We start from the raw sequence: 72,089 nt of genomic DNA, 5'->3' as shown, positions 1-72,089 counted from the left end.
TAGAAATGGGGACAATATTTCAATTACTTAAATTATCCATTATTTTCGGTTTTCGTTCTCGATTTGCTTTAAACAATGTTTTCTTCGTTGAGATTAATACAATGAAAGGTCAGCCATCGATCATCATGAACGTTACTTATAATGACTATATAATTTTTATTTCAACATGTATCCACAGTAAACGTCTCATCACCTAAATCACTTAGGTGAAAAACTAATATAATTTAATGATTTACTAAGGCTCCAGCCTGTAAATGGAAGTGAACGTCCTTTTCTAATTGTCCCAGTACGACTGAAATATAGCATACTCATTTGTGATTCAGAGAATCCTTATATCGCATCCTTTTTTGCTCATAGACATTTCATATTCTGCATTGTTATCACTTCCTTACTGGGTGAAGATTTCATAAATTACACCAGAAATAAGCTTTTCCAGATGATTTTATTTGTTACTATCAATAGTGGAAAATACCTAATTGTTTGAAATTTACTTTTGCACCATTGAACAAAGTCTATTTCAATACAAAGGGAAATGCAATCATTTAAAATATAAAAAAAGATTTGTGTAACCGATTTGTGCGATCTCATAGATTTACTCACACAACAAGTGGGTATGGTTGGAAGTATTTTTGAACTTCGTTTTGTTTTATTTTACTTTTACTTCGGTATCTTTGATATTTTTTATTCAGTAGTAAAAAAAAAAAATTCTCAAACAAATCCAATGCATAATTGGAATACCGTTTTAAAAATACTATACGATTTGTAATAATCCGGTACACATTTGGTATTGTGACCGGGAACCAGCCTACTGACAACATATGCTAGTGGGACGGGGAACCATCCTACTGACATGTGGTAATGGTACGGGGAACTGTGTGTGTGTGTGTGTGTGTGATTAGGATTTTCGTAGCTTTAACAATTTTGCACTCATATCGCTACGATGCCTGCAGTGTGGCACTTTATAGTGATGTCCAGCACTGGAGCCTACTGACAACATATGCTAGTGGGACGGGGAACCATCCTACTGACATGTGGTGATGCTACGGGGAACTCTGTGTGTGTGTGTGTAATTAGGATTTTCGTAGCTTTAACAATTTTTCACTCATATCGCTACGATGCCTGCAGTGTGGCACTTTATAGTGATGTCCAGCACTGGAGCATCATGCGGAGACATTTAGCATGATGTCCCACTCAGTCACATTATCCTGACACCAGGCAGACTAGTCCTAACACTAACCTCATAATGCTGAGCGTCTAGCGAGGCAGCTGTTAGTATCATTTTTGTACGTCTTTGGTTTAACGCGGCCGAGGTTTTAACCCACGACCTCCCGCTTCCGAGGCGGATGGGTACGGGGAACTATCCTACTGACAACTTCATTATTAAGAATAAGAGCATAAAATAATGTCTGACAGGAATGCCAAGTATACTGTCATGTAAGTATAAAATGCAAAAGTAATATTGCCAAAGAGAGACGACTGTAAACTATCAAGTTTTAAACAGTGCCTTAAGTCAATTAAGTTGTGTGTCTGTGTGATTTAGATTTTTAACGTAGCTTTAACAATTATTCAGTAATATCGCTACGATGTCTGCAGTGTGACAGTTTATAGTGATGTCTAGCACTGGGGCATCATGCCGCAGACATGTAGAATGATGTCCCACCCAGTCACATTATCCTGACACCAGGCCGACCAGTTGTAACACTAACCTCTTAATGCTGAGCGCCAAGTGAGGCACCTGTTAGTACCATTTTTGTAAGTCTTTGGTATGATTCGGCCTGGGTTCGAATCCGCGACCTCCAGCATTTGAGGCAGACGCTCAAACCACTAGGCCACCGGAGCGATCCCAAAAAATTAAGTTGAGATAGTGGCAGAGTAGGGGAAGAAAATATATGAATGTAACAACTGTATATATCTTAACTCATATATACATATATATACTCATGTACATAGTCGCTTGCTATTACAAACTTGTTATATAATCAATATTTATTCACACATTTGATAATTTATAATTTAAAAGGATAATTGTCTACTACAAATCTCCTTAAGAAACAAAAGTGCGTACATTATTAAACAAACATTACTTTCTCAATTTAGAGTGTTGATATATCGAGGCACAAAAGCCGCAGTTTTGGAAAAGTTCCCTAACAAGATGAGATAAAGTCCCTAAGAAGCCGTTGCATAACGAGCCTGAAAGGACATTTTACAACTTGGTTGCAACAATTTATTCGTTGGTGCTGTTATCTGCATTATTTTGACCCTATAACAGGCTATGACATTTGATTTGAAAAAACAAGAAAAAGTACTATTTCAATCACTTCTTATATTCTTTAATCTATTTGAATAATGATGTTGGCCTGCATCAGCCTGCTCTGTACCCTAAACTGGCTATCCATTCGATCCAGAATCAAACACAAAATTTGTTCTCTGTGCTACGTTTCACTATTGGACTCTAGTCCAACAAACCTATCCGACCTCACTCATATGTACACACCAGCAATATACTTAAGCTCTTCTTCTGACAATCATATACATGTACTCATTACTCCCACTATGAAAACAAAGTCATATGGACAGCGTTCTTTTGCATACCAGGGCCCAGCAATGTGGAATGAATTGCCCACTGAACTTAGACACAAAGACACAGTGATTACATTCAAGTGGGCTCTCAAAACTCACTTATTTTGACTGCAAGAACAAACTTAAAGACCTAATAATGTTTCCTACCTAAAATATTCTCAGCATGTTTTTAATGTTTTTTTCATTTCATGGTGTTTGTTTTTGTAATCATATAATTATATGTTTTTTATCTTATAGGCGTTGTCTAATGTTGTAAAGCGCTTAGAGCTTCTAAAGATTATGCGCTGTATTTGGCATTCATGATACAGCCTTACTGTGGTTAAAGTCCTACCTGGTCAACAGGACACGAATTGTATCTGCAAATGGAATACACCCCAGCCCAGTTGATCTATGTTGTTGTGTTCCACAGGGGTCTGTTCTTGGACCAGTTCTCTTCATTCTGTACACGCAGTCGCTCTCAAGTGTCATAGATCATCATCCAGTGTCTCACCATTTGTACGTTGATGACACCCAAATATACAATTCTAGCCACCCAACTGAAGTTGATGCTACCATCCAAGGTGTAGAGAGGTGCATTTCTGATGTGAAATCATGGATGACATGTAACAAGCTGCAGGTGAATGATGATAAAAGTGAGGCCATTCTGATCATAACACGAAGACTTTCTCATTCACATCCTTTACCTCAAACAATAAATATCAGCAACACCAACATTAAATTCACACAATTAGTACGAAACCTAGGTGTTACTCTGGACAGTACTATCCCATTGCACCAGCAGGTCATGAACATATGCAAGGCTGCATATCTTGAGCCGAGATGCATCAGCTCAATTCGCAAATATCTTTCAGTTGATGCCACTAAAACACTTGTGTGTTCATTAGTACTTTCAAGACTGGACAAAGAAGGGGCCCCGAGTGGCCGAGTGGTCTAAAGCGCTCTCCGTTACGGATCACTGCCATCTCACCTCTGTCTGCGTGGGTTCGAGTCTCGGATTCGGCTAATGTGGGTATGTGAGAAAGCCTGCCAGTAGCTTCTCGTGGGTCGGTGGTTCTTTCCGGGGTTTTCCCGGGTTCTTCCTCCACCATTAATACTGGCCGCCATGTATAGCCAATCGCGTGCTGAAAAATGGCGTTAAGCCCTACAACAGCTACAACAACAACAACTCGATTCTGTCTGGTTCATCTCAGTATCTGCTCCAGAAACTTCAAAAAGTACAAAACACAGCTGCTCGGATCATACTTAGAGTAACACGATCAGAGCACACCTCCCTGCTGCTCTGTACCCTACACTGGCTATTCATTCAATAAAGAATCAAATACATTGTTCTCTGTGCTACATTTAACTGTCTGACTCTAGTCCAACATACCTATTCGACCTCACCCATGTGTACACACCTGCAAGATACTTACGCTCCTCTTCTGATAATCGTATACTCATTATTCCCACTATGAAAACAAAGTCATATGGACAGCGTTCTTTTGCATACCAGGGCCCAGCAACGTGGAATGAATTGCCCACTGAACTTAGACACAAAGACACAGTGATCACATTCAAGAGTGCTCTCACAAATCACTTATTTCGACTGCAAGAACAAACTTAAAGACCTAATAATGTGTCCTACCTTAAATATTCTCAGCATGTTTTTTAATGTTTTCTTATTTCATGGTGTTTGTTTTTGTAACCATATCATTATGTTTTTACCTTACAGGTATTGTCTAATTTTGTAAAGTGCTTAGAGCTTCTAAAGATTAGGCACTATAAAAAGTCCTCATTATTATTATTATTATTATACAAAGTCCTCATTATTATTATTATTATTATTATATATTCTTTTCAATTAATGTTTATGTTTGGGTTCATATTGGAACCAGCATGCCATATATATATATATTCTTTTCAATTGATGTTTATGATTGGGTTGTTCTAATTGGAACCAGCATGCCAGACAAAAATTGTCTATATTTCAATGATTAAGTCGTTTACATACAAAACATACACTGTCACATGGCGCATTTACATATCCATGATTTTTATTGAACACGAAGTCAGCAGCAGTACCATGTCAAATGATACTTTTTTGAACCCTGACCCATATAGTGCATTATATATTGTCCTGGCTTTTCTGCTCTGATACAATAAGTTATATTAGTTTCTATGGTGCCATTAGTACTCTTTAATGCCATTAGTACACCTATATGGCCATTATTATCCTTAAATTCCATTAGCATAGTCATTAGCATTGTTGGTTGTCATTATTACATACCCATTAGTACTCTTGATTGCCATTCGTATTCTTGACTGCCATTGGCATTTTGATTGTCATTAGTATATAGTCATTTGCAATCTTGATTGTCATTATTATATAGTCAAATAGCATTGTTGATTGTCATTAATACCTACCCATTAGTATTCTTGACTGCCATTAGTATTCTTGATTGCCATTAGCATTGTTGATTGGTCATTTGTATATAGTCATTCACATTGTTTATTTTCATTAATACATATCCATTAATACTCTTGATTGCCATTAGTATTTTGATTGTCATTTGTATATAGTCATTAGTATTCTTGATTGCCATTATTATATAGTCATTAGCATTGCTGATTGTCATTAATACATACCCATTAGTACTCTTGATTTGCCATTAGTATTTTGATTGCCATTAGTTTTCTTGTCATTAGTATATAGTGATTAGCATTGTTGATTGTCATTAATACATACCCATTAGTACTCTTGATTGCCATTAGTATTTTGATTGCCATTAGTTTTCTTGTCATTAGTATATAGTGATTAGCATTGTTGATTGTCATTAATACATACCCATTAGTACTCTTGATTGCCATTCGTATTCTTGATTGTCATTATAAATTTATATAAATTTCATAAAGTATAAATTTGTAGTATATTGTCATTATTATTCTTGATTATCATTGCAATCTTCATTGTCATTAGTATATAGTCATTCGCATTGTTGATTTTCATTAATACATACCCATTAGTACTCTTGATTGCCATTAGTATTTTGATTGTCATTTGTATATAGTCATTAGTATTCTTGATTGTCATTATTATATAGTCATTAGCATTGTTGATTGTCATTAATACATAGTCATTAGTACTCTTGATTGCCATTAGTATTCTGATTGTCATTAGTATAAATTTCATTAGTATTCTTGATTGTCATTAGTACATAGTCATTAGGATTGTTGACTGTCATTAGTATATAGTCATTAGCATTGTTGATTGTCACTAATACATACCCCTTAGTATTCTTGATTGCCATTAGTATTCTTGATTGTCATTCGCATTGTTGAGTCATTAATATAGTCATTAGCATTATTTATTGTCATTAGCATGTAGTCATTAGCATTGCTGATTGTCATTAATATAGTCATAAGCATTGTTGATTGTCATTAATATAGTCATAAGCAGTGTTGTCATTAATATAGTCATTAGCATTGTTGATTATCATTAGTACCTATCCATTAGTATTCTTGATTGCCATTAATATTCTTGATTGCCATTAGCACTGTTGATTGGTAATTAGTATATAGTCATTCGCATTGTTGATTTTCATTAATACATACCCATTAGTACTCTTGATTGCCATTAGTATTTTGATTGTCATTTGTATATAGTCATTAGTATTCTTGATTGTCATTAGTATATAGTCATTAGCATTGTTGATTGTCATTAATACATACCCATTAGTACTCTTGATTGCCATTAGTATTCTGATTGTCATTAGTATAAATTTCATTAGTATTCTTGATTGTCATTAGTACATAGTCATTAGGATTGTTGATTGTCATTAGTATATAGTCATTAGCATTGTTGATTGTCACTAATACATACCCCTTAGTATTCTTGATTGCCATTAGTATTCTTGATTGTCATTCGCATTGTTGAGCCATTAATATAGTCATTAGCATTATTTATTGTCATGAGCATGTAGTCATTAGCATTGCTGATTGTCATTAATATAGTCATAAGCATTGTTGATTGTCATTAATATAGTCATTAGCATTATTTATTTTCATTAGCATGTCGTCATTAGCATTGTTGATTGTCATTAATATAGTCATTAGCATTGTTGCTTGTCATTAGCATTGTTGATTGTCATTAGCATATAGTCATTAGCATTGTTGATTGTCATTAATATAGTCATTAGCATTGTTGCTTGTCATTAGTATATAGTCATTTGCAATCTTGATTGTCATTAATACATACCCATTAGTACTGTTGATTGCCATTAGTATTTTGATTGCCATTAGTTTTCTTGTCATTAGTATATAGTCATTAGCATTGTTGATTGTCATTAACACATACCCATTAGTACTCTTGATTGCCATTCATATTCTTGATTGCCATTAGTATAAATTTGTAGTATATTGTCATTATTGTTCTTGATTATCATTGGCATATAGTCATTAGTATTCATGGTTGTCATTAGTATATAGTCATTAGCATTGTTGATTGTCATGAATACATACCCATTAGTATTCTTGATTGCCATTAGCATTGTTGATTGTCATGAATACATACCCATTAGTATTTTGATTGCCATTAGTATTCTTGATTGTCATTAGTATAAAGTCATTAGTACTCTTGATTGCCATTAGTATTCTTGATTGCCATTAGCATTGTTGATTGTCATTAGTATATAGTCATTAGCATTGTTGACTGTCATTAATACATACCCATTAGTAATCTTGATTGCCATTCATATTCTTGATTGTCATTAGTATAAATTTGTAGTATATTGTCATTATTATTCTTGATTATCATTGGTATATAGACATTAGTATTCATGGTTGTCATTAGTATATAGTCATTAGCATTGTTGATTGTCATTAATACATACCCATTAGTACTCTTGATTGCCATTAGTATTCTTTATTGTCATTAGTATATGGTCATTAGTAGTCTTTGATAAAATATATCTTTAAGCCTTAGGATGTAATATTTGAACATGAGAAGCTTTGGCCGAGTTTCTGTATCCTCAATTCTAAACCCTTGAGTCATTTAGGAAAAAGCAGCATATATCCTGCTTATGCCTTCATTGTATAAATATAGCATGGATGGTGTACCTGTGGTACATCTAGTATATTTCTAAATCCTGGAGTCTTTGTTAAAGGTCATTAAATTCTTAAGCCAATGTGCATGTTAATTTTTTTTCTCCAGCCAATTTGATGTCTCACCATAGTAAACGTATAGAATGTTACACTTGTCCATCAGTCAAAGCATTAGTAAAATAACAGAAAAAGCACAAAGAAATAAAGACCTTTCCAAAGTCTACACATGCTTAGATCTGCAAGGTTCTTCTTGTCCTATGACCTGTAATCGTCACAAAACAGAGAAAGATCAAATAGTCCTTGATATTGTATGAGGAGTTATGTAAAAAACTGTAATTGTTAGAGTTTAAATCAAATCATGCAGATATTGCAATTAATTACAAATTATAATTTTGCATGGCAATTACAAATTATAATTTTCCATGGCAATTACAAATTAGAATTCTGCATGGCAATTACAAATTAGAATTTTGCATAACAATTACAAATTAGAATTTTGCATGGCAATTACAAATTATAATTGTGCATGGCAATTACACATTATGATTTTGCATGACAATTACAAATTATGACTTTGCATGGCAATTACAAATTATAATTTTGCATGGCAATTTACAAATTATGATTTTGCATGGTAATTACAAATTATGATTTTGCATGGCAATTACAAATGATAAAATTATGATTTTGCATAGCAATTACAAATTTCAGAAAATACATCCTCTCTGAAACAACTTCTCTTCATTTTGATGGCATCATCAGCATATGTCGCTTTGCTGTTTAACAGTACAGTAATAAATGTAGGTCATTTGGTGCTGTTTTATAGTACAGTAAGAAATATAGGTCGTTCAGTGTTGTTCTACAGTAATGTGATCCATTTAGTACTGTTTTAGTTTTACAGTACAGTAATAAATGTAGGTCATTTAGTGCTGTTTTATGGTACAGTAATAAATGTTGGTAATTCAGTGCTGGTTTTTGGTACATTAATAAATGTAGGTCATTTAGTGCAGTTATAAATGTAGGTCGTTCAGTGTTGTTTTATGGTGCAGTAATAAATGTAGGTCATTTAGTGCTTATTTACATTACAGTAATAAATGTAGGTCATTTAGTGCTGAGATAGTTGGAGTAAAGTCTATTTACAGCAAAGCACCTTTTCCAAGGACATAGTTCAACCGGCTGATCCACCTGTAGGATCTGAATCTGTACCCTTTTGGTTAGGACTCCAGGTTGCTGAGTTGTCTTGGCTCTTGCCTCCATTAGTCAACATACAGTAGGGTAACCCCAAACCCACAGAGTGTTGAATCATCTGTCTGTTGGGCAACCCCAATCATCTGTCTATAGGGCAACTCCAAGTCCACAGAATGTTGAACGATCCATCTGCAGGGCAACTCCAAGCCTGCAGAATGCTGAATCATCTGTCTGCAGGTCAACCCTAAGTCCGGCAGTGGTGAATCATCTGTCTGCATGTCAACCCTAAGCCTGCAGTGGTGAATCATCTGTCTGCATGTCAACCCTATGTCAGTCAGTGGTGAATCATCTGTCTGCAGGTCAACCCTAAGTCTGGCAGTGGTGAATCATCTGTCTGCAGGTCAACCCTAAGGCTGGCAGTGGTGAATCATCTGTCTGCAGGTCAACCCTAAGTCCAACAGTGGTGAATCATCTGTCAGCATGTCAACCCTAAGCCTGCAGTGGCAAATCATCTGTCTGCAGGTCAACCCTAAGTCCGGCAGTGGTGAATCATCTGTCAGCATGTCAACCCTAAGCCAGCAGTGGTGAATCATCTGTCTGCAGGTGAACCATACATCTGTCAGTGGTGAATCATCTAGCAGTGGTGAATCATCTGTCAGCATGTCAACCCTAAGCCGGCAGTGGTGAATCATCTGTCTGCAGGTCAACCCTACATCTGTCAGTGGTGAATCATCTAGCAGTGGTGAATCATCTGTCTGCAGGTCAACCCTACATCTGTCAGTGGTGAATCATCTAGCAGTGGTGAATCATCTGTCTGCATGTCAACCCTAAGGCCGGCAGTGGTGAATCATATGTCTGCAGGTCAACCCTACGTCTGTCAGTGGTGAATTATCTGTCTGCAGGTCAACCCCAAGTCCAGTAGTGTTGAATCCTCTGTTTGCGGGCAACTCCAAGCCAGCAAAATGTTGTCTGTCTGTAGGGCAAACCCATGCCCACAGAATGTTGAATCATCTGTCTATAGTGCAACTCTAAGTCTGCAGTGTTGAATCATCTGTCTGTAGGACATCCCCCAAGTCTGCCATATTGAATTATCCATCTGTAGTGCAAACCCAAGCCTGCCAGGTTTTATTATCTGTTTGTAGTTCAACCCCCAAGCCTGTCATGTTGGATCATCTGTCTAAATAGTATCAATTTATAATAATTCTACTACATCAAATGACTCATTCTAAGTGATATCGTCATATATCATTGAAGAATAAATATTTTTGATACATCTGCAGACAGAAGAATTCCAAATTCATCAAGAAATGTACCTAGAGAACCAGTCCTTTTTCTGGGTAATCATGCCTTTGCAAAGAATCATCTATTAACATTGTTCCTAAATCATGATTATATACATGTCATCAGAATCAAAGTTTCTCATTGACACTGCTGCATTCAATGGCAGTGTGTGTGATCATTCAATGGCAATCAACTGGTAGTAGAAACAGGCAATATACAACGCATTCAGTGGCAATCAACTAGAAACAGGCAATATACAACGCATTCAGTGGCAATCAACTAGAAACAGGCAATATACAACGCATTCAGTGGCAATCAACTAGAAACAGGCAATATACAACGCATTTGCATTTAAGTCTTTATTGTCATTTTGAAACTCACAAAGCTGGCATATTTACAGACATTATCATAAACATTGGAATTTATAGTATCTTAATTCATTTCTGACAGTAACATTTTTTCCTCGTCTCTCTAAAAACTTTCAGTTGATTGTTAAAGATTTTAACAAACTGAATCACATCTGATCAAAACACAAAATGTGAAATACAGGATGAGTAAATTCTTCAAAAGGAAAAATGGTGATATTCAGAAAACGCTGGAAAATGTGTATAACTTAGGTCTACTTGCTTACAGGGTTACAGTACGCACTGTGCAGACAGATTGATTCAGATTGCTGATTTTATTTGGTTATTTTCTTATAATTCATTTTCAGCCATATGGTATTTCTGCAAGCTGAAAATAAACTAAAAGCGCCATCAAACACAAGCTGTTTATATAAGGTTCAACTTTTTAGAAAAAAGAATACAAATCTGCATGAATTATATGTGTGTGTGTGTGATTAGGATTTTTAATGTAGCTTTAACTATTTTTCAGTCATTTCGCTACAGTGTCTGTGGTGTGGCAGTTTATAGTGATGTCTAGCACTAAGGCATGATGCCGCATACATGTAGCATGAGGTCCCACCTAGTCACATTATCCTGACACCAGGCCGACCAGTCCTAATACTAACCTCTAAGCATGAATTGTCTGGTAGCCTTTGTGAAGCAGAGGGGTACTTATACAGAAGTTACAGTATTGTCAGTGATTGTCTTGGCTCTGTCAGATTTCATCTTAAAAGTGTGTTTTGTCTGGCTGACGCTTTTGCCAGTTATTTTGCATTTCATCTTCATGGCATGTATGGCATTATTTGCATTGATCTGAATGAACAAAGTGAGTAGTAGATCACAGTTACCTAATTTTATTTCACACCAAATTATTAAACATAAATGTTGGATCTTCCCGGCTAATGTTCATCAGTAGGCATGGTTTGTGCTGCATCATTCAGACTCATATCATTGTGACCTAATTACAGAAATGAATGTCATTAACAGGAAAGCTTCTGTATTAAGGAAATGTTTTAAAGATTTCTTCTTAAGGTTGTTCTATTAAAATATACCAGGGACCCAGGAAGATTTCTTCTTAGGGGCTGTTCTAGTAAATCATACCTGGGACCCAGGGAAGATTTCTTCTTAAGGGCTGTTCTAGTAAAACATACCTGGGACCCAGGGAAGATTTCTTCATAAGGGCTGTTCCAGTAAAACATACCTGGGACCCAGGGAAGATTTCTTATTAAGGGCTGTTCTAGTAAAACATAACCTGGGACCCTGGGAAAGCACTTTTAATGTGAGGTACTCACCCATAGATTCAATTTCGAATTTTCTTACCACTTTAATATGAACTCAGTGCTATCAAAGTACCCTGGCATATATTTTTTTAAAACTGGCTTCCATTAGTGCTGTGTATGTTTAAATGGAACAGACTTAAGCTTTAATTCTATTGATTGCAGTAAAATTGGACTAAAATCAAATGAATTGTATGCACGACTACAGTCAAATTGGACTAAACTCAATTTAATTCTATTGATGACTGCATTCAAATCAAACTCAAATGAATTCTATTGGTGACTGCATTCAAATTGGACTAAACTCAAAGGAATTCTATTGATGACTGCATTCAAATAGGACTAATTAAAATCTATTGATTGGTGGCACTATATATGCCAATTTCAATGTAGCATATTTTGTGTGCAATATATTACACCTGCATATTACCTGATGGTGTTGGAGTGCTCTGCAGATTAGAAAGTCTGTTTTGAGGTCTCAAAGGGGGATCAGTGGATGTGACCTAACAATGAAACATTGTCCAATTAAGAGCAAGTTATTTTTTCATATAATATGGTTAGAGGAACTGGAAATTCAGATAAAATAAGAAATGAAAATGTCCATTTTCTTTGATGCAGTTAATATACTTACAAGTGTATCTGTGTGAGTTTTAATGTAGCTTTGACAATTTTTCACCCATATCACTACCATGTCTGCAGTGTCTACAGTGTGACAGTTTATAGTGATGTCTAGCACTGAAGCATCATGTCCCACCCATTCATATTATCCTGATACCAAGCCAACCAGTCCTAACACTAACCTCTTAATGCTGAGCACCAAGCAAGGCAGCTGTTAGCAACATTTATAAGTCTTTGGTATGATTCAGCCAGGGTTTGAACCAATGACTGCCTGCATCCAAGGCAGATGCTCTAACCACTTAGGCCACCAGAGTGCATGTGATTTGGATTCTTAATGTAGCTTTAACAATTTTGCAGTCATATCACTACGATGACTGCAGTGTTGCAGTTTATGGTGATATCTAGCAATGAGTCATCATGCCGCAGACATGTAGAATGATGTCCCACCCAGTCACATTATCCTGATACCAGGCCAACCAGTCCTAACACTAACCTCTTAATGCTGAGCACCAAGCGAGGCAGCTGTTAGTATCATTTTTGTAAGTCTTTGGTATGACTCAGCCGGGGATCAAACCTATGACCTCCCACATCCGAGGTGGACACTCTAACCACTAAGCCACCAGAGTGGTCTAGGCCACCAAAGCAGTTAAATAATAATATACTTACAAACCAAAAACAGTTGGTAAACTTAAGATTGCCCAACATCATCACCACTCACAGGCACACACATGACCCATTCACATAAATACATGGACAGATATTTAAAAAAACCCACAAAACAAGCCTGTTTTTTAAATCCACTGCAGTTTTATTCATCTGCAGATTTTCTTCTACCTTTTATATCATTTTCTTTTGTGAGAGATTTTAATTTTGTTAGCTTGAGTTATCTGCCCTTTGAATCATTCAATTAATAAGATTCAGTACAAAAATGTAAAAGCATGCAAGAGATACAATAAATAAATTTGCTCTGGAAAATAAATTGTAACTAAGGAATAGACAGATGGACAAATTAAAAAAATTACAAGCTATTGAATAAAAAGAATTCAGAATAGCAAAATGCATGGCAAGTCATCTAGCATCAACCAATATTCAAATAATGTTCCAAGTTATCTGGCATCAATCACTATTGTAATAGTGCACCAAGTTTTATCTGGCATCTACCAGTATTCTAATAGTGTACCAAGTCATCTGTCATCAATCATTGTTCTAATAGTGTACCAAGTTATATGGCATCAGTCACTGTTCTAATAGTATACCAAGCCATCTGTCATCAATCACTGTTCTAATAGTGTACCAAGTCATCTGTCATCAATCATTGTTCTAATAGTGTACCAAGTTATCTGGCATCAGTCACTGTTCTAATAGTATACCAAGCCATCTGTCATCAATCACTGTTCTAATAGTGTACCAAGTCATCTGTCATCAATCATTGTTCTAATAGTGTACCAAGTTATCTGGCATCAGTCACTGTTCTAATAGTATACCAAGCCATCTGTCATCAATCACTGTTCTAATAGTGTACCAAGTCATCTGTCATCAATCATTGTTCTAATAGTGTACCAAGTTATCTGGCATCAGTCACTGTTCTAACAGTATACCAAGTCATCTGTCATCAATCACTGTTCTAATAGTGTACCAAGTTATCTGGAATCAATCACTATTCTAACAGTGTACAAAGTCATCTGGCATCAGTCACTACTTTAATAGTGTCTCAAGTCATCTGGAATCAATCACTATTCTAACAGTGTACCAAGTCATCTGAAATTAATCACTATCCTAATAGTGTACCAAGTTATCTGGCATCAGTCACTATTCTAATCGTGTACCAAGTCATCTGTCATCAATCACCATTCTAATAACATACCAAGTCATCTGTCATCAATCACTGTTCTAACAGTGTATCAAGTCATCTGGAATCAATCACTATTCTAATAGTGTACTAAGTTATCTGGCATCAATCATTATTTTAACAGTGTACCAAGTTATCTGGAATCAATCACTTTTCTAATAGTGTACCAAGTCATCTGGAATCAATCACTATTCTAATAATATACCAAGTCATCTGTCATCAATCACTGTTCTAATAGTGTATCAAGTCATCTGGAATCAATCACTATTCTAATAGTGTACCAAGCCATCTGGCATCAATCATTATTCTAATAAGGTACCAAGTTATCTGGAATCAATCACTATTCTAATAGTGTAACAAGTCATCTGGCATCAACCACTAAGCTAATAGTGTTCCATTTTTCAAAGAGATATCATGAACAGTTTGAAGTTTTGATCTGGAAAATGAATGTGTCAGTGACAGATGTAAGGATGGAAAACTAGATGCAAAGTTGAAAGTAGTAAAGAGACCCACCCATTTCATATGTATACCATATGTGGTTGCAATTTTAATTTTAATTTAATGGTTTTGGAATTTTAACCCAGAACAAAAAAAGTGTATAACAGATGGATTGCTGTCATACCAATTAACAAAATCAATCCAAGTACTGAAACTGAGAATTATGGATACAAAACATAAAATGGTGATCTAGCCCACTAATATAATTTATACAGAAAGCTTCAATGAGAAGACAATTAACCTCTAGTAACATTTTTCAACATCTATTCAAAAGTTCTTAAACATGAATCTAAAAAAGCAGACAAAGTTTGGTTAGATATATTGTGGTTGACAAATCCTTAGAGAAAGAGCATTCTCCTCTTGTCTCGAATCTAGTTATCCTAACCTTAAGCCTAACCCATCAACAAGTGCCTGACTAGTTTGCTAGCAATGGATGCAAAAACTAAATTGGAAGCATGATATATGGGTTAAACTTTCTTACAGGGAAAGGGCATTGGACTAGCAAAAAGGTATTTTCATTCCACATGCAGGACTTGTTAACTAAGTGTGGATGAGAAAAGTAAAATATTCAATCCATAGAAGCTTGAGAAAAGGTTTACACTTATGGTAGAAGAAGGACACAGGGCTAAACAAAAAGTATAATTACGTACCAATTTTTACGACACAAAACCTAATATGTATGACAAACAGAACAAGAAAAGGCATCTGCTTCAAAAGCATGACAAATCTGACTGTAATAGACTACAGCCTAAAATTCTAGTCAAACAGAACTGTAAAAGATGACAGCCAAAATGCTCACCAAATATAACTGTAAGATAATAGAGCCTACTAATGGAACTGTAAGTGACTGCAGATTAAAATGCACATCCAACCCTGCTGTAATATACAGCCTAAAATGCATGACAAGAACTGTAACATACTACAGTCTAAAATTAATGACCAATATAACTGTAAAATGCTCATCAAATATAACTGTAAGAGACTACAGTCTAAAATTCAAGACAAACATAACTGCAAGAGACTACAGCCTAAAATATATGATAAAAACACAATTATGACATACAAGAGCCTAAAGTAAATAACAAACAGAATTGAAAAACACAACCGCTTAAAGTGCATGACAAGAGTAAATGATGCAGTCAGATATGACTGTACTTCATAATGAAAATATATGCACCAAATCTTCACTGTTGTTAAAAATCTCTTTATGAAGGCAATATAAAAAGTGATGAATAGGTTGAATCACAGTGTATAATTTTCTAAGCATTATAAAAACATTCATTTTAATAATTATTTAATCTGTATTCTAGATTCCACCTATGCATTACTGAATTATCCAAATTAAAAGTTTTGTCATCACTATGGGATGAATGACATTGGTGACCAAGCTGTTCAAACTTTAGAGGATGCCGATGGAGATTTAACTTACCTGACTTCCATCTCCTGCAGATTTGGGCATGATTGGATCTCTCCAGGTGATTGGATCTTTCCAGGACGGATACTTTGGTTTTACAAGACAAGACACTTCCTCAGTAGTAAATAATCTAATCACACTGCTGTGTCAAAAACAACAGTTGCTTCCCTTGGCTTCTCATTTACATGTCTACAAATGTTACTGACTCCAAGGCAACCAGGATCGTTTATCTTTTTTTACTGGTATAAAAAGTGTAGACTGCTTTGTCACCTAAGTTTATTTCTCCATGTCACAAAATATATGGATTGATCTGTCATTAAGACAATTTACCTTTGTGACATCTATCAAAGTGCACACTGCTATGCTTCTAGTTCAGTTACATGTATCACCTGTACAAAGTGTAGACTGGTGTGTCACTAGTTCATTTACCTGTATCACCTGTACAAAGGTGTTCTGGTTATATTTGGTTGTGAACCCTGGAAAATCTTGCAAAGAACCACTAACAACTGGAATCGACTGCCAAGCTTTTACACATACCCACATTTGCAATGCCAATACTTGTACCTAGACATAGACAGAGGCGAGATGTTGATGATCTGTAATGGTGATACCTTAGACCACCTTGTCTCCCAGGGGCCCCATACACAGCTATGTAAGTAGGGCCTCCTAGGGGCTCCCATACACAACAATGTCAGTAGAGCCATAAAAGCCCCATACACAGCGATGTCAGTAGGGCCATAAATGCTACATAAATAGCTATGTCAGTAAGGCCATAAAGACCCCATACACAGCGATGTCAGGAGGGCCTCCCAGGGGCCCCCATACACAGCGGTGTCAGTAGGGCCATAAAGACCCCATACACAGCGATGTCAGGAGGGCCTCCCAGGGGCCCCCATACACAGCGGTGTCAGTAGGGCTAAAAACACCCCATACACAGCTATGTCATTAGGGCCATAAAGTTTAATACGTGAACAATAAGTGTGGATTGCTTTATCAGCATAAAAGGCACAAGACCAAATGCCTGGTGAAGCAATGAATAACTATATTAAAATTTGTTACACTGTATGGTACAATCCGAATAAAATAATAATATCTGGGTAAGCAAAATGAAAAAAGGACATTAAAAGACCATAGTGTGTATTAATGAAAGGTAACACATGAATATTAAAACTAATTTTTCTTCATTAAAATTAACAAAACTTTACAAATAATAATACTGCCCCAGAAATACAGTTCTGTGTCCAATGCATGAAAGTGTGAATCTGACCTACCTCTTCAAAGTCAATGCATGAAAGCTTGAATCTGACCTACCACTTCAAAGTCAATGCATGAAAGTCTGAATCTGACCTACCACTTCAAAGTCAATGCATGAAAGTCTGAATCAGACCTACCACTTCAAAGTCATTCCATGAAAGTCTGAATCTGACCTACCACTTCAAAGTCAATGCATGAAAGTCTGAATCTCACCTACCACTTCAAAGTCAATGCATGAAAGTCTGAATATGACCTACAATTTCAAGGCCAATGCATGAAAGTATGAAATAAAGTGAACCATGACTCTGAAGTTCAAATATGAAGGTTTACTGCTGAACCATGACCCAAAGTCTGTACACGAGGGTATGTAACTGAACCATGACCTAAAAGTCTATACATGAGGGTATGTAACTGAACCATGATCTAAAAGTCTATACATGAGGGTATGTAACTGAACCATGACCCAAAGTCTATACATGAGGGTACGTAACTGAACCATGACCTAAAATTCAGAATATTAATTATTTTCTATTTTATTTTGTTGATTTAAACATCACTTGTAACACATAATTGGCTGTATCATGCCAAGGAAATGGGAGCCAAGTGCTTGTCTCAAGAAAACACTCAGGCAGTTAACTTGGGCTGGACTCACAGGGTACTAAACCCATGATCCTTGGATTACAAGTCCGACACTTGGACTAAACTAAGGCAGCTCCCTTCCAAGTTCTGAGAATTAATACACAAATATGAATGAATTTACATTTGTTTCCTAATTTTTGTCTTCTTTTATTCACAGCTTGATCTGAATTATGTCCAACTCAAAACAATTAAGAATGTAATCTTGTACTAAATCAATTGTTTTCATTATTCATGAAATAATTAGTGGTAAATATAAGAGAATCTCCGATTAAGCTTGGCTGGATTATCTTTATGGTATTACAAAAATATCTGCATAATCAGTTCCAAACTTTAAATTGACTCCATGTGCATATCTTCATGAAAAAAGGTCAAGGTCATCAGAATTATCTGCTGCATTGTCCTGAATATATTTCAATATATCATCCTGTGTAATTTCATCAGGTTTATCTCCCTTCATCTCTGATTTATTTTTTGCATCCAAAGTCTTCTTAATTTTGTCCCCAGGTTTGGGTGGCAGAGGAGGTTTTTGTTCCACCTGTGGTTTTCTGCTTATTGGTGGTTTTTGTCGTGGTAAAGGTTTAGGAGGAGAGATTGTTTTTGTGTCCTGTGTAGCTGTGACAGGATTTGTAAGGTTTGCTTTTGTGTCCTGTGTAACTGTATCAAGTGATGTAGGGTTTCTGGAATTTGATGGCTTGGCTCTAGGAGCAGGCTTGGGTCTGTTGGGACTTTGTGGTTCATCTGTGGGTGACACCTTTACCGATAAGTCTTGTGGCTTGGATATAGGTGAATTGTTGCCTTGTGGTTTGGATACAGGTGAATCATTGTCTGTGACAGCAAATTTTGATTTAAAATCAAATGAAAGAAATTTATCAAGGTCATCATCAATTCTGGAATAAAAAAATATAAGAGAACTGGTAAAAACACATGCATGATACACTCTGTAAACCCATTTTTAATGTAACCCACTCTCTCTGTATCACTCTCTAGGTATAAATGCACACACATATCCATACACACACAAATATATATATATATATATATATATATATATATATATATATATATATATATATATATATATATATCACATCCATTAAAGAAAACATGGCTTTTAAAGTGTTGTTATAAAGCAATTTGATATACCAGTACTGTTAGTTTATCAAATTGTGATTCACCATGATGCATGAACATGGATATATAAATATTTTTTCAACATTAGATTCTATTTCAACAGTACACTATCTCTTCTACATTCTCTAAATCTGCGGTGAATTTCCACTGATTGAATCATCAGCATTGTAATGAAATAACAATAAAAATAATAATCCTCAGCTTCTAAATGAATTAAACACATGGTGAAGAATTTCACTGAAATCCCCTCTGCTTTACCACTGATATCTCTCTCTCATGCATAAGGGAAAGTATATGGTGAAGCATGTGGACTGAAAGAGAAAATGAAAACTGAACTTGTACCAAGTAACCTACAAAGCCTTGGACTTTGTGATGGTTAGGTGTACACATTCCATGGGATTTCAAGTGTCACAATACCAGTGATACAAAGGTGCAATAACATGTCAAGACTTGTACAGTACATTTACTTGCAAGTAGGAATACACATACTGTAATGTGCTTTGTTTATTTAATGTCAAACCTAAATCTGAAACAAACAAAAACAAACCATTATCCAGATTTCAGGTTTCTTATTTAGCATAGGGTTAAATTCCTAATGTGAAAGAATTTCCCAGGTATAGCTAACTGATTATTCTGGCTCTTTATAAAAGACCTTGTATATCTTAGGTAATGTTAAAATATATTTCAGTGCCAGCTTTATATTGGTGTACAACTGATGTGTTTATTAAAGGTTATAGAGTACATAGCTTGGTCTTTTTCAGATGTGCATCTATCAAAACACTGTGAGCTTAGCTTGGTCATTTCACTTCCTGGACTTCAAAGGAAAATTGTTAAAAAAGGGACAAAAACACTTTTAATTTTTATATAATTTGTAATTCATTCGTTGCACATTCAGACACTGCAGCTATTGTCTAGCATGGCAAACCCCATTTTCCCCATTTTTAAAAACTGCTAAAGATTTTGTACTTTAGACTAATTCAGGTGATATTTCAAGCACAATGGAGCAGCCATTTTGTAAGCATTTTGTGCTTAGATCATGTAAAATTTGCACAAGTAAAATATCCAAAAAATGTTTGACCTTAGTGCATGAAAGTAACATATATTTATGCCAACATTCTCTCCATTGTGCAAATGCAAAAAAGGTTCAGAATTGATGATGACCTTGAGAAACACCTTACACCTGTCACTCTCTCAGAACTAAACAATATCTGCAGAGCGCTGCCCTTACCACAACAATGATATGACCATAAGTTTTGCATTTTTCCATTTGTCTTTATTTTAGGGTCCATTTCCATAAAACTTATGGTCAAATCGTAAAAATGGGCAGTTCTGCATATATACATCCAAGGTGCTAAAACCTATCTGGTCCTGAGCAAAATCCAAAACATAACCTAAGCCAGCAAAATGTTAACTGTGGGTTACAGTGACATACTTTTATGGTAATGGTATGATCATAATGTTAATTAAGGTTACAGTGACATTCTTTTGTGGTAAGAGATGTATGTAATCATCTAACTTGATGATTATTGAATGAACAGAGCTTTAGAAATAGACTATTTAATGAAAACACAAAATTTATACCAAAGTTAGTCAAGCATGAATTATATAGTTCACAGCAACCTACATTTATGACAATGTGTCATTCTTATCAAGATGCATCCTCTTACCAACAGTCATGAATCTAGGCATAATAGTATATATACAGTATTCAGAAGACCTAGCTTGTCATGAGCTAAATGCACAGTCTTAACCTAGGACAGTAAAATGAGAAATGTAGGCCACAGTGACCTTCCTCTGTACTAAGGCATGTTACAAACAGATACATAAGATCATAAAGTTTTATGATTCTATAGTCTGAGACATAAAGTTAATTTACACAATTAAGCTCAAACGTGCATGAGATAAAGGTCAAAATATCCTACATTTTATAATGAGGGTGGAGTCCTTATCAAAATGCATCCACTCTCTAAGTTTCATGATTCCTGGTATAATTTTGTGCATACAGTGTGCAAAACACATGAGATAAATGCAAGCTTTAACCACACAATGTACACCTTATGTACTAGCTTGTACCAAATGAGCCCCTACATCACCATCCCCAGGGGACGGGTGCTATGAAACCCACTCAAAAATGTTGCCTAGGAGCAGGTACATAGGTTTATGCTTTCATCTGTGCTGATGCAGCTGCTGGTGGTAGTACAATGGCTTACCTAAATTTCATAGTATACATACATACATACATACATACGTACATAAAATGTATCAGTGATAAAGGTCAATTAATTAATTAATTAATTGGTTTGGTAAAGATCAAAGAATTATCTACATGTATCATAGCTACAGATTAAGTTTATTTAGTGTCAGGGCAAGTGGAGAAATGTGCCCTGCCCAGAGACATGCCATGGTAGCAATCCAGTCTTATCTTACATTAGGATTCAAACTAACATTTATATGGTTACAGTATGATAATGATACTAATGAGCAACTGTGGCTCCAGAGCATCAGTAAATAAAGACATAAATACTATGTTTAAATGTAAAGACAAGGTTTTCCTTGGAGGTGTATTATTTTTCTTACTGAAACAGGTCAGAGTTGTCCTCCCCTTCCTCTTCAAACAGGTTGGGTTTATTTTTAATTTGTTTTGACTGATCAGCTGGTCTTGTTTCTGAGGCAACAAATAGCAGCTGATTCTCCTCTTCAGCCTCAATACCCCCTCCAAGTTCTACATCCTCAAATAATTTGGTATCACCTAAAACAGAAAAGAGAACCTCAAAGACAACAGGCACATTGTCATTTTACTCAAAGACAGACAGACAGAGAAACAGACAGACATGATATAGATATGTCTTCTGCTATATGGGGAGATGAACAGAAACAGACAGACTGAGAGATGGGAAAGATGTACGTACATTAAATCGCACATAAGTAGATATAAATTTGCACAAACAATGATGGAATGAAATCCAACTGAGAGATAAGAAAAGAAAATAATCCCATGCTTTAAAAAAAAAATATTATGTATTCAAATCTTTGTAAGGACAAACATCATGTCAGGTATTCAACTCTTTGTAATGACAGATATCATGTCCTGCATTCAACTCTTTGTTGTTGTTGTAGTGTTTAACAAACTTTTTAAGCAAAACAAAGGCCATATATGGCAGCCAGTATAATTGGTGGAGGAAGAACCCTGGAAAACCCCGGAAGAACCACCGACCAATTTGAAGCTACTGGCAGGCTTTCTCACATACCCACATAAGCTGAGCCTGAGACTAAAACGCTTGTAATGACAGACATCATGCCAGGTACTCAACTCTTTGTAATGACGGACATCATGTCAGGTAAACAACTCTTGGAAATAAAAGTCAACAAGGTCAGGTATTGAACTCTTTGTAATGACAAATACCATGGTCAGGTATTAAATAATTTGTGATGACAGACATCATAGTCAGGTATTCAACTCTTTGTAATGACAGACAACAAGGTCAGGTATTACATTCTTCGAAATGACAGACAACAAGGTCAGGCATTCAACCCTTGTACGGGCAGACAAGGTTAGGTATTCAAATATTTGTAATGACAGACATGATGATCAGGTATTCAACTCTTTGCAAAGACAGACAACAAGGTCAGATATTAAATTCTGTAATGGCGGACAATAAGGTCAGGTATTAAACTCTGAAATCACAGACAACAAGGTCAGGCATTAAATTCTTTGTAATGACAGACAACAAGGTCAGGTATTCAACTCTTTACAATGACTAACACCATTTTGGTCAGGTATTCTATTTTTTGTAATGGCAGACAAGATCTGATATTTAACTCCTTGTAATGACAGACAACAAGGTCAGGTATTAAACTATTTGTAATGACAGACAAAAAGGTCAGGTATTCAACACTTTGTCATGAAAGACAACAAGATCAGGTATTAAACTCTTTTTATAATGACAGACAACTAGGTCAGGTATTCAACTCTGTAATGACAGATAACAAGGTCAGGTATTCAACTCTATGTAATGACAAACATCATAGCCAGGTATTCAACTCTTTGTAATGGCAGGCAACAAGGTTTGGTATTCAACTCCTTGTACTGAAAGACAACAAAGTCGGAGATTGTATTCTTTCTAATGACATACAACAGGGTCAATTATTCAATTCTGTAATGACAGACAACAAGGTCAGGTATTCAACTCTTTCTAGTGACAGACATCATAGTCAGGTATTAAACTCTTTGTAATGACAGTCAACAAGATCAGGTATTAAATTCTTTGCAATGACAGACAACAGGGTCTGTTATTAAACTCCTCAAATGATAGTCAACAACATCAGATATTCTACTCTTTGTGATGACAGTCAACAAGATCAGGTATTAATATCTTTGTAATAATGACAGACAACAAAATCAGAGGTTACAGTCTTTGTAATGACAGACAACAGGGTCAGTTATTCAACTCTGTAATGACAGACAACAAGATCAGGTATTAAACTCTTTGCAGTGACAGACAACAAGATCAGGTATTCAGCTCTTTGTAATGACAGTCAACAAGATCAGGTATTAATCTCTTTGTAATGATAGACAACAAGATCAGGTATTAAACTCTCTATAATGACGGACAACAAGGTCAGGTACTAAACTCTTTGTAATTATGGTCAACAAGATCAGGTATTAATCTCTTTGTAATGACAGACAACAAAGTCAGAGGTTGCAATCTTTGTAATGACAGACAACAGGGTCAGTTATTCAACTCTGCAATGACAGACAACAAGATCAGTTATTAAACTCATTGCAATGACTGACAACAAAGTCAGGTATTCAACTCTTTGCAGTGACAGACAAAAGTATCAGGTATTCAAATCTTTGTAATGACAGACGACACGGTCAGGTATTAAACTCTTTGCAACGACAGACAACAAGATCAGGTATTAAACTTTTTGTAATAACAGACATCATGGTCAGGTATTGGACTCTTCCTAATGACAAACATCAAGGTCAGGAATTAAATTCTGTAATGGCAGACAACAAGGTCAGGCATTAAACAATTTGTGATGACATACATCATGGTCAGGCATTACACTCTTTGTAATGACAGACAACAAGGTATGGTATTCAACTCTTTTTAATGGCAGACAACAAGGTCAGGTATTAAACAATTTGTGATGACAGATATCATGGTCAGGTATACAACTCTTTGTAATTATGACAAACAACAAGGTCAGTAATCAGACGTTTTGTAATGATATACAACTATGTTATGTATTCAAGTCTTTGTAATGAGAGACATCATGGTCAGGCATTCAACTCTTTGTAATGGCAGGCAACAAGGTTTGGTATTGAACTCCCTGTCATTACCAAGAGTTGACATTATGGTCAGGTATTCAACTGTTTGTAATGACAGACAACAAGGTCAGGTATTCAAGTCTTTGCAATGACTGACAACAAGGTCAGGTATTCAACTCTGTAATGACAGACAACAAGGTAAGGTATTCACCTGTTGTAATGACAGACATCATGGTCAGGCATTCAACTCTTTGTAATGACAGTCAACAAGGTTTGGTATTCAACTCTTTGTAATGGCAGACAAGGTCAGGAATTCAACTCCCTGTAATCACAGACAACAAAGTCAGAGGTTGCACTCTTTGTAATGACAGACAATAGGTATTCAACTCGTTAAATAGCAGAGAAGGATAGGTATTCAAATCTTTGTAATGACAGACATCATGGTCAGGTATTCAACTCTTTCTAATGACATACAACAAGGTATTCAACTATTTTACTGGCAGACAACGATAGCTACTCAACTGAATGTAATGACAACATGGTCTGGTATTCAACTCTTTGTAATAACATACAATATGGTCAGGTATTCAACTCTTTGTAATGACAACCAACAAGGACAGATATTAAATGACAGTCAACAAGATCAGATATTCAACTCTTTTTAAAATGACAGACAACTAGGTCAGGTATTCAACTCTGTAATGACAGACAACAAGGTCAGTTATTCAACTCTTTCTAATGGCAGACAACAAGATCAAGTATTCAATTCTTTGTAATGGTATACAAGATCAGATATTCAAATCTTTGTAATGACAGACAACAAGGTCAGGTATTCAACCCTTGTACTGGCAGACAAGGTCAGGTATTCAACTCTTTCTACTGACATACAACAAGGTGAGTTTTAAAATTCTTTCTAATGGCAGCCAACAAGGTCAGGTATTAAATTCTTCATAATGACAGACAACAAGGTCAGGAATTCAACTCTTTTACTGGCAGACAAGGTCAGGTATTCAACACTTTTACTGGCAGACAAGGATAGGTATTCAACTCTTTGTAATGACAGACCAAAAGGTCAGGTATTCAAATCTTTGTAATGACAGACATCATGGTCAGGTATTAAACTCTTTGCAATGACAGACAACAAGATCAGATATTCAACTCTTTGTAATGACAGACAAAAAGGTCAGGTATTCAAATCTTTGTAATGACAGACATCATGGTCACGTATTCAACTCTTTCTAATGACATACAAGAAGGTGAATTTTAAAATTCTTTCTAATGGCAGACAACAAGGTCAGGTATTCAACTCTTTTACTGGCAAACAAGGATAGGTATTCAGCTCAATGTAATGACAACATAGTCTAGTATTCAACTCTTTGTAATAACAGACAATATGGTCAGGTATTCAAGTCTTTGTATGGACAACCAACAATATTAACAGATATTAAATTCTTTGTAATGACAGTCATCAAGATCAGGTATTGAACTCCTTGCAATGAAAGATATCATGGTCAGGTATTAAACTCTTTGCAATGACAGACAACAAGGTCAGGTATTCAACTCTTTTACTGGCAAACAAGGATATGTATTCAACTCTTTGTAATGACATACAAAAAGGCCAGGTATTCAAATCTTTGTAATGACAGTCAACAAAATCAGGTATTCAACTGTTTGGAATGACACACAACAAGGTATGGTATTCAACTTTTTGTAATGATGGACAAAAAGGCCAGTGATTAAACTCTTTGTAATGATGACACCAAGGCCAGGTATTCAACTCTTTTTATAATGACAGACAACTAGGTCAGGTATTCAACTCTGTAAGGACAGACAACAAGGTCAGGTATTGAACTCATTCTAATGGCAGACAACAAGGTCAGGTATTCAATCCTTTGTAATGGTATACAAGATCAGATATACAACTCTTTGTAATGAGAGACAACAAGGTCAGGTATTCAACTCTTTCTAATGATAGGCAACAAGGTTTGGTATTCAAATCCCTGTAATGACAGACAACAAAGTCAGAGGTTGCACTCTTTGCAATAACAGACAACAGGGTCAGTAATTCAACTCTGTAATGACAGACAACAAGGTCAGGTATTCAACTCTTTCTAATGACATACAACAAGGTGAGTTTTAAAATTCTTTCTAATGGCAGACAACAAGGTCAGGTATTCAACTCTTTTACTGGCATACAAGGATAGGTATTCAACTCTCTGCAATGACAGTCAACAAAATCAGGTATTAAACTCTTTCTATTAAATGACAGTCAACAATTGTTGTTGTAGTAGGGTTTAACGCCATTTTTCAGCACACGATAGGCTATACATGGCGGCCAGTATTAATGGTGGAGGAAGAACCCGGGAAAACCCCGGAAAGAACCACCGACCCATGAGAAGCTACTGGCAAGCTTTCTCACATACCCACATTGGCTGAAACCGAGACTCGAACCCACACAGACAGAGGTGAGATGGCAGTGATCTGTAACGGAGAGTGTGTTAGACCACTCGGGACAGTCAACAAGATCAGGTATTAAATTCTTCGTAATGACATACAATAAGGTCTGGCATTCAACCCTTGTACAGGCAGACAAGGTCAGGTATTCAACTCTTTTACTGGCAGACAAAGATAGGTATTCAACTCTTTGTAATGACGGACAAAAAGGCCAGTGATTCAACTCTTTGTAATGTCGACACCAAGGTCAGGTATTCAACTCTTTTGATAATGACAGACAACTAGGTCAGGTATTCAACCCTTGTACTGGCAGACAACATCAGGTATTCAACTCTTTCTAATGACATATAACAAGGTGAGTTTTAAAATTCTTTCTAATGGCAGACAACAAGGTCAGGTATTAAAGTCAGGTATTAAACTCTTCATATTGACATATAACAAGGTCAGGCATTCAACTTTCTCTAATGAAATACATCATAGTCAGGTATTAAACTCTTTGTAATGACAGTCAAGAAAATCAGGTATTAAACTCTTTGTAATGACAGACAACAAAATCAGGTATTAAACTCTTTGTAATGACAGTCAACAAAATCAGGTATTAAACTCTTTGTAATGACAGTCAACAAAATCAGGTATTAAACTCTTTGTAATGACAGACAACAAAATCAGGTATTAAACTCTTTGTAATGACAGTCAACAAGATCAGGTATTAAACTCTTTGCAATGTCAAACAACAAGGTCAGGTATTCAAGTCTTCGTAATGATAGACATCATGGTTAGGTATTCAACTCTTTGTAATGACAGGCAACAAGGTTTGGTATTCAAGTCCCTGTAATGACAGACAACAAAGTCAGAGGTTGCACTCCTTGTAATGTCAGAGAACAAGGTCAGGTATTCAACTCATTCTAATGACATACATCAAGGTGAGTTTTAAAATTCTTTCCAATGACAGACAACAAGGTCAGGTATTCAACTCTTTGTAATTACTAAGAGCAAGGTCATGTATTAAACTCTTTGCTGTACAGACAACAGGATCAGGTACTTAAGTCTTTATAATGACAGACAACAAGGTCAGGTATTTAATTCTTTGTAATGGCAGACAAGATCAGGTATTCAACTCTTTTTAATGAAATACTTCACGGTCAGGTATTCAACTTTTTGTAATGACGGACAAAAAGGTAAGTGATTAAACTCTTTGAAATGACGACACCAAGGTCAGGTATTCAACTCTTTTTATAATGACAGAAAACTAGGTCAGGTATTCAACTCTATAATGACAGACAACAAGATCAGGTATTCAACTCATTCTAATGGCAGACAACAAGGTCAGGTATTCAATTCTTTGTAAAGGTATACAAGATCAGATATTCAACTCTTTGTAGTGACACAGATCAAGGTCAGGTATTCAACTCCTTGTAATGACAGACAAAAAGGTTAGGTATTCAACTCTTTCTAATGACATCCAACAAGGTGAGTTTTAAAATTCTTTCTAATGGCAGACAACAAGGTCAGGTATTCAACTCTTTTACTGGCATACAAGGATAGGTATTCAGCTCTTTGTAATGACAGACAACTAGGTCAGGTATTCAAATCTTTGTAATGAGAGTCAACAAAATCAGGCATTAAACTCTTTGTAATGACAGTCAACAAGATCAGGGATTAAATTCTTCGTAAATGACATACCACAAGGTAAGGCATTCAACCCTTGTACTGGCAGACAAGGTCAGGTATTCAACTCTATTACTGGCAGACAAGGATGGGTATTCATCTTTGTAATGACAAACAAAAAGGTCAGGTATTCAAATCTTTGTAATGATAGACATCATGGTCAGGTATTCAACTCTTCGTAAAGACAGACAACAAGGTCAGGTATTAAATTATGTAATGGCGGACAACAACATCATGTATTAAATTCTTCGTAATGACAGAAAACAAGGTATGGTATTCACGTCTTTGTAATGACAGACAACAAGGCCAGTTCTTCAACTCTTTTTAATGATAGACAATAAGGACAGGTATTCAACTCTTTCTATAATGACAAACAACTAGTTCAGGTATTCAACTCTGTAATGACAGACAGCAAGGTCAGGTATTCAGCTCTTTCCAATGGCAGACGACAAGGTCAGGTATTCAACTCTTTCTAATGACATACAACAAGGTGAGTTTTAAAATTCTTTCTAATGGCAGACAACAATGTCAGGTATTAAACTCTTCATAATGACATATAACAAGGTCAGGCATTCAACTTTTTCTAATGAAATACATTATAGTCAGGTATTAAACTCCTTGTGCTAACAGACAACAATGTATGATATTCAACTCTTTGTAATGACAGTCAACAAAATCAGGTATTGAACTCTTTGTAATGACAGTAAACAAAATCAGGTATTAAACTCTTTGTAATGACAGTAAACAAAATCAGCTATTATACTCTTTGCAATGACAGACAACAAGGTCAGGTATTCAACTCTTTGTAATGACAGACATCATGATTAGGCATTCAACTCTTTGTAATGACAGGCAACAAGATTTGGTATTCAAATCCCTGTAATGAAAGGCAACAAACTCAAAGCCTTCACTCACTGTAATGACAGACAACAGGGAGAGTAATTCAACTCTGTAATGACAGACAACAAGGTCAGGTATTCAACTCTTTCTAATGACATACATCAAGGTGAGTTTAAAAATTCTTTCTAATGGCAGACAACAAGGTCATGTATTAAACTCTTTCCAATGACAGACAACAAGGTCAGGTATACAACTGTTTGTAATGTCTAAGAGCAAGGTCAGGTAACAAACTCTTTGCTGTACAAACAACAGGATCAGGTATTTAAATCTTTGTAATGACAGACTACAAGGTCAGGCATATATTTCTTTGTAATGGCAGACAAGATCAGGTCTTCATATCTTTTTAATGAAAGACTTCACGGTCAGGTATTCAACTCTTTCGAATGACAGACAACTAGGTCAGGTATTGAACTCTGTAATGACAGACAACAAGGTCAGGTATTCAACTCATTCTAATGGCAGACAACAAGGTCAGGTATTCAATTCTTTGTAATGGTATACAAGATCAGTTATTCAACTCTTTGTAATGACAGACAACAAGGTCAGGTATTCAACTCCTTGTAATGAAAGATATCATGGTCAGGTATTAAACTCTTGGCAATGACAGACAAACAAGGTCAGGTATTCAGCTCTTTCTAATGACATACAACAAGGTGAGTTTTAAAATTCTTTCTAATGGCAGAAAACAAGGTCAGGTATTCAACTATTTTACTGGCATACAAGGATAGGTATTCAACTCTTTGAAATGACAGACAAAAAGGTCAGGTATTCAAATCTTTGTAATGACAGTCAACAAAATCAGGTATTAAACTCTTTGTAATGACAGTCAACAAGATCAGGTATTAAATTCTTCATAATGACATACAATAAGGTCAGGCATTCAACCGTTGTACTGGCAGACAAGGATAGGTATTCAGCTCTGTGTAATGCAGACAACAAGATCAGGTATTCAACTCTTTGGAATGACACACAACAAGGTATGGTATTCAACTTTTTATAATGACAGACAAAAAGGCCAGTGATCCAACTCTTTGTAATGATGACACCAAGATAAGGTATTCAACTCTTTTTTATAATGACAGACAACTAGGTCAGGTATTCAACTCTGTAAGGACAGACAACAAGGTCAGGTATTCAACGCATTCCAATGGCAGATAACAACGTCAGGTATTCGATTCTTTATAATGGTATACAAGATCAGATATTCAACTCTTTGTAATGACAGACAACAAGGTCAGGTATTCAACTCCTTGTAATGAAAGATATCATGGTCAGGTATTAAACTCTTTGCAATGTCAGACACCAAGGTCAGGTATTCAACTCTTTCTAATAACAGACATCATGGATAAGTATTCAACTCTTTCTAAAGACAAGCAACTAGAAAAGGTATTCAACTCTGTAATGACAGACAAAAAGGTCAGGTATTCAAATCTTTGTAATGACAGTCAACAAAATCAGGTATTAAACTCTTTGTAATGACAGTCAACAAGATCAGGTATTAAATTCTTCATAATGACATACAATAAGGTCAGGCATTCAACCGTTGTACTGGCAGACAAGGATAGGTATTCAGCTCTGTGTAATGCAGACAACAAGATCAGGTATGCAACTCTTTGGAATGACACACAACAAGGTATGGTATTCAACTTTTTATAATGACAGACAAAAAGGCCAGTGATTCAACTCTTTGCAATGACGACACCAAGGTAAGGTATTCAACTCTTTTTTATAATGACAGACAACTAGGTCAGGTATTCAACTCTGTAAGGACAGACAACAAGGTCAGGTATTCAACGCATTCTAATGGCAGACAACAAGGTCAGGTATTTGATTCTTTATAATGGTATACAAGATCAGATATTCAACTCTTTGTAATGACAGACAACAAGGTCAGGTATTCACCTCCTTGTAATGAAAGATATCATGGTCAGGTATTAAACTCTTTGCAATGACAGACAACAAGGTCAGGTATTCAACTCTTTGTAATAACAGACATCATGGAGAAGAATTGAACTCTTTCTAAAGACAAGCAACTAGAAAAGGTATTCAACTCTGTAATGACAGACAAAAAGGTCAGGTATTCAAATCTTTGTAATGACAGTCAACAAAATCAGGTATTAAGCTCTTTGTAATGACAGTCTCAGGTATTAAATTCTTCATAATGACATACAATAAGGTCAGGCATTCAACCGTTGTACTGGCAGATAAAGATAGTATTCAGCTCTTTGTAATGCAGACAACAAGATCAGGTATTCAACTCTTTGGAATGACACACAACAAGGTATGGTATTCAACTTTTTGTAATGACAGAAAAAAGGGCCAGTGATTCAACTCTTTGCAATGACGACACCAAGGTAAGGTATTCAACTCTTTTTTATAATGACAGACAACTAGGTCAGGTATTCAACTCTGTAAGGACAGACAACAAGGTCAGGTATTCAATGCATTCTAATGGCAGACAACAAGGTCAGGTATTCGATTCTTTATAATGGTATACAAGATCAGATATTCAACTCTTTGTAATGACAGACAACAAGGTCAGGTATTCACCTCCTTGTAATGAAAGATATCATGGTCAGGTATTAAACTCTTTGCAATGACAGACAACAAGGTCAGGTATTCAACTCTTTGTAATAACAGACATCATGGATAAGTATTCAACTCTTTCTAAAGACAAGCAACTAGAAAAGGTATTCAACTCTGTAATGACAGACAACATGGTCAGGTATTCAACTCTTTTACTCGCAGACAAGGATAGGTATTCAACTCTTTGTAATGACAGACAACAAGGTATGGTATTCAACTTTTTGTAATGATGGAGAAAAAGGCCAGTGATTCAACTCTTTGCAATGATGACACCAAGGTAAGGTATTCAACTCTTTTTTATAATGACAGACAACTAGGTCAGGTATTCTACTCTGTAAGGACAGACAACAAGGTCAGGTATTCAATGCATTCTAATGGCAGACAACAAGGTCAGGTATTCGATTCTTTATAATGGTATACAAGATCAGATATTCAACTCTTTGTAATGACAGACAACAAGGTCAGGTATTCACCTCCTTGTAATGAAAGATATCATGGTCAGGTATTAAACTCTTTGCAATGACAGACAACAAGGTCAGGTATTCAACTCTTTGTAATAACAGACATCATGGATAAGTATTCAACTCTTTCTAAAGACAAGCAACTAGAAAAGGTATTCAACTCTGTAATGACAGACAAAAAGGTCAGGTATTCAAATCTTTGTAATGACAGTCAACAAAATCAGGTATTAAACTCTTTGTAATGACAGTCAACAAGATCAGGTATTAAATTCTTCATAATGACATACAATAAGGTCAGGCATTCAACCGTTGTACTGGCAGACAAAGATAGGTATTCAGCTCTTTGTAATGCAGACAACAAGATCAGGTATTCAACTCTTTGGAATGACACACAACAAGGTATGGTATTCAACTTTTTGTAATGACGGACAAAAAGGCCAGTGATTCAACTCTTTGTAATGACGACACCAGGGGCCACGAGTGGCCGAGTGGTCTAAAGCGCTCTTCGTTACGGATCACTGCCATCTCACCTCTGTCTGCGGCGGTTCGAGTCTAAGATTCAGCCAATGTGGGTATGTGAGAAAGCTTGCCAGTAGCTTCTCGTTGGTCGGTGGTTCTTTCCGGGGTTTTCCCGGGTTCTTCCTCCACCATTAATACTGGCCGCCATGTATAGCCTATCGTGTGCTGAAAAATGGCGTTAAACCCCACAACAACAACAACAACGACACCAAGGTAAGGTATTCAACTCTTTTTTATAATGACAGACAACTAGGTCAGGTATTCAACTCTTTTTAATGACATAAAACAAGGTAAGTTTTAAAATTCTTTCTAATGGCAGACAACAAGGTCATAATGAAAGATATCATGGTCAGGTATTCACCTCTTTTGTAATGACAGTCAACAAAAAAAGGTATTAAACTCTTTGTAATGTCAGTCAACAAGATCAGGCAATTAACTCTTTGTAATGACAGACATCATGGTTAGGTATTCAACTCTTTGTAATGACAGGCAACAAGGTTTGGTATTGAACTCCCTGTAATGACAGACAACAAAGTCAGAGCTTCCACTGATTGTAATGACAGAGAACAGGGTCAATCATTCAACTCTGTAATGACCGACAACAGGGTCAATCATTTAACTCTGTAATGACCGAGGTTAGGTATTCAACTCTTTCTAAAGACATCCAACAAGGTGAGTTTTAAAATTCTTTCTAATGGCAGACAACAAGGTCAGGTATTCAACACTTTTAAATTGCAAACAAGGATAGGTATTCATCTCTTTGTAATGACAGACAAAAAGGTCAGGAGTTCAAATCTTACAACATGGTGAGGTATTCAACTCTTTCTAATGACATACAACAAGGTAATCAACTACTTTACTGGCAGACAAAGATAGGTACTCAACTCAATGTAATGACAACATGGTCTGGTATTCAACTCTTTGTAATAACAGACAATATGGTCAGTTATTCAACTCTTGATATCGACAACCAACAAGGACAGATATTAAATTCTTTGTAATGACAGTCAACAAGATCAGGTATTAAACTCCTTGCCGTGAAAGATATCATGGTCAGGTATTAAACTCTTTGCAATGACAGACAACAAGGTCAGATATTCAACTCCCTCTAATGACAGACAACAGGGTCAGTAATTCAACTCTGTAATGACAGACAACATGGTCAGGTATTCAACTCTTTTACTCGCAGACAAAGATAGGTATTCAACTCTTTGTAATGACAGACAACAAGGTCAGGTATTCAACTCTTTGGAATGACACACAACAAGGTATGGTATTCAACTTTTTGTAATGATGGACAAAAAGGCCAGTGATTCAACTCTTTGTAATGACGACACCAAGGTTAGGTATTCAGCTCTTTTTTATAATAACATACAACTAGGTCAGGTATTCAACTCTGTAAGGACAGACAATAAGGTCAGGTATTAAACTCATTCTAATGGCAGACAACAAGGTCAGGTATTCCATTCTTTGTAATGGTATACAAGATCAGATATTCAACTCTTTGTAATGACAGACAACAAGGTCAGGCATTCAACTCCTTGTAATGAAAGATATCATGGTCAGGTATTAAACTCTTTGCAATGACAGACAACAAGGTCAGCTATTCAACTCTTTGTAATAACGGACATCATGGATAAGCATTCAACTCTTTCTAAAGACAGGCAACAAGATTAGGTATTCAAATCCCTGTAATGACAGACAACAAAGTCAGAGGTTGCACTCTTTGTAATGACAGACAACAGGGTCAGTAATTCAACTCTTTAATGACAGACAACAAGGTCAGGTATTCAACAACAGGGTCAGTAATTCAACTCTGTAATGATAGACAACATGGTCAGGTATTCAACTCTTCATAAAGACAGACAACAAGATCAGGTATTAAAGTATGTAATGGCGGACAACAAGATCATGTATTAAAGTCTTCATAATGACCGAAGAAAAGCTATGATATTCAAGTCTTTGTAATGATGGACAAAAAGGCCAGTTCTTTAACTCTTTGTAATGATAGACAATAAGGACAGGTATTAAATGATTTATCATGATAGACAACAACGTCAGGTATTCAACTATTTTTAAAATGACAGACAATTAGGTCAGGTATTCAACTCTGTAATGACAGACAACAAGGTCAGGTATTCAACTCTTTGTAATGGTAGACAAGATCAGTTAATCAACTCTTGGTAATGACAGACAACAAGGTCAGGTATTCAAATCTTTCTAATGACATACAACAAGGTGAGTTTTAAAATTCTTTCTAATGGCAGAAAACAAGGTCAGGTATTAAACTCTTCATAATGACAGACAACAAGGTCAGGTATTCAACTCTTTCTAATGGCAGACAACAAGATCATGTATTAAACTCTAGTAATGACAGAAAACAAGCTATGGTATTTAACTCTTTGTAATGACAGGCATGGTAAGTATTCAACTCTTTACAAAGACATAATATGGTCAGGTATTCAACTCATTGTAATGACAACCATCAAGGACAGATATTAAATTCTTCGTAAGGACATACAACAAGGTCAGGCATTCAACCCTTGTACTGGCAAACAAGGTTAGGTATTCAACTCTTTGTAATGACAGTCAACAAGATCAGGTATTAAACTCTTTGTAATGACAGTCAACAAGAACAGGTATTAAACACATTGCAATGACAGACAACAAGGTCAGGTATACAACTCTTTCTTTAAAGACAGACAACTAGAAAAGATATTCAACTCTGTAATGACAGACAAAAAGGTCAGGTATTCAAATCTTTGTAATGACAATCAACAAAATCAGGTATTAAACTCTTTGTAATGACAGACAAGGTCAGGTATTCAAATCTTTGTAATGACAGTCAACAAAATCAGGTATTAAACTCTTTGTAATGACAGTCAACAAGATCAGGTATTAAATTCTTCATAATGACATACAATAAGGTCAGGCATTCAACCATTGTACTGGCAGACAAGGATAGGTATTCAGCTCTTTGTAATGCAGACAACAAGATCAGGCATTCAACTCTTTGGAATGACACACAACAAGGTATGGTATTCAACTTTTTGTAATGACGGACAAAAAGGCCAGTGATTCAACTCTTTGTAATGACGACACCAAGGTAAGGTATTCAACTCTTTTTTTTAATGACAGACAACTAGGTCAGGTATTCAACTCTTTTTAATGACATAAAACAAGGTAAGTTTTAAAATTCTTTCTAATGGCAGACAACAAGGTCAGGTATTAAACTCTACATAATGAAAGATATCATGGTCAGGTATTCAACTCTTGGTAATGGCAGAAAAAAAGGTCAGGTATTCACCTCTTTGTAATGACAGTCAACAAAAAAAGGTATTAAACTCTTTATAATGACAGTCCACAAGATCTGATATTAAACTCTTTGCAATGACAGACAACAAGGTCAGGCAATTAACTCTTTGTAATGACAGACATCATGGCTAGGTATTCAACTCTTTGTAATGACAGGCAACAAGGTTTGGTATTGAACTCCCTGTAATGACAGACAAAAAAGTCAGAGCTTGCCCTGATTGTAATGACAGACAACAGGGTCAATCATTCAACACTGTAATGACTGACAACACGGTGAATCATTTAACTCTGTAATGACCGACAACAAGGTTAGGTATTCAACTCTTTCTAATGACATCCAAGAAGGTGAGTTTTAAAATTCTTTCTAATGGCAGACAACAAGGTCAGGTATTCGATTCTTTGTAATGGTATACAAGATCAGATATTCAACTCTTTGTAATGACAGACAACAAGGTCGGCATACAACAAGGTAATCAACTACTTTACTGGCAGACAAAGATAGGTACTCAACTCAATGCAATGACAACATGGTCTGGTATTCAACTCTTTGTAATAACAGACAATATGGTCAGGTATTCAACTCTTGATATCGACAACCAACAAGGACAGATATTAAATTCTTTGTAATGACAGTCAACAAGATCAGGTATTCAACTCCTTGCAGTGAAAGATATCATGGTCAGGTATTAAACTCTTTGCAATGACAGACAACAAGGTCAGATATTCAACTCCCTCTAATGACAGACAACAAAGTAAGAGGTTGCACTCTTTGCAATGACAGACAACAGGGTCAGTAATTCAACTCTGTAATGACAGACAACATGGTCAGGTATTCAACTCTTTTACTCGCAGACAAGGATAGGTATTCAACTCTTTGTAATGACAGACAACAAGGTATGGTATTCAACTTTTTGTAATGATGGACAAAAAGGCCAGTGATTCAACTCTTTGTAATGACGACACCAAGGTAAGGTATTCAACTCTTTTTTATAATAACAGACAACAAGGTCAGGTATTAAACTCATTCTAATGGCAGACAACAAGGTCAGGTATTCCATTCTTTGTAATGGTATACAAGATCAGATATTCAACTCTTTGTAATGACAGACAACAAGGTCAGGCATTCAACTCCTTGTAATGAAAGATATCACGGTCAGGTATTAAACTCTTTACAATGACAGACAACAAGGTCAGCTATTCAACTCTTTGTAATAACAGACATCATGGATAAGCATTCAACTCTTTCTAAAGACAGGCAACAAGGTTTGGTATTCAAATCCCTGTAATGACAGACAACAAAGTCAGAGGTTGCACTCTTTGTAATGACAGACAACAGGGTCAGTAAGTCAACTCTTTAATGACAGAGAACAAGGTCAGGTATTCAACAACAGGGTCAGTAATTCAACTCTGTAATGATAGACATCATGGTCAGGTATTCAACTCTTCGTAAAGACAGACAACAAGGTCAGGTATTCAAATCTTTGTAATGATAGACATCATGGTCAGGTATTCAACTCTTCGTAAAGACAGACAACAAGGTCAGGTATTCAAATCTTTGTAATGATAGAAATCATGGTCAGGTATTCAACTCTTCGTAAAGACAGACAACAATGTCAGGCATTAAATTATGTAATGGTGGACAACAAGATCATGTATTAAATTCTTTGTAATGACAGAAAACAAGCTATGGTATTCAAGTCTTTGTAATGACAGACAACAAGGACAGGTATTAAACGATTTATAATGATAGACAACAAGGTCAGGTATTCAACTCTTTGTAATGGTAGACAAGATCAGTTAATCAACTCTTGGTAATGACAGACAACAAGGTCAGGTATTCAAATCTTTGTAATGACAGACATCATGGTCAGGTAATCAACTCTTTCTAATGACAAACAACAAGATGAGTTTTAAAATTCTTTCTAATGGCAGAAAACAAGGTCAGGTATTAAACTCTTCATAATGACAGACAACAAGGTCAGGTATTCAACTCTTTCTAATGGCAGACAACAAGGTCAGGTATTAAACTCTAGTAATGACAGAATACAAGCTATGGTATTTAACTCTTTGTAATGACAGGCATGGTAAGGTATTCAACTCTTTACAAAGACAGATAATATGGTCAGGTATTCAACTCATTGTAATGACAACCAACAAGGACAGATATTAAATTCTTCGTAAGGACATACAACAAGGTCAGGCATTCAACCCTTGTACTGGCAGACAAGGTTAGGGATTCAACTCTTTGTAATGACAGTCAACAAGATCAGGTATTAAACTCTTTGTAATGACAGTCAACAAGAACAGGTATTAAACAGATTGCAATGACAGACAACAAGGTCAGGTATACAACTCTTTCTTTAATGACAGACAACTAGAAAAGGTACTCAACTCTGTAAAGACAGGCAACAAGGTTTGGTATTCAAATCCCTGTAATGACAGACAACAACGTCAGAGGTTGCACTCTTTGTAATGACAGACAACACAGTCAGGAATTCAAGTCTGTAATGACAGACATCATGGTTAGGTATTCAACTCTTCGTAATGACAGACAACAGGGTCAGTAATTCAACTCTGTAATGACAGACAACAAGGTTAGGTATTCAACTCTTTCTAATGACATACAAAAAGGTGAGTTTTAAAATTCTTTCTAATGGCAGTCAATAAGGTCAGGTATTAAACTCTTCATAATGACAGAAAAGAAGGTGAGGTATTCAACTCTTATATTGGCAAACAAGGATATGTATTCAACTCAATGTAATGACAACAAGGTCAGGTATTCAACTCTTTGTAATAACAGACAATATGGTCAAGTATTCAACTTTTTGTAATGACAACAAACAAGGACAGGTATTAAATTCTTCGTAATGACATACAACAAGGTCAGGCATCCAACCCTTGAACTGGCAGACAAGGTCGGGTATTCAACTCTTTTACTGGCAGACAAGGATAGTCATTCAACTCTTTGTAATGACAGACAAAAAGGTCAGGTATTCAAATCTTTGTAATGACAGACATCATGGTCAGGTATTCAACTCTTCGTAAAGACAGACAACAAGATCATGTATTAAATTCTTTGTAATGACAGTCAATAAGGTCAGGTACTCAAGTCTTTGTAATGACAGACAACAAGGACACGTATTAAACTCTTCTTATAATGACAGACAACTAGGTCAGGTATTCAACTCTTCTTATAATGACAGACAACTAGGTCAGGTGTTCAACTCTGTTATGACAGACAAAAAGGTTAGGTATTCAACTGTTTCTAATGGCAGACAAGAAGGTCAGGTATTCAATTCTTTATAATGGTAGACAAGATCAGGTATTCAACTCTTGGTAAAGACAGTCAACAAGGTGAGGTATTCAACTCCTTGTAATGAAAGATATCATAGTCAGGTGTTCAACTCTTGGTAATGACAGCAAAAAGGTCAGGTATTCAACTCTTGGTAATGACAGACAACTAGGTCAGGTATTCAACTCTTGGTAATGACAGACATCTAGGTCAGGTATTCAACTCTTGGTAATGACAGACAACTAGGTCAGGTATTCAACTCTTTGCAATGACAGTCAACAAAATCAGGTATTAAACTCTTTGTAATGACAGTCAATAAGGTCAGGTACTCAAGTCTTTGTAATGACAGACATCATGGTTAGGTATTCAACTCTTTGTAATGACAGGCAACAAGGTTTGGTATTCAACTCCCTGTAATGACAGACAACAAGGTCAGAGGTTGCACTCTTTGTAATGACAGACAACAGGGTCAGGTATTCAACTCTATAATGACAGACAACAAGGTTAGGTATTCAGCTGTTTCTAATGACATACAACAAGGTGAGTTTTAAAATTCTTTCTAATGGCAAACAACAAGTTCAGGTATTAAAGTCTTCATAATGACAAACAACAAGGTCAGGCATTCAACCCTTGTACTGGCAGAGAATATTAGATATTCAACTCTTTGTAATGACAGACAAAAAGATCAGGTATTCAAATCATTGTAATGACAGACACCAAGGTCAGGTATTCAACTCTTTGTAAAGACAGAAAACAAGGTCAGGCATTCAACCCTTGTACTGGCAGACAAGATTAGGTACTCAACTCTTTGCAATGACACACAACAAGGTATGGTATTCTACTTTTTGTAATGATGGACAAAAAGGCCAGTTATTCAACTCTGTAATGACAGACAACAATGTCAGGTATTAAACTATTTACAATGACATACAACAAGATCTGATATTCAACTCTTTTTATAATGACAGACAACTAGTTCAGGTATTCAACTCTGTAATGACAGACAACAATGTATGGCATTCAACTCTTTGTAATGACAGACAACAAGGTCATGTATTAAACTCTTTGTAATGACAGGCAACAAGGTCAGGTATTCAACTCTTTGTAATGACTGACAGCAAGGTCAGGTATTAAACTCTTTGCAGTGACAGACAACATGATCAGGTATTTATATCTTTGTAATTTCAGACAACAAGGTCAGGTATTTAACTCTTTGTACTGATGTATATTAGGGAAGGGTATTCAACTCTTTGTAATGACAAACAACAAGATCAGGTATTAAACTCTATAATGACAGACAAGGTCAGGTAGTCAGTATTAAACTCTTTTCAATAAGAGACAACATAAATATTTTTGATCTCACTAGCAATACAAATATGTCACTATGTCATTGGACAAGAGTATTTTCTTGCTTGTCAAAACATTGGATCTCATAAGCAAGACAAACATGTCACCATTCATTGTACAAGAGTGTTTTCTCGCTTATCAGCACACACAGGATCTCACTAGCAAGACAAACATGTCACTATGTCATTGGACAAGAGTATTTGTTTGTTCAACAATACACGCTGGATCTCACTTGGGAGAAAACATGTCACTATGTCATTGGACAAGGGTATTTTGTTGCTTACCAATAGACATTGGATCTCACTAGCAAGACAAACATGTCAGTTTGTCATCAGACAAGGGTATTTTCTTGCTTACCAATACACAGTGGATCTCACTAGCAAGACAAACATGTCACTTTGTCATTGGACAAGGGCATTTTCTTTCTTACCAATAGACATTGGATCTCACTAGCAAGACAAACATGTCACTATGTCATTAGACAAAAGTGTTTTCTTTCTTACCAACAGACATTGGATCTTATTAGCAAGACAAACATGTCACCGTCATTCAACAAGAGTGTTTTTGCTTATCTGATATGTCATACTGTATGAGGTCTCAATCTTCCAAGTAAGGGCATCAAAATAGTACAAATTCAGAAGCACTAAATGGGACAAGTATGTAGTGCTTTGATCTCAAATAAGATATCACAACTAATGTGACAGTTTCAGGATCTTTTAAGTCTCAGGTTTGTTTTAGGTTATGCAACATAGCAGTTGTGACCTTGATCACAGATGAGAAACATCACCTCTTGTGCTTTGTGTGACTGTAGTAGTACTGATCTGTGATGAGATGTCTATGTCTCCCCTGTCTGTATCACCTCCCATGAACAAATCATCATCTTCCTCCTGCTCTTCATCAAACAAACTGAAAATGTACAATAAATGTAACATGAAAGAAAAGACTCCCAAACATACAGCACTCCATCTCTATATAATTATCCAAACATACAGTACTCCAACTATATATCAATATCCAAGCATAGAGCACTCCATCTCTATCATTATCCAAACATACAGTACTCCAACTCTATATAATTATCCAAATATACAAGAATCCATCCCTATATCCTTATCCAAACATACAGTACTCCATCACTGTATCATTATCCAAACATACAGTACTCCATCTCAAAATCCTTATCCAAACATAAAACATACAGTACTCCATCTCTGTATCATTATCCAAACATACAGTACTCAATCTCTATATCATTATCCAAGCATATAGTACTCCATCTCCATCTCTATATCCTTATCCAAACATACAGTACTCCATCTCTACATCATTATCCAAACATACAGTACTCCATCTCTACATCATTATCCAAACATATAGTACTCCATCTTTATATATTTATCCATATATTCAATACTCCATCTCTATAGCATTGCCCATATAAGCCATTAAAGTGACTTGTACTGTAAGGTAGCTTATACCAAACAATGTCCCACCAAGACTAGTGTCATAAAAATGCAGAACAAAAATCACATAACTGGTTCACAGGACCCAGATATCAAAACAAGAAAATGAATTACAATGAAGTGATAAAACAAAATTAATATACCATGATGGCACATATAACCATACATGCATTATAAATTGGGCTGTGGTATACTGTGCATTATACTGACGCATATATTCATAATAATTCATAATAAATGGGGTGGTATAGAGTGTTATTATATTGAAACATACATGCATTATAAATGGGGTGGTATACAGAGTATTGTATTATAGTGAGGCATACATGCAATATAAATGGGGTGGTATACAGAGTGTTGTATTAAATTGAGGCTTACATGCATTATAAAACAGGATGTGGTGCACTGAGTTATGTACTATATTGAGGCATACATGCATTATAAATGGGGTGGTATACAGAGTGTTGTATTATATTGAGGCTTACATTCCTTATAAATGGGGTGGTATACTGAGTATTGTACTATAGTGAGGTATACATGTATTATAAATGGGGTGGTATACAGAGTATTGTATTATATTGAGGCATACATGCATTATAATTGGGTGGTATACAGAGTATTGTATTACACTGAGGCATACATGCAATATAAATGGGGTGGTATACAGAGTATTGTATTAAATTAAGGCTTATATGCATTATAAAAGGGGATGTGGTGTACGTGTACTGAGTATTGTACTATACTGAGGCATACATGCATTATAAAAGGGGCTGTGGTGTACTGACTATTGCACTATATTGAGGCATACATGCATTATAAATGGGGCTGTGGTGTACTGAGTATTGTACTATACTGAGGCATACATGCATTATAAATGGGGTGGTATACAGTGTATTGTATTATATTGAGGCTTACATGCATTATAAAAGGGGCTGTGGTGTACTGAGTATTGTACAGAGACATACATGCAATATAAATGGGCTGGTATACAGAGTGTTGTATTATATTGAGGCATATATGTATTATAAAAGGGGCTGTGGTGTACTGAGTATTGTACTATATTGAGGCATACATGCATTATAAATGGGGTGGTATACAGAGTATTGTATTATATTGAGGCTTATATGCATTATAAATGGGGTGGTATACTAAGCAATGTACTATATTGAGGCATACATGCAATATAAATGGGGCAGTATACAGTGTTGCATTATACTGAGGCATACATACATTACAAAAGGGGCTGTTAGTGTACTGATTATTGCACTATATTGAGGCATACATGCATTATAAATGGGGTGGTATACAGCATGTTGTATTATATTGAGGCATACATGTTTTATAAAAGGGGCTGTGGTGTACTGAGTATTGTACTATATTGAGGCATACATGCATTATAAATGGAGTGGTATACAGAGTGTTGTATTATATTGAGGCATACATGCATTATAAATGGGGCTGTGGTGTACTGATTATTGTATTATATTGAGGCATACATGCATTATAAATGGGGCTGTTGTGTACTGAGCATTGTACTATACTGAGGCATACATGCATTATAAATGGGGTGGTATACAGAGTATTGTATTATATTGAGGCTTACATGCATTATAAAAGGGGCTGTGGTGTACTGAGTATTGTACAGAGGCATACATGCAATATAAATGGGCTGGTATACAGAGTGTTGTATTATACTGAGGCTTACATGCATTATAAAAGGGGCTGTGGTGTACTGAGTATTGTACAGAGGCATACATGCAATATAAATGGGCTGGTATACAGAGTGTTGTATTATACTGAGGCTTACATGTATTATAAAAGGGGCTGTGGTGTACTGAGTATTGTACTATACTGAGGCATACATGCATTATAAATGGGTGGTATACAGAGTATTGTATTATATTGAGGCTTACATGCATTATAAATGGGGTGGTATACTGAGTATTGTACTCTATTGAGGTATACATGCAATATAAATGGGCTGGTATACAGAGTGTTGTATTATACTGAGGCATACACACATTATAAAAGGGGCTGTTAGTGTACTGATTATTGCACTATATTGAGGCATACATGCATTATAAATGGGATGGTATACAGAGTGTTGTATTATATTGAGGCATACATGTCTTATAAAAGGGGCTGTGGTGTACTGAGTATTGTACTATATTGAGGCATACATGTATTATAAATAGAGTGGTATACAGAGTATTGTACTATTTTGTGGCATACATGCATTATAAATGGGGTGGTATACAGAGTGTTGTATTATATTGAGGCATACATGCATTATAAATGGGGTTGTGGTGTACTGATTATTGTATTATATTGAGACATACATGCATTATAAATGGGGCTGTGGCGTTCTGAGTATTGTATAATACTGAAGCATATATGCATTATAAATAGAGCAGTGGTATGCTGAGTATAGCATTATAGTGAGGCATAAAACCATTATAAACAGAGAGGTGGTTTACATATTAAATAGGGCTGTGGTATACTGTGTATTGTATTATATTGAGGTGTACATGCATTATAAATGGGGCTGTGATATACTGAGTATTAGATTGAGGCATCCATGGAATATAAACAGAGCTGTGGCATACTGAGTATTATCTCAAGGTATACATGCATTATAAATGGGCCTGTGGTATATTGAGTATTTTATTATATTGAGGCATACACACACTATAAAGAGGGATGTTGTACAATGTGTATTATATTGAGATATACATGCAATATAAATGTAAATATGGTATACTGAGTATTGCATTATACTGAGGTATACATGCTTTATAAATGGGGATGGGGATTTACAAATCGTATCTGCAAATGGAATACACTCCAGCCCAGTTGATCTATGTTGTGGTGTTCCACAGGGGTCTGTTCTTGGACCTGTTCTCTTCATTCTGTACACTCAGTCGCTCTCAAGTGGCATAGGTCATCATCCAGTGTCTCACCATTTGTACGCTGATGACACCCAAATATACAAATCTAGCCACCCAACTGAACTTGATGCTACTATCCAAGGTGTAGAGAGGTGCATTTCTGATGTGAAATCATGGATGACATGTAACAAGCTGCAGATGAATGATGATAAAATTGAGGCCATTCTGATCACAACACAAAGACTTTCTCATTCACATCCTTTACCTCAAACAATAAATATCAGCAACGCCAACATTAAATTCTCACAATCAATATGAAACCTAGGTGTTACTCTGGACAGTAATCTCACATTGCACCAACATGTCATGAACATATGCAAGGCTGCATATCTTGAGCTGAGACACATCAGCTCAATTCGCAAATATATTTCAGTTGATGCCACTAAAACACTTGTGTGTTCATTAGTACTTTCAAGACTGGACTATTGTAACTCAATTCTGTCCGGTTCATCTCAATATCTACTCCAGAAACTTCAAAAAGTTCAAAACACAGCTGCTCGGATCATACTTAGAGTACTATGATCAGAGCACAACTCCCCGCTGCTCTGTACACTACACTGGCTATCCATTCGATTCATAATCAAACACAAAATTTGTTCTCTGTGCTACGTTTCACTCTAGTCCAACATACCTATCCGATCTCACCCAGGTGTACACACCAGCAAGACACTTACGCTCCTCTTCTGACAATCGTATACTCATTATTCCCACTATGAAAACAAAGCCATATGGACAGTGTTCTTTTGCATACCAGGGCCCAGCAACGTGGAATGAATTGCCCACTGAACTTAGACAAAAAGACACAGTGATCACATTCAAGAGGGCTCTCAAAACTCACTTATTTCGACTGCAAGAACAAACTTAACGACCTAATAAGGTTTCCTACCTGAAATATTCTCAGCATGTTTTTTTTATATATTTTTTAATGTTTTTTCTAATTTCATGGCATTTGTTTTTGTAATAATATTATTATATGTTTTTTATCTTATAGGTGTTGTCTAATGTTGTAAAGTGCTTAGAGCTTCTAAAGATTAGGTGCTATACAAAGTCCTCATTATTATTATTATTATACTGGGTATGATATTGAGGCATCCATGCATTATAAATAGAGCTGTGGTACACTGAGTATTATATTCAGGTATACATGCATCATAAATGGTGCTGTGGTATACTGAATATTTTATATTGAGGCATATATGCATTATAAATAGGGTTGTGGTATACTGTGTATTATATTGAAGTATACATACAATATAAATGTAAATGTGGTATACTGAGTATTGTATTATAGAGGTATACATGCATTATAAATGGGGCTGTGGTATACTGAGTATTATATTGAGGTATATATGCAGCATAAATAGAGCTGTGGTATACTGAATATTATCTTGAGGTATACATGCATCATAAATGGTGCTGTGGCATACTGAGTATTTTATCATATTGAGGCATATGTGCATTATAATTAGGGTCAAGGCATACTATGTATTATAATGAAGTATACATACAATATAAATGTAAAATGTGGTATACTAAGTATTGTATTATAATGAGGCACACAAGCATTATAAATGGGATTGTGGTATACTGAGTACTGTATTGAGGCACCATTACATTTCTATTCAGTGTACAAGTGGGTGGTATTATAGAAAGGTAGACAGATGTAGTTCTACAATGATACATAATAATCTGGAATATCTAGTTGCACTACAAAATATAGATAAAATAAACTCATTTTTTGGGCCCGACTTTTTCTACCGAAAATTCGCCCGTGGTCGGAATCCTATTTTGTGTCTGGATTTTAGACTTTTTGGTCTCAGATCTAAGACAAACTGGTATGAACTGCAAACAGACAGATGAGCCTTTCCAAAAAGTAGGATAAGATGGGCATTTTGGAATAAAGAGTGGTCTCGATAAAAAAAATAATGGCTCTGTTTAGCAACACAAAAAAAGAACAAGTTTTACCCTTCTGCCCATGTGCAATTCAAATAGCCAATGAAAAACGATGTTCCTAACACAACTAGGCAGTATGTTATTGAAAGATCACCGGGGATTTGGTGTTTTCAGATCTATTCAGAAATAGCTTTCAAAATGTGTTTCCTACTCAAGGGATAATGTGTTAAGCCAAGAAAAAGTACATGGACAAGTACAACATAATTTACTTTAAGCCAAGAATAAGTACAGGTAAAATATACATTTACCTTTAATCCAAGACTAAGTACAATTACAGTATATATGTGGTTTAGAGACCAGTTTCACAAACTGCAGTTCCAAACTCTAAGGAGCTCAATGTCTTCCTACCATGGTCTCTGTTTTAAAGTAAGGTGTTTATTTTGCTATCTCTGTTTTAAGGGCAGGTGTTTATCCACAATCAACCATATCCACATCACAAATGTCCACCAAGGACATCCAATGTACTTTGAAGGATTTTGGAGGCCAGGTAGATTGGAACTCTGTCCACTCATCTACCTGTAAGGATGACTGTCATGTTGTTTTTGAGAATTTGCAAACAATTCCTACCTCAAGTTTATACCTGTCTTCTGATAGAATTCATAACTCATAGTGCTTTGGGTAATGTCTAGATGTGTTATATAATATTATGACATTAGACCAATTCTGAAACAAAGAAACTACCTGTATGTGACTTAGCCATTGCATCACAGTCAAGTTCATGGATAATTCAAAGAGAACCTTGCAATGGTGGTGAGAAATCATGCTTATTCTCCTGGCCCTGCTCCTTTGCACAACTGCCTATTATCCTGGTCTCACTCCTTTGCACAACTGCTTATTCTCCTGGCCCTGCTCCTTTGCACAGCTGCCTATTCTCCTGGCCTTGCTTCTTTGCACTACTGGCTATTCTGCTGGCCTTGTTCCTTGTACAACTGCCTATTCTCCTGGCCCTGTTCCTTTACACAACTGTCTATTCTCCTGCTCCTTCACACAACTGCCTATTCTCCTGGCCTTGCTCCTTTGCATAACTGCTTATTCTCCTGGCCCTGCTCCTTTGCACAGCTGCCTATTCTCCTGCACCTATCCACTACTGCTGCTTTGCACAACTTCCTATTCTCCTCGCCCTGCTCCTCTGCACAACTGCCTATTATCCTGGCCTTGCTTCTTTGCACTACTGGCTATTCTGCTGGCCTTGTTCCTTGTACAACTGCCTATTCTCCTGGCCCTGTTCCTTTACACAACTGTCTATTCTCCTGCTCCTTCACACAACTGCCTATTCTCCTGGCCTTGCTCCTTTGCATAACTGCTTATTCTCCTGGCCCTGTTCCTTTGCACAACTGCCTATTCTCCTGGCCTTTGCTCCTTTGCACAACTGCTTATTATCCTGGCTCTGCTCCTTTGCACAACTGCTTATTCTCCAGGCCCTGATCCTTCGCACAACTGCTTATTCTCCTGGCCCTGCTCCTTTGCGCAACTGGCTATTCTCCTGCTCCTTTCAACAAATGCTTATTCTCCCAGGCTCTCCTTGTCTACTCGTATCTCTAATCTTTGGGTGGCATCCTATCCCACCTGCAAAGCTTCCTCAGAAGTATTTGTTCTAAATCTTGTCCAAAGTTCCTAGAACTCCTTTTCCTGCTCCTTTTTTATGAGTTCCCTATTCACTCTTGGAGTACGTGATGTTTCTTTAGACAAATCAAACAGTACAGATAATTCCAAAATGAATGTAATATAATAATATCTGGCTGAGTGAGAAACCTGGCCAAAATTTGACTATCTGATTGGATACGGGTGGTCTCTTTGAAAACTGTCTAGAGTGGTAGTAATAATATGTTATCATGTCACGTTTTCCAGTTTCTAAGCCTAAGCCGACAGAGAGGTCACTGGCATATTGAAAACAGACAGTTGTGCAAAGGAGCAAGGCCATGAGAATAGGCAGTAGTGGGAAGGCACAGGAGAATAGACAGTTGTGCATAGGAGCAGGGCCAGGAGAATAGGCAGTTTGGGCAAAGGAGCAAAGCCAGGAGAATAGGCAGTAGTGGAGAGGTGCAGGAGAATAGGCAGCTGTGCAATGGAGCAAGGCCAGGAGAATAAGCAGTTGTGCGAAGGAGCAGGGCCAGGATAATAGGCAGTTGTGCAAAGGAGCAGGGCCAGGAGAATAGGCAGTTGTGTAAAGGAGCTGGGCCACAAGAATAGGCAGTTGTGCAAAGGAGCTGGGCCATGAGAATAGGCAGTTGTGCAAAGGAGCTGGGCCAGGAGAATAAGCAGTTGTGCAAAGGAGCAAGGCCAGGAGAATAGGTAGCTGTGCAAAGAATCATGGCTAGGAGAATAGGCAGTAGTGGGAAGGTGCAGGGCCAGGAGAATAAGCAGTTGTGCAAAGAAGCAGGGCCTGGAGAATAGGCAGTTGTGCAAAGGAGCAGGGCTAGAAGAATAGGCAGTTGTGCAAAGGAGCAGGGCCAGGAGAATAGGCAGTTGAGCAAAGAAGCAGGGCTAGGAGAATAGGCAGTTGTGGGAAGGTGCAGGGCCAGGAGAATAAGCAGTTGTGCAAAGGAGCAGGGCCAGGAGAATAAGCAGTTGTGCAAAGGAGCAAGGCCAGGAGAATAGGCAGTAGTGGGAAGGAGCAGGGCCAGGAGAATAAGCAATAGTGCAAAGGAGCATGGCCTGAAGAATAGGCAGTTGTGCAAAGGAGCAGGGCCAGGAAAATAGGCAGTTGTGCAATGGAGCAGGGCCAGGAGAATAGGCAGTAGTGGATAGGTGGAGGGTCAGGAGAATAAGCAGTAGTGCATATGCTCAGGACCAGAGATGGCAGCAAGGGTACCGTAAGTACCGAATGGTTGTACAAGGAGCAAGGCCAGGAGAATAGGCAGTTTGTGCAAAGGAGCAAAACCAGGAGAATAGGCAGTAGTGGATAGGTGCAGGAGAATAGGCAGCTGTGCAAAGGAGCAAGGCCAGGAGAATAAGCAGTTGTGCGAAGGAGCAGGGCCAGGAGAATAGGCAGTTGTGCAAAGGAGCAAGACCAGGATAACAGGCAGCTGTGCAAAGGAGCAGGGCCAGGAGAATAGGCAGTTGTGCAAAGGAGCTGGGCCATGAGAATAGGCAGTTGTGCAAAGGAGCAAGACCAGGATAACAGGCAGCTGTGCAAAGGAGCAGGGCCAGGAGAATAGGCAGTTGTGCAAAGGAGCTGGGCCATGAGAATAGGCAGTTGTGCAAAGGAGCAAGACCAGGATAATAGGCAGTTGTGCAAAGGAGCAGGGCCAGGAGAATAGGCAGTTGTGCAAAGGAGCTGGGCCAGGAGAATAGGCAGTTGTGCAAAGGAGCAAGACCAGGATAATAGACAGTTGTGCAAAGCAGTAGGGCCAGGAGAATAGGCAGTTGTGCTAAGGAGCTGGGCCAGGAGAATAGGTGGTTGTTCAAAGGAGCAGGGCCAGGAGAATAGGCAGTTGTGCAAAGGAGCTGGGCCAGGAGAATAAGCAGTTGTGCAAAGGAGCAGGGCCAGGAGTATAAGCAGTTGTGCAAAGGAGCAAGGCCAGGAGAATAGGCAGCTGTGCAAAGAAGCATGGCTAGGAGAATAGGCAGTAGTGGGAAGGTGCAGGGCCAGGAGAATAAGCAATAGTGCAAAGGAGCAGGGCTAGGAGAATAGGCAGTTGTGCAAAGCAGCAGGGCCAGGAGAATAAGCAGTTGTGCAAAGGAGCAAGGCCAGGAGAATAGGCAGTAGTGGATAGGTGCAGGAGAATAGGCAGTTGTGCAAAGGAGCAGGGCCTGGAGAATAAGCAGTTGTGCAAAGGAGCAAGGCCAGGAGAATAAAAGGAGCAGGGCCAGGAGAATTGGTGGTTGTGCAAAGGAGCAGGGCCTGGAGAATAAGCAGTTGGGCAAAGGAGCAAGGCCAGAAGAACAGGCAGTTGTGCGAAGAAGCAGGGCCAGGAGAATTGGTGGTTGTGCAAAAAGCAGGCCTAGGAGAATAGGCAGTTGTGGGAAGGCACAGGGCCAGGAGAACAAGCAATAGTGCAAAGGAGCAGGGCCTGGAGAATAGGCAGTTGTGCAAATGAGCAGGGCCAGGAGAATAGGCAGCAGTGGATAGGTGCAGGGCCAGCAGAATAAGCAGCAGTGCATATGCTCAGGACCAGAGATGGAAGCAAGGGTACCATAAGTACCGAAAGGGATACTAGGCGGAAGTTACGGATTAGTAACATGGAAGGGACACAAAAAGAAAACACTCTTACCTTTCATTTAGCGTCATAAAATATCTCGCAATTTGAATAAGTCTTGTATTGATTGAAAGCAACTGCATTAAAAAATTGTCCTTTAATTGTTGAATACCATGATATAGTTAATTAAACTGATATATCTTTCATCTTATTATTTTTTATACTTTATACATCTAGCTCGTCATCCTTGGTTAATGGGGGTTTGGAGCTATGTAATCTTTTAATTGTCTATCCTTCTCTGGTGTTATTTATAATTCCGTAGGGTCATGTGACAATGACCATTGACCTTGATGCAATGGTCTGCTACATTTGATTGAACATATTACAAGAAAATATTAAGAGTCAGTCCACATAATTCAGACTCACTTTATTTCTGACCTAGCGTAAGGTTCTTTGACATTTTCCTCTTCACACTCCTCATTTTTTCTTATTGATTCCTCCTCTTCATCTTCTTCTTCATCCATTCCCTCCTTTACCTCCAGTCGACGAAATTTTCCTGCCTTCACTGCATTCACACCTATATAAAAAACAAAACAAATTAGTATAATGTAAACTAAAAATATTTTGAAATGCTTTGTGTATTTAATCCAAGACAGAACACTGTTTTGACAGCAATCATCAGAGTAAATATAATGACAGCATACATCAAGTTAAATATATTGGCATCAGAAATCAGAGTAAATGTATTGACAGCATAAATTAAAATGTATTGACAGCAAAATCAGAGCAAATGTACTGACAGCGTAAATCAGAGAAAATGTACTGAGAGCATTGATCAAAGTAAATGCATTGACAACATAAATGAGAGTAAATGTACTGACAGCAATGATCAGATAAATATATTGACAGCTATAAAAAAAAGAGTAAATTTACTGACAGCATACATCAGAGACTATGCAAGATTTTAGCTATCTTCTGCCAGCTTTAGATTCTTACCGTTTCTAAAATAACCATTAGCATCTTCATAGCTGGTATTTGATCTGTATGCAAATATTGTTGTGATGTCAAAATGAAGTATTTATCTTCGTCAAAATGGAGAGAATCAGAAGCCATGAATTTTTAATATACTCAGTAAACAATTAGCACCCATATGTCTTGTATACAGATAGAATCAGAAGCCATGAATATATGCCATAAATAAGTAGAACCCATCTGTCTTGTACACAGACTAATTTTGTCTTCCATCTTGCTCATTTCCTAAGAAATATAGTCCTTCTATGATAAAGAAAAACTGACACTTAAAATATTTTTTAAATGCTTAAAAGAGTTGAGAGAGTTAATTGCTTTAAAAAAAATCCATTTATTCCCTATAAATCTGCATAATTAATTACATCCAGTGAAAAATTGGATCTATTGAAGTGTATATCCATATCAATAAATACCATCTAAACCTGGACCCGCTTTCGCAATTCTGCCTAAATTCTTTGATCTCTATGACGTACAAATTCATTGGCTATGGTTTTGAAAGCTAGGTTATTTTAAGTGTGTGTGTATATATATATATATATATATATATATATATATATATATATATATATATATCTGTGTGTTAATCATGGTTTATCAAAAATTTGGTCCTTCATACACTAAATGTTGGGAAGTTTGATGCAAGCTAGACCTTCTATAGTGAACTTTTCTTAGTCTGCAGGAAAAGAAACAAAGCCACAACATTAAATTCCATGAACATTTAAACAATGGAGAAAACCTTGTTTTTCTCCAAAGATGTTAATGTACAGAAAGGCCATAAAGTACGAATGACAACAATAACAAAAACTGCATTGTGCCGTTTTTCTTTCCTGGAAACACAATTCCAATTTTTCCAATACAGCTCTACATAGTTTGTCCTCGACAGCTTGCTGGGTCACCAACTTTTGTGAAAACTAATACAAACATACATAGTATGGTAGCTAGTTACACTATATAATGCAAGGGGCCATGTCAAACTTTGAGTAACTTGCAAGCAGCTATGTCAAAGTCTGGATACCTTGCAAGTATACATCTCAAAGTATCAGTATCTTGCAAGGCGCCATCTCAAAGTCTGGATACCTTGCAAGTAGACATCTTAAAGTGTCAGTATCTTGCAAGGGGACATCTCAAAGTCTGGATACCTTGCAAGTAGACATCTCAAAGTGTCAGTATCTTGCAAGGGGACATCTCAAAGTCTGGATAACTTGCAAGGGGACATCTCAAAGTGTCAGCATCTTGCAAGGGGCCATCTCAAAGTTTGGATACCTTGCAAGCAGACATCTCAAAGTGTCAGTATCTTGCAAGGGGCCATCTCAAAGTTTGGATACCTTGCAAGCAAACATCTCAAAGTGTCGCTATCTTGAAAGGGGCCATCTCAAAGTTTGGACACCTTGCAAGCAGACATCTCAAAGTATCAGTATATTGCAAGAGGCCATCTCAAAATTTGTATACCTTGCAAGTAGACATCTCAAAGTGTCAGTATCTTGCAAGGGGCCATCTCAAAGTTTGGATACCTTGCAAGGAGACATCTCAAAGTGTCAGTACATTGCAAGGCGCCATCTCAAAGTCTGGATACCTTGCAAGGGGACATCTCATAGTGTGATTATCTTGCAGGGGGACATCTCAAAGTTTGAGTAATTGCAAGGCACACTAAAATGGAAAATTTGTATGTAAATGATAAAATGACTATTCAAACAGCAATTTCTACACCATAATGACTAGGGGTGAAATGAAACACACCTGCCATAATTTGTGACAATTCATGATACACCCAACGATATGATTCATCATCAATACACATATCGAATTTAATAGTCTTTTCATCTTAAGATGGTCTGTCAGTGAGCTTTGGTGCCAATTTTTATGTTCTGTTTCTGGAAAGCAAACAGAAAGACAGACAAAAATATCATCTGCTCATCAAGAAAATTTTTATTCCCCCAGATGATTTTAGCATTGGCAAAGTATGCCATTATCATCCTTGAGAATATATAGAAGACTGACAGTGATTTATATTCAACCTTTCATGTTGCTCCATTGGATGTAGTTTAGGATTCGTCTTGCTCGCCACTCTGTTTGCTCTGGAAAAACGTTTTTAAAGCATATTATTACCAATTTCATATCATCACTTGCATTTGAAAGTCATTGCTGTTTTCAAAACAAACATTTTTTTGTTGCAATTTCCTCCTGCAAAGAAAATCTTATCTAGAACAAGTCAACTGTGGAGTGGAGAGGACTAACAACCAAAATCCTTCAAGCTGTACTTCTTTCAGATGCAAAACAACTGCCATGGCCTCATACACTCACTTCTGCCAGTGAAATAGGAAATTGTTGAGAACAACCACTCCACTTCTACAAATTAACAATGGGACTATACCTCATGCAGCTTGGAATCTGCTCGCTCGCTAATTCTGTGCTAAAAGTACTTTTGGTATGTGCAGTTACTGATTATATATATATCAGTGTACAAGAGACACTGTAAACTTGTTCTCCATGTAAGATTTCTTTATTTTACAAATCATTTAATAGACACTTTTGTGTGAAGTTCATCTGTTTGCTGCTTTATATCTAAAAAGAAATAGTCTGGATGCCAATAATTCCAGTACGTCATACACTGAATATGCCAGTTATGTCTGTCAGTGATTATTATTTTACTCTGGATGATAACAAACAAAATAACCACCAATTAAAATTAAATGTCACATATTTCTCTGAGTGAAACACTGGATATGTAACCATAAAATTTGTAAACAAAATGCAAAGCAACTAAGAAATGTGTAAGCTTTTTTTTTTTAATTATCAGTAAAGTACATGGAAAACAAATCTGTAATGTATTCTTTACCCTGATATATACTTTCAGTGGCTGAGCATACTGAAAGGATACACTAATCAGCAAGGTGGCAGTGAGACATGGGGGCATATATTGAACCAAACAAGATAGCCACCTTGTGCTTTTTATTTGTAGAAGACATGCAGGTGTTGTCAATAGCTTTTTCATATTTACTGAGAGAAATGAGTACACATTTCCTGCATGGCTGTCTCAAATGAATTCTCAGTTTACAGAATCAAAAGGGGCCACGAGTGGCCGAGTGGTCTAAAGCGCTCTAAGTTACGGATCACTGCAATCTCACCTCTGTCTGCGAGGGTTCAAGTCTAGAATTTGGCCAATGTGGATATGTGAGAAAGCTTACCAGTAGCTTCTCGTGGGTTGGTGGTTCTTCCCGGGTTCTTCCTCCACCATTAATACCGGCCGCCATGCATAGCCTATCATGTGCTGAAATATCGCATTAAATCCCACAACAACAACAGAATCAAAATGTAAACAACTAATAATTATTCATGACTGCTGAAGACTAAAGAACCTGTAAGTAGCATTTTATACTTAATCTTCATTTTTTTAAATCATTATGGAAAAAGTATGAATCAATTAATTGTTTCAAGTCAATTAATCGTTTCAAGTCAATTAATCATTTAATCCCAATCCTCTTAAGCCATCTGAAGTCGGTCAACAGCTTTGAATTCCTATACACCACAGTGACCACCACCCTCTGAATTCCTATACACCACAATGACCACCATCCTTTGAATTCCTATACACCACAATGACCACCACCCTTTGAATTCCTATACATCACAATAACCACCATCCTTTGAATTCCTATACACCACAATAAACACCACCTTTTGAATTCCTATACACCACAATGACCACCACCCTTTTAATTCCTATACACCATAATGACCACCACCTTTTGAATTCATATACACCACAATGACCACCACCCTTTGAATTCCTATACATCACAATGACAACCACCCTTTGAATTCCTATACACCACAATGACCAGCACCCGTTGAATTCCTATACACCACAATGACCACCACCCTTTGAATTCCTATACACCACAATGATCACCACCCTTTGAATTCCTATACACCACAATGACCAGCACCCTTTGAATTCATATACACCACAATGACTAGCACCCTTTGAATTCCTATACACCACAATAAACACCACCCTTTGAATTCCTATATGCCACCAGTGACCACGACCGTTTGAATTCCTCCTTTACACCACAATGACCACCAACCTTTCGAGAGATCTGTTTTACAGAAAGAAAGCTGCATCTGGTCTGTTGAAAAGTACAAAGAAGAAGTAGGCAGAAAAAACATGGCCCTGAGCGAAACATCTTCTTTAGCTACAGAAGGGGTCAATCTTAGTAGCTGAAAATTAATATCAGACATGAAATCAACTGACTGGAGGAAAAAAAACTAATTAAAACAAGGGCTATATTCTTCACATATTAGTCATTAGAAGCAAAGATAGGTCTGAAAACACAGCTAAAATTACAGCTGACCTGACTTTTTGTTTCATGTCTGAGACACTGTATATGGATTAAACATGATAGTGAATACAATACAAATGAGGAAGAAGTCTATTATGAAGTGATAGGGATCATGACAGGAAGTTGAGGACCTATAAAGATGAAGACAGGAGGTTGAGGATCTTAGAACAGGCACATTTTCCAATAATTTGGAGAGGTGAAGGTCTATATGTATACCACAGACAACAATGCATAAAGGGAAGGCAACTCTAGCTTGATGAAGTAAATATAGGTACAGTGGTCCTCCTCTTATATGGCCACCCCTTCTGCCTTATGAAAATGGCCTTATAAGATGGGTGGTCTTTCCAGAGTGGGACTAAACTTTTTGTGAGAAGTATTTGTAATGTACATGGTAAGAAGGCTACATACTTCAAAGCAATTAAGATCTTCATTTTATTATCTTCGTTTAAAAGTAACATTAATTATTAAAAGGTTCTTCTGGTTATAATAATAGATTTATTTCAACTGAATATACATTAATAGTTCTTATTCTTAATGTAAGCATGACATATGAGTGGGTTCTGTTGTCATGCACATTGCAAAACCATTCAAAACCGTCATTTAAATCTTGGCACATACATAATTCTCTTTCCATTTGCTCCACTTTCCCACTGCTGCTGAATAATTTCCTTATCGGTTACGACATTGATTATTTTAGTCTTTTCAATATAAAATTGTCTTACAAGAGTCTTTTCTACATAATATTGTTTGGCAGGTACCCTTCCCCACCTCACCCGATGTCATCAAGTAGAATAACTGACTTTCTTCTAAAATAATATATCTCTGTTTACAAGAAGACATGTTAATGTTTGGTAATGATTTATTCAGATGCTGCTAACTGTATGCAATTTAATTATGCAGCCAAAACTTTTGTAAAGTGGACAAAATGCCTTCTTTGTAAAGAAAGCGAAAATTTGTTGCCACATGATTTTTCAGTCTTTGTATAGTAACCTGTTTTGTTCAAGGTTAAATTTTCTCTGTTTGTGTTAATGCACAAAATCTATTTTTAGCATATGCTGACAGTGTTATGACCTTGACAATTAGGCCCAATTGTAATCATCAAAGAGAAGAACTCAACAGATATGTGAAACCCAAAACTCTATCATAACATTGTTGAGCCCATTTCCTGTAAACGTCAGATTTTATAGACAATGATATAATATTAATCTTAGTATTACATGTAGATTAGTCAACACATCTTTCAGTAATGGAATCTTAACATTGGGAGACATGTATCATTGATAGAGATAATCTGATTACTTACCTAATGTCACAATATGAAATATTGTTTCTGGATACATTTGAGAAAAAAAGGTGGCCGCTTGTGAGGGGAACATATGACATTTTTGTACTAATATGCTGGCCACTGGTCATGCTAGAGGGGTGGCTGTTCTTGAGGGGTACTTTCTGAATACAAACTCATTGGTGCCAAGAGAATCTGACCATAAGAAGCCGGTGGCCACTGGTCAGGGGGCCGTTCAAGAGGGGACTACTGTACTAGCAACTCTAGGTTGACAGAGTACTAAGTGGACATACTGGTTATTAGCCATGAATGGTATGTAAAGGAACTGACACAAGTTGCACAAATATCATGTGAAGGGGAATGAGGGTGCTGACATGGTAGCCAAAAGCTAACAGGCAATGGACAGATTTTGCTAGTTTTTTTTATTTCTACCAAAATCTGTGCTCCAATATTGAAAAGTTGTTTTTAGAATATTGTCACCAAACATTATTCCTCCCCATTCTCTCAATATTCAATCTATACAATAATGAAGCAAATATTCTTCGAAGTTTTCACTTTCATTCACAATATTCGAGTGATTAATTTGGGGACCAAGCTCAAGGTTCCTATGGAAACAGGGTATTTACCATTTCATCTTTTTATTAAAAGATCAGACACCAAAATACTGTACATGTCTGGTGGGGTGTGGCAGGATGTAACTAAGGAGTATTGGAGAGAAAACCAACCTAGAAACTCCAACAGCAGTGAACTGGTAGACAGTTTAGGAGTCCTGGACAGGAATTTAAGAAAGTTCTCCAGTCCTCCTCTTCTCTCCTTGGCTGTGGCATCATTAACCATCAGGGCCTTTTTGGGCAGTGGGGGGAACATGGTGCCACTGAACTTTGCTGTCATTTTGGAATGCAGGTCCTCAAATTCAGAAAACTTCTTTTGTATCTACAGTTGGGTAAAGAAAGAAAATGGAGACGTATAGTATTGTCATACCAAACACAAGACAAGAAAAATGCCATGCATATCAACAATCTAGTTGTGATGACTACAAGGACTGATTTGGTTGGGGTTTTGTTGACTAATGAAGTCACAGTCTGTGATAATAATAATAATAATCATAATAATAACAATAACATTAATATTAAGTATTATTAGTATTATTGTTGTTTTTATTATTCTTATTGTCATAAATGTTGTTGTTGTTTTGGGCTTAATGCAATTTCTCAGTGCAATACAGACTATACATGTCAGCCAGTGTAACTGGTTGTTGTTGTTGTTGTGGGGTTTAACGCCATTTTTCAGCACACGATAGGCTATACATGGCGGCCAGTATTAATGGTGGAGGAAGAACCCGGGAAAACCCCAGAAAGAACCACCGACCCACGAGAAGCTACTGGCAAGCTTTCTCACATACCCACATTGGCTAAATACGAGACTCGAACCGGCGCAGACGGAGGTGAGATGGCAGTGATCCGTAATGGAGAGCGCTTTAGACCACTCGGCCATCGGGGCCCCAGTGTAACTGGTAGAAGAACCCAGGAAAACTCATGTCAGAACCACTTACACATGGAAAGTTTCTGGCATGCTATCTCACATACCCACACTGGCCAAGCCTGAAAATCAAACCCATGCAGACAAAGGTGGGATGGCAAATAGAGCTTGGCATGTTTTACCATTATTAAAACCCATACAAATCATAGAAAATGATCCCACTATGAAAATTATTGTACTAAGAAAATTACCCCACATTTAATCTTCTATCCATGTTGCATAATCAATCAATACTCTGAGTTTGATCACTTGGTCTTATAGCTAGGCGCTATAAATTGGACACAATGTATTACTATTATCACTTGGTCTTATGGCCAGGTGCTATTAATTGGACAAAATGTATTACTAATGACCACTTGGTCTTATGGCCAGGTGCTATAAATTGGACACAATGTATTATGATCTCTTGGTCATATGGTCAGGTGCTATAAATTGGACACAATGTATTACTATTATCACTTGGTCGTATGGCCAGGTGCTATTAATTGGACAAAATGTATTACTATTATCGTTTGGTCTTACAGCCAGGTGCTATAAACTGGACACAATGTATTATGATCTCTTGGTCTTATGACCAAGTACTATTAATTGGACAAAATGTATTACTATGATCACATAGTCTTATGGCCATGTGATATATATTGGAGAAAATGTATTACTATTATCTCTTGGTCTTATCATCATGTGATATAAACAAAAGGAAATGCATTAGCAATCCTCTCCTTTTAAAACAATCAATAAAATAAAATTGAAAGCAAATTTTATAAAAGCATGTATCTTAGTTCTGTATATGACATAATCTATACGAAGGCCTATGGTGACTGCAATCAGATCCAGTCTATACAGAACTCTGTCCCTCCCTGACACACTTTACTGCAATCAGAGCCAGTCAGTACAGAACTATGTCCCTCTCTGACACACTTTACTCCAATCAGAGCCAGTCTATACAGAACAGTCACTCCCTGACACACTTTACTGCAATCAGATCCAGGTTATACAGAACTCTGTCCCTCCCTGACACACTTAACTGCAATCAGAGCCAGTCTATACAGAACTCTTTCCCTCCCTGACACACTTTACTGCAATCAGATCCAGGTTATACAGAACTATTTCCCTCCCAGACATTTTAATGCAATCAGAGCCCGTCTATACACAACTCTCTCCCTTTCAGACACACTATACTGCAATCAGAGCCAGTCTATACATAACTCTGTCCCACCCTGACACACTTTACTGCAATCAGATCCAGGTTATACAGAACTGTTTCCCTCCCAAATACACATGACTGCAATCACAGCTAGTCTATACAGAACTGTCTCTCCCTGACACACTTTACTGCAATCAGAGCCAGTCTATACAGAACTCTGTCCCTTCCTGACACACTTTACTGCAATCAGACCCAGGTTATACAGAACTATTTCCCTCCCAGACACACTTTACTGCAATCAGTGCCAGTCTATACAGAACTGTCTCTCCCTGACACACTTTACTGCAATCAGAGCCAGACTATACAGAACTATCTCTCCCAGACACACATGACTGCAATCACAGCCAGTCTATACACAGCTCTCTCCCTCCCAGACATACAGGACTGCAATCAGAGCCAATCTATACAGAACTCTGTCCCTCCCAAAGACACATGACTGCAATCAGAGCCAGAGTATACAAAACTCTGTCCCTCCCAGACATACAGGACTGCAATCAGAGCCAATCTATGCAGAACTGTCTCTCCCAGACACACTTTACTGCAATCAGAGCCAGTCTATACAGAACTCTTGTCCCTCCCAAACACACATGACTGTAATCAGAGCCAGTCTATACACAACTCTCTCCCTCCCAGACATACAGGACTGCAATCAAAGCCAATCTATACATAACTCTGTCCCTCCCAGACATACAGGACTGCAATCAAAGCCAATCTATACACAACTCTGTCCCTCCCAGACACACAGGACTGCAATCAGAGCCAGTCTATACACAACTCTGTCACTCCCAGACACACATGACTGCAATCAGAGCCAGTCTATACAGAGCTATGTTCCTCCCAGAAATACAGGACTGCAGTCACAGCTAGTCTATACAGAACTCTATCCCTCCCAGATGCACAGGACAGCAATCAGTCAGTCTATACACAACTCTGTCCCTCCCAGACACACATGACTGCAATCAGAGCCAGTCTATACAGAGCTATGTTCCTCCCAGAAACACAGGACTGCAGTCACAGCCAGTCTATACAGAACTCTGTCCCTCCCAGATGCACAGGACAGCAATCAGAGTCAGTCTAAACACAACTCTGTCCCTTCCAGACACACATGACTACAATCAAGTGCCAGTATATACATAACTCTGTCCCTCCCTGACACACTTTACTGCAATCAGATCCAGTCTATACAGAACTATGTCCCTCCAGACACAAAGGACTGAAATCAGAACCAGTCTATATATGATTCTGTCACTCCCAGACACACAGGACTGCAATCACAGCCAGTCTATATGTAACTATGTCCCTCCTAGACACACAGGACTGCAATCAGAGCTAGGTCTATATGTAACTATGTCCCTCCCAGACACACAGGACTGCAATCAGAGCCAGTCTATACAGAACTCCATCCCTCCCAGACACACAGGACTGCAATCAGAGCCAGTCTATACAGAACACTGTCCCCCAGGCATAAAGGACTGCAATCAGAGCCAGTCTATACAAAACTCTATCCCTCCCAGACACACAGGACTGCAATCACAGCCAGTCTATATAGAACTCTGTCCCTTCCAGACACACAGGACTGCAATCACAGCCAGTCTATATAGAACTCTGTCCCTTCCAGACACACAGGACTGCAATCACAGCCAGTCTATATGCAACTTTGTCCTTCCCAGACACACAGGACTGCAATCACAGCCAGTCTATATGCAACTCTGTCCCTCCCAGACACACAGGACTGCAATCACAGCCAGTCTATATGCAACTCTGTCCTTCCCAGACACACAGGACTGCAATCACAGCCAGTCTATATGCAACTCTATCCCTTCCAGACCCACATTACTGCAATCAAAGCCAGTCTATACAGAACTCTATCCCTCCCAGACACACATGACTGCAATCATGAAAGATCAAGTGGTTTGGGATTTTACAGTTAAATTTTTTTTACAGTGAATTGTAAATCTGTTCAAGTGCTTTGGTATTTTGTAGTTAAGCAATTTGTACCGTGAATTGTACATCAAATGGTTTGGGATTGTGGTTAAACAAACTGTACATGTACCGTGAATTGCACATTGTCAGTTTCCTTGTGCTTGGGTGATTTGAAGTAGGAGAGTCGGGAAACCACCACCACATTGTATTCAAAAACCGATCCTAGTCTTCCACGTACTTCTTGATATGTTGGAATGCTCAAATCAATTCCAGTATCCTTGTTCTTCAGCTCTCTGAAAGTTGATCATAAAATGTATTAATACAAGTATTATTTTTAATATCCCAGTATACACATACAAGTTGAAAGCTACCTTAAATCCAAAAGTTATATTACTCTTCAGATTACCAAAATGCGACTTACATTGGTGATTTTTTCTCTACATGGTCATTATGTCATAACCTAAAGAAAGAAAGCAAAAGAAGAAAAATCTTTGTCAAATACTATACTACATTCTTTTGGAGAAAAAAATATTTCACATTTGAAATACAGTGGAACCTGTCTTGAAAGACCACCCCTTCTGCCAAAACATAATGGTCTCTCATGACAGGTGGTCTCTCATAACAGGTTATAACACTATATAATCTCTAAATCTGTACATGGAGAACCTAGTCTCTCAAGACAGGCAGTCTCTCATAGCACTGGTCTCTCAAGACAGGTTTTACTGTAGTATCTCTTTAATACTATTGCTCTTTATAAGTCAGCTTTAAGAACATGCAGTAATTTGGTAATTTCTACAAAGCTGAGGATACTAACTACCAGGACTTTCAAAGTCAATAACTAGAACATTCAAGGGAGCAAACTATACAGTTACTTAATGAGATGGCTAATTTTCTGAGACCAGTGCTGTTACACAAATGACTTAGGCATTGTTAACAGGACTAAATAAAGGACTTAAGGATTATGTACAGGACCAATTAAATGACATAGGGATTGTGTAAAGGACTAATTAAATGATATAGGGATTATGTACAAGACTAATTAAATGACATAGGGATTGTGTACAGGACTAATTAAATGACAGGGATTGTGTATAGGACAAATTAAATGACATTGGGATTGTGTAAAGGACTAACTGAATGATTTATGGAATGTGTATAGGACTATTTAAATGACTTAAAAATTATTTACAGAACTTATTAAATGACAAGTTTTTTATTTACAGAACAAATTCAGTGCCTTAGGGATTATGTGTGGAACTAATTAAATGACTTAGAAATGGATTATATGGATTATGTATATGGATAATTAAATGACTTAGGGATTATGTAAAGGGCTTATTATATGACTTAGAAAGGGATTATGTACCAACAAGACTAATTAAATGACTTATGCATTATTTACAGGTCTATTTAAATGACCTAGAAAGGGATTATGTAAAGGAGCTTATAATGAAATAGATTATGAACTAAGAAATGTATAGGACTAATTAAAAGACTTAGGGATTTTTACAGGACTAATTTAAAGACCTAGAAAGGGATTATGTACAAAACTAATTAATTAACATAGCGATTACAAACAGAACTAATTAAATGATTTAGAAAGGGACTGTGTCCAAGACTAATTAAATGATTCAAAGATTGTGTACAGGACTAATTAAATGACTCAGGGATTGTGTACAGGACTAATTTAATGACCAAGAAAGGGATTATGTACAAGACTAACTAAATGACATGGGGATTCTGAAAAAGGACTAATTAATGATTGTGAGAATGATTACATTGGGAAACAGATGGAGTGTAAGAAACAATGATCAAGGTAAACATCAGTAGGGAGTCATCATTCATACATGAACACTGTAGCAATATAGAACAATTCCTTCATCCCCAATCAGACCAGGGTCATCACATCCGAGGACAACATATGGAAAAGGAAGGTGAAGGAAGCAATAGAAATACAAGAGTGGAGGCAACATTAATCAGGGATAAAGGGCTTGAATTACCACCCATCTAAACCAGCCTCATCATATCATGTGACCATTATAAGTCATGTGTTCAACATTAGTCACTGATGAAAGTAGTGTAATATTGCCATAAATTTCCAATTCTTAAGATATTTAGGCTTTTAATATGGGAAATTACTAATGATCATTAACCATCTATTGATGGTTTAACAGATTTATTTAAATCTGGCTCAATATTCTGAATAACACAAACAAAACCTAATGATATAACAGGCAATTAAATAATAAGCAATGTACATTCTTATTTTACACTGAACCTTTATTTCTTTCATTCCTTTTTTTTAACCATAATTAAACAGATTTATTAAAAATTTTCTTCAATGTTTTTAGTGATACAAATGAAACATACCAACATAATAGATAATGAAATAATAAAATACTGCACATTCATTGTTTTAATTATTATCCAGTCATCAAAAGATATACAATCATACATACACAAATACAAATAAATATAAACAAAGGATGAAAAATCCATTGTTTGAGAACTCAGCAAAACCAAAGATAAAAGTTTGGCAAACCATTGTTTTCAAACTAAACACTCAAGCAGGTAACTCCAAATCTAATTTACAAAAAAATGATCATATTAAAAACTATAAATTTTGTATATTCTTTACATCAACAAACATTTGGTCATGAAATTACCCCCGTATACCTTTGATAGGGTGCCCATATTGTCTCAATTCCATAGTTAAGAGTTCTGTGTTCTATCAATAAGATGCCATACTAATCCATAGTTTAGAGTTTGGTGTTCTATCAATAAGATGCCATACTAATCCATAGTTAAGAGTTCGGTTTTCTATCAATAGGATGCCACACTAATCCATAGTTAAGAGTTTGGTGTTCTATCAATAAGATGCCATACTAATCCACAGTTAAGAGTTCGGTTTTCTATCAATAAGATGCCATACTAATCCATAGTTAAGAGTTCCATGTTCTATCAATAAGATGCCATACTAATCCATAGTTAAGAGTTTGGTGTTCTATCAATAAGATGTCATACTAATCCATAGTTCAGAGTTTGGTGTTCTATTAATAAGATGCCACACTAATCCATAGTTCAGAGTTCGGTGTTCTATCAGTAAGATGCCATACTAATCCATAGTTAAGAGTTTGGTGTTCTATCAATAAGATGCCATACTAATCCACAGTTAAGAGTTCGGTTTTCTATCAATAAGATGCCATACTAATCCATAGTTAAGAGTTCTATGTTCTATCAATAAGATGCCATACTAATCCATAGTTAAGAGTTCGGTGTTCTATCAATATGATGCCATACTAATCCATAGTTAAGAGTTCTATGTTCTATCAATAAGATGCCATACTAATCCATAGTTAAGAGTTCGCTGTTCTATCAATAAGATGCCATACTAATCCATAGTTAAGAGTTCAGTGTTCTATCAATAAGATGCCATACTAATCCATAGTTAAGAGTTCAGTGTTCTATCAATAAGATGCCATACTAATCCATAGTTAAGAGTTCAGTGTTCTATCAATAAGATGCCATACTAATCCATAGTTAAGAGTTCTATGTTCTATCAATAAGATGCCATACTAATCCATAGTTAAGAGTTCGGTGTTCTATCAATAAGATGCCACAGTAATCCATAGTTTAGAGTTCGGTGTTCTATCAATAAGATGCCACACTAATCCATAGTTTAGAGTTCGGTGTTCTATCAGTAAGATGCCATACTAATCCATAGTTAAGAATTCTATGTTCTATCAATAAGATGCCATACTAATCCATAGTTAAGAGTTTGGTGGTCTATCAATAAGATGCCATACTAATCCATAGTTAAGAGTTCTATGTTCTATCAATAAGATGCCATACTAATCCATAGTTAAGAGTTCTATGTTCTATCAATAAGATGCCATACTAATCCATAGTTAAGAGTTTGGTGGTCTATCAGTAAGATGCCATACTAATCCATAGTTAAGAGTTCTATGTTCTATCAATAAGATGCCATACTAATCCATTGTTAAGAGTTCTATGTTCTATCAATAAGATGTCATACTAATCCATAGTTAAGAGTTCGGTGTTCTGTCAATAAGATGCCATACTAATCCATAGTTTAGAGTTTGGTGTTCTATCAATAAGATGCCACACTAATCCACAGGTAAGATTTCGGTGTTCTATCAATAAGGTGCCATACTAATCCATAGTTAAGAGTTCGGTGTTCTATCAATAAGATGCCATACTAATCCACGGTTAAGAGTTCGGTATTCTATTAATAAGATGCCATACTAATCCATTGTTAAGAGTTTGATGTTCTATCAATAAGATGCCATACTAATCCATAGTTAAGAGTTCGGTGTTCTGTCAATAAGATGCCATACTAATCCATAGTTAAGAGTTCAGTGTTCTATCAATAAGATGCCATACTAATCCATAGTTAAGAGTTCAGTGTTCTATCAATAAGATGCCATACTAATCCATAGTTAAGAGTTCAGTGTTCTATCAATAAGATGCCATACTAATCCACAGTTAAGAGTTCGGTATTCTATTAATAAGATGCCATACTAATCCATTGTTAAGAGTTTGATGTTCTATCAATAAGATGCCATACTAATCCATAGTTAAGAGTTCGGTGTTCTGTCAATAAGATGCCATACTAATCCATAGTTAAGAGTTCAGTGTTCTATCAATAAGATGCCATACTATTCCATAGTTAAGAGTTCGGTGTTCTGTCAATAAGATGCCATACTAATCCATAGTTAAGAGTTCAGTCTTCTATCAATAAGATGCCACACTAATCCATAGTTAAGAGTTCAGTCTTCTATCAATAAGATGCCACACTAATCCATAGTTAAGAGTTCGGTGTTCTATCAATAAGATGCCATACTATTCCATAGTTAAGAGTTCGGTGTTCTATCAATAAGATGCCACACTAATCCATAGTTTAGAGTCTGGTGTTCTGTCAATAAGATGCCATACTAATCTATAGTTTAGAGTTTGGTGTTCTATCAATAAGATGCCATACTAATCTATAGTTAAAAGTTCTGTGTTCTATCAATAAGATGCCATACTAATCCATAATTAAATGTTCTGTTTTCTATCAATAAGATGCCATACTAATCTATAGTTAAGAGTTCGGTGTTCTATCAATAAGATGCCATACTAATCCATAGTTAGGAGTTCGGTGTTCTATCAATAAGATGCCATACTAATCCATAGTTAAGAGTTCGGTGTTCTATCAATAAGATGCCATACTAATCCATAGTTTAGAGTTCGGTGTTCTATCAATAAGATGCCATACTAATCCATAGTTAAGAGTTCGGTGTTCTATCAATAAGATGCCACACTAATCGATAGTTTAGAGTCTGGTGTTCTATCAATAAGATGCCACACTAATCGATAGTTTAGAGTCTGGTGTTCTATCAATAAGATGCCATACTAATCTATAGTTTAGAGTTTGGTGTTCTATCAATAAGATGCCATACTAATCTATAGTTAAAAGTTATGTGTTCTATCAATAAGATGCCATACTAATCCATAACTAAATGTTCTGTTTTCTATCAATAAGATGCCATACTAATCTATAGTTAAGAGTTCCGTGTTCTATCAATAAGATGCCATACTAATCCATAGTTAAGATTTCGGTGTTCTATCAATAAGATGCCACACTAATCCATAGTTTAGAGTTTGGTGTTCTATCAATAAGATGCCATTATAATCCATAGTTAAGAGTTCGGTTTTCTATCAATAAGATGCCATACTAATCCATAGTTAGGAGTTCCATGTTCTATCAATAAGATGCCATACTAATCCATAGTTAAGAGTTCTGTGTTCTATCAATAAGATGCCACACTAATCCATAGTTAAGAGTTTGGTGTTCTATCAATAAGATGCCATACTAATCTATAGTTTAGAGTTTGGTGTTCTATCAATAAGATGCCATACTAATCTATAGTTTAGAGTTCGGTGTTCTATCAATAAGATGCCATACTAATCCATAGTTAAGAGTTCAGTGTTCTATCAATAAGATGCCACACTAATCCATAGATTAGAGTTTGGTGTTCTATCAATAAGATGCCATACTAATCCATAGTTAAGAATTCAGTGTTCTATCAATAAGATGCCACACTAATCCATAGTTTAGAGTCTGTTGTTCTATCAATAAGATGCCATACTAATCTATAGTTTAGAGTTTGGTGTTCTATCACTAAGATGCCATACTAATCCATAGTTAGGAGTTCCATGTTCTATCAATAAGATGCCATACTAATCCATAGTTAAAAGTTCTGTGTTCTATCAATAAGATGCCATACTAATCCATAGTTTAGAGTTCGGTGTTCTATCAATAAGATGCCATACTAATCCATAGTTAAGAGTTCAGTGTTCTATCAATAAGATGCCATACTAATCCATAGTTAAGAGTTCGGTGTTCTATCAATAAGATGCCACACTAATCCATAGTTTAGAGTTCGGTGTTCTATCAATAAGATGCCATACTAATCCATAGTTAAATGTTCTATGTTCTATCAATAAGATGCCATACTAATCCACATGTGTCAGATAATCATTAAGTAATTAGTCCATACTAGTAGCTTTTCTGGGAGATCCCTTAAGTCACTGGTGCTCCAACATCTTCAACACAGTGGGCAACATGGATAAAAAATGTAAAGTTGGTGGGACATACATGCATACATATATAAAATGAAAAACATATAATATAATTATAGCACTGACTTTCTGTATGAGCGCAGATCACAAAAATATGTGAACTGCAGGACTATACTTGTCTTAAGTAATCACAGTCTTGTCTGTGCAACCCCTTAAGTAATCAAAGTCTATAGCCCTAGCACCTCTGGGTGAATCCTTAATTAATCATGGCATAAACAACTAGCTCTCCTGGGTGAATCCTCAAGTAATCACAGTTGATAATGTTAGCCCCTCTGGTTGATCCCTTAAGGAAACAAGTTCAAGCAAATGTTCATCTTCTGTCAAAACACCAATATGCAGTAGTGGTATTTTTCATCTTATAACTGTCACCTACACTTTCCCCTTTTTCAATGTAAGCCATGGATCACTGTAGGGCAAGCGACAGTTGTTTCTGGTGGCTGACTTTAGCTTAAATAATACAGTAAGGACAAAGAATCAAGCCAATTGAAATTCTCGATCCATACTACACTAGTTTATACAATAATGACTAAACAAAACTTACATGTCAAACATTTACCCAAAAATTTATATCCAGGAAAAATAGTATCACATAAACAATAACATAAACGTAATGATGTAAACTCAGATAAAGAGAAAAAAAGAGATATATTTCTAGTCGGGGGTGGTAAATTAAACTGCTAGAAATATGATAGGCAACAAGACACAAAGTCTGATTACCTGTCAATATCTTTTTTTGGGAGCTGATTTTATCGGACAACAAAACACCATAAAATACGGAAAAGCATTTGATTATCTACGTTTGTCAGTATTTTTAAAACCTTGTCTACCTGTTATAAACATAAATAAAATGATTTTCTGACATAAGCCAAGTCATTCTGTGAATTCAAATTTCTCCCTCTCAACTGCTGGAGGAAAAAGTGAGTTCTAACATCTCCATCTTGACTGCTGGAGTGAAGTCTAACTTGTCCTTATCGACTGTGGAGAAAACTCTGAGCTCTTACTTCTCTCTGAAATTTAGGCCTCTCTTAGGCCCAGAACCAAAACAAAACTACATTAGACGTCTAACGTTGTAGGACTAGAGACATGAATATCCACTGTCAAATTAAAGAATAAAATGTCCTTACGGTAGCATTTGGAATGGAACATAATTCTACGTCTGAAATTATTCATTTGTACACACCTAACTGTTATCGTGGCAGCCGGCATTCTCGATAAAGGAACTGTATACAAATGGTAATGAGCTTTTAACGCCCACCAAAACTGCTAAAGCGCGCCGCCATCTTTACATCATGTGACAATCGACTGTGCACTGAATTAATTAATATACATGTATAAGACGGGAAAAGGTTTCAGACCGGAATAGATATATAAGAAAACACATCTACATTTTTTCTTCATAAACTGTATTGATTAAATCATGAATTTCTTGATCTGTGAACTACAATGATGCTAGCATGAAGAAAGAAAAAAAAAGAGAAAGAAAAAAAAAATGAAACAATTCCCGCATATTTCCAAAGATAAGTCTTAGGAATCTTCGCTAGCCGTGGTTGCAATAAGATAGCGTTATAGGAACCTTGGCATCTTAGGTATTTTTTCTTTGTAAATATTCAAACTAAGCCAAACACACGTTCGATCGAATAGATTAAAACTGTATTACTCTAGGTTTTAAGGTGTGTGTGTGTGAGATACAGACAGACAGACCCAGCTAACAGTTCAACAGTACATGCCCTAAATTAGTTGTTGCGTAGATGTCTTGTTCAGAGTGGGATGATTGAGTTTGATATGGTATATGAATGACGATGCCGCGAGGCTGAGACTATGTTCCCAAGCTAGTTCTTTCTCCCGACTCGGAACAAAATACTTTTGTGGTTTTGTATCTATTACATATCTCTTTTTATTAGCACAGTATTTTCTAAGAAAAACGAATACTTTCAGCAACAAAAAAAAATAAATAAAAAAGGCATTTTGGCGTTTACTGAAAGATAGTGTACAGCCCTCAACATGTGCATCTTCGGTTTGTCTACATTTCAAATATGGATTTTTACTTTAGCTTTACTTTTTACAAATGTTGTAAAGGACATGTGAATGTATTTAATCTGCAGTCAAGTGAATTTTTTCCTTACTTCTCAAATCGAACATAGGTTTTAGACCAATTAGTGGCCCATTTTCTTATACTCCCCTTACTGATTATACACTGAATGTTATTTGTTATTGAAGAATGACTGTAGAAGGCGTTCTGTACTATATACTAAATATAATATATCAGTACAGTTAGAAGAGAGGTAAAGACTGCCCTGAAAATATTTTTCCCATGGAGCATAAAGTCGTAAACCTTAGCGAATGTATAGCATAATCCAGATGTTGGTGTATATCAGTTTTAATCCAGTGTGGAATATCTGATTACTTTTATTGTCAATTGATATTACGATCCATCGTAGTTTCTCTTTTGAGTTTGTCTTTGATAGTTTTCCGATTTCATCAGTGTCAATAAATCCGGCCATTTCGGTTGTAAGTTTTTTGGTGCCATTGGCAAAGTAGTTTGTAATTTTCTGCGCAATCAGTAATTCGGTAGGGCTGTATCCATTTGGTAATAATTTTGCGCGATATGTC

At 36.6% G+C, this 72,089-nt stretch overlaps 1 protein-coding gene across 1 annotated transcript; it reads right to left on the bottom strand.

The window, feature by feature from the left end:
• Positions 1–17,936: 17,936 nt before the first annotated feature.
• LOC149783577 (uncharacterized) lies at positions 17,937–70,782 on the bottom strand. Its single transcript, XM_089931837.1, has 7 exons — positions 70,660–70,782; positions 62,965–63,127; positions 58,891–59,098; positions 51,938–52,088; positions 41,796–41,914; positions 21,769–21,940; positions 17,937–18,947 (listed from the first exon to the last, which is right to left on the bottom strand). Exons 1-7 carry the CDS (start codon positions 70,683–70,685, stop codon positions 18,416–18,418), a joined length of 1,371 nt encoding a protein of 456 aa, XP_089787963.1. The 5' UTR covers positions 70,686–70,782; the 3' UTR covers positions 17,937–18,415.
• Between the last annotated feature and the right edge of the window lie 1,307 nt (positions 70,783–72,089).

This window comes from Sinohyriopsis cumingii, chromosome 14 (genome assembly GCF_028554795.1).
Source record: "Sinohyriopsis cumingii isolate HCF-2022 chromosome 14, ASM2855479v2, whole genome shotgun sequence".
In the NCBI taxonomy this organism is placed as follows: Eukaryota; Metazoa; Mollusca; class Bivalvia; order Unionida; family Unionidae; genus Sinohyriopsis; species Sinohyriopsis cumingii.
Note: the sequence above shows the minus strand (reverse complement) of the source record. Positions and strands in the feature narration are given on the sequence as shown.

What these genes read in the sequence shown, in the direction of transcription:
- LOC149783577 (XM_089931837.1), bottom strand. Translation starts at nt 70,685, where the DNA reads ATGCCGGCTGCCACGATAACAGTTAG. An exon ending in CTGACAATGTGCAATTCACG is followed by an intron (nt 59,099 to 62,964) that starts GTACATGTACAG and finishes ACCCAACTGTAG; the next exon opens with ATACAAAAGAAGTTTTCTGA. An exon ending in GACAACTCTGACCTGTTTCA is followed by an intron (nt 18,948 to 21,768) that starts GTAAGAAAAATA and finishes TTTTTATTCCAG; the next exon opens with AATTGATGATGACCTTGATA.